General features: G+C 40.2%; 1 protein-coding gene across 4 annotated transcripts; it reads left to right on the top strand.

The window, feature by feature from the left end:
* The first annotated feature begins 4,383 nt into the window (after positions 1-4,383).
* On the top strand, positions 4,384-33,229 carry LOC117430902 (U2 snRNP-associated SURP motif-containing protein). 4 transcript variants are annotated; one of them, XM_059000876.1, is made up of 24 exons: positions 4,384-4,537; positions 5,503-5,584; positions 5,997-6,111; positions 6,226-6,338; positions 8,291-8,358; positions 8,460-8,557; positions 8,816-8,880; positions 8,996-9,161; positions 9,882-10,093; positions 11,214-11,257; positions 12,486-12,590; positions 13,721-13,787; positions 14,174-14,346; positions 16,379-16,541; positions 17,039-17,118; positions 17,227-17,314; positions 17,761-17,889; positions 23,115-23,292; positions 25,271-25,372; positions 25,999-26,065; positions 26,635-26,788; positions 27,059-27,169; positions 28,946-29,211; positions 32,474-33,229. In XM_059000876.1, the coding sequence occupies exons 2-24, from the start codon at positions 5,507-5,509 to the stop codon at positions 32,598-32,600; spliced, it is 2,769 nt and encodes a 922-aa protein (XP_058856859.1). In that variant the 5' UTR covers positions 4,384-4,537; positions 5,503-5,506; the 3' UTR covers positions 32,601-33,229. The 4 variants fall into 4 exon arrangements, with proteins under 4 accessions (XP_058856859.1, XP_058856858.1, XP_058856857.1 ...); XM_059000875.1 differs by having other exon boundaries at positions 5,500-5,584; XM_059000874.1 differs by lacking the exon at positions 4,384-4,537 and adding an exon at positions 4,892-4,935 and having other exon boundaries at positions 5,500-5,584.
* Positions 33,230-60,941: the final 27,712 nt, after the last annotated feature.

Genomic DNA, 60,941 nt, shown 5'->3' with positions numbered 1-60,941 from the left:
AGGACAACTGGAAGCTGCTAGAGACTGGAATATGCTGGCAGATGTTGGTCAATGGCTTATTTTTCCACCTGAGATTGCCACCACTAACCTTCGACCAGATATTGTCTTGTGGTCTGGATCAGCACGCCTTGTTCACCTGGTAGAGTTAACAGTGCCATGGGAGGACGCTGTAGATGAGGCGTATGAGAGGAAGAAACTGCGGTATGCTCAACTAGCCACTGAAGCGGAACAGCGAGGATGGAGAGTTCGGGTTTACCCAGTGGAAGTGGGTTGTCGAGGATTTGTGGCACACTCTACAACCCGGTTTCTCAGAGACGTCGGATTCAGTGGCCAAGAGTTGCGTCGCACAGTGAAGAACTTATCTGAAGCAGCAGAGAGGAGCAGCAACTGGCTGTGGTTGAGACGGAAAGATTCTGGCTGGGGACAGGTAAGTAAGCTGGGCTGAGTTGAGTGGGGGACGGAGGGGGGTGATGCTGGGACGCCAGAATCACCGTCGAGCCCTCTTGAGGTGTCGTGGGCTAGTCGACGAAACACTGAGGATGGAAGGTGCCCACTTGAAAACCCCAGAGATGTACCCTACTTAGCTCAATCCAGACGGTTGTCATGCTGATGCGCTGGGGAGGCCGCACTTTGGTTGATCCCCGGAGCCAGCATCGCAGCCGTTGTGTGTGCTGATGCGCCAGGGAGGCAAAATAAGCTGATCCCTGGAGCCAGCATTACACTTCAGCCATTAACACCAGACAGAAGGATATCTACATCATCATATGGAAGGAAACGCAAATGGATGGAGACGCATATGGATCACATTAGTTTACTGTAAAGCTACGTCTTAGTTGGTGCTTATCTTGGCGAGAGCCGAGTTCAAATCAGCATGAAGTTTTAACATCTACTCTCGTGTAATGGAAATCTTAATGTTAAAGGCGTGTGGTGCTCAGGAGGACTACAAAAGCTTGCTTGGTAAGACTGTGCGCTCCCTTGAAGAAAAAGCTTGTATGACAGGTGCTTGTGAAGAATGTCCTGGCCATTTATATCGGACAAATAGCATTTGCTGTTTGCCATTCCCATTGATTTCAATAACAAAGGCATCATTTATACCGTGTTAAGCATGCCGTATATTTCGGGCAAACTCAGCTGTTTGGATCTCGTTATGTGCCATTCTCATACATTTCAATAACAAACGCACTGCTTATACTGTAGTAATCGCTCTTACTTGATCTTACTATTCACATAGATTTAATTAAAAAAGGCAGCACTTTACTGTAGTAAAAAAACTTGACAGATCGATTAATCAGCTGTTTGCACCTTGTTACTGAGCGATTACCCCTGTATTGTACCTTGGCTATTTAATCCCTGTATGCAGTGTCAGGTTTATTTACAGTTTGAAAAAACAGCACTGAGTGCAACAGCAAGCAAGCATGGCTGGAAAGAGAAAAATGATGAGCATCAGTACGAAAATTCAGTGTAAATAAAATGTCTCTGTTAGATGCTGTGCGCTTGCTAAAGCATGCTTGGAACTCTGTCACTCAGCAAACAATGCAACATTGCTTCAAAAAGCTGCGGGGAATGGACCTGATTATAGACTGGGAAGGAGATGGGAGTACTCTTTAAATAATGTGTGTTTGTAAACTGTGTTATTCTTGTTCAGATCTGTTAGCGTTCTCTGTGTGTTTTGGTGCTTGTGTGACTTAGAGCTGAAAGTGAGTGTGAATGCGTCACTGAGGGGGGTGGCAGCAGGCCTGACACGACCAGTCAGAGATAGGGAGTGTTGGACCAATGAGTGTTTCTTACTGCTTTGAACCGCAACTGTTTTCTGGCTCATTATATCCTGAAAACCCCGCAGCTCAGCGCTACAATATTTAAATAAATCCTGTTCACCTTCCGTATCAACTTCAACCTCCGTCTCGATCCACACAGCAGACGGCTACTCTGTCACAAGCATTAATACCCTGTATCTTTCTAAACAGGGATTTAGGGGAGCTCCCTAATAAAACCGCATACACGCTTGTTTGTTTTGATTACTGTACTGGTGATTGGGGGACATTTTGAATGTCAGGTTATTGTGTGGGAGTTTATACTGTCCATCGCTTACTGTGGGTGAATCACATTAACACAAACGCGCCTTCTAAGCGGTGGCGACTGTACTTTGCCACATCACACAGAAAAAGTCTGTGTGATGGTATGGGAGGTACTATTAAGGCAAGAGCAGCACGAGCTAGTCTTCAAGGCAACATCATTCTTACCCCTTACCAGCTGTGTGAATGGGCAAAAGTACACGTAACCTGTGTGCAGGTCATGTTCGTCTCTCAAGAACAGGTTGAAGAGAACCACCCTCTCCTTAATGTCAGGTATGACGACGCCCTAGCCATCACCGGCTCCAGGGAAGCACACCACTTTGTACCCAATACCCCAAGCAAGATAAAGGTCTCATTTACCAGTGAAAGTACGGAATTCCCTGTGGTGACAGTGCTGAAAGGTGCAGTTATCCAGGAGGGTCCAGCTCAGCTGCATCTACAAGTTGGTGACGGGGTGAAGGTGCTGTATGACAATAAAATGTTCCCTGGAGAAGCTGAAAACGTCTCTGATGATGGAGCACAAGTGAAGGTGATGCATCCTGCCGGACCGAACACCTTCAAGTGGCCCTTCTGAGGACAGACTGTTCTATGAATGGAAGAAGAACATTGTGAAGAAAATGTCGCTCCCCGTTCCAGTTCACGCACGCAGTAATTTTAAATTTGATGATTACTGAACTTTGTGATGTGTGGTTTCTATAGCAATTGTTAACCAACCACACTCTGCATGCAACTTTTAAAATGTTTAAGATACTTTCTTTTTAGCGAAGTTATATACGTGTCATAAGAACTGAGATTTTTAGTTTGATTCCAGTAGGAGTAGATGTGAAATTCTAGTGACTGGAAGTTGTTAACCCTTGAAGTTCCTTAAGTTTAGCATGGTAATCTATTTTTTTTGTTTTCTATCAGTTTGTAGTTTTTAAAATGCACCTAAGTGAGGTTTTGGTAGTTTCAAATGTGTCACTGTAACAAAGAAATTTAAGTTCCACACGCAAGTTCATAACCCCTCAGCTCCAAGCTAGTGCCAGTGGAAGCACACTCTCACTTTTTACCTTAGATCTAACCCCACATAATGCAAAATTGAAGAATAACACCAGTTTGGTTAGGACTATGTGGTACTTAACCTCAACAAAGTGGCCATAAGCAATGCTCAAATGCATGACAAATGCAACTTCAAAAATCTGCCAAAAATAAAACATCTGCAAATACCAAAATGTTCTGCTTGATTCTTGTAGATCTTGGGCTCCTGGTATTTTTTTTTTCTCGAAAGCCCTATTCATTATGAGTCAAACAAGGCAGCGTCTTCGTTGAGCCCAGGGTGTGTTTCCTGGTCAGGGTCACCTTTTCACTTTTGGTTGACCTTTGCCAGGTCACAGCTCAAAGGGGAAATAAAAATAAAAAAAAAACATTAGCATTTCTGAACTCAGCGGGCCCAAAAACTTCCAGGTGAATTTTTCTAGCAAAATCTGAGACGTCGGGCAACGGCTCTGGTTGAGTTGGTGTGGAATGACACACGTGTACATGTGGGTGATCATTGTGAAACTACACTATACTAACCTTTGAGCTGCTAAACAAAAATCTAACATTTATACAAAGTGGCTTAACGATAATATATAATACAGTTTAAAAAAATCAGTTCAAGATTATTTTCTTTTTACTTTGTACATACCCCCTATGATCCTTAGGAGAACCTTGGGTGTACGCGTATCCCTGGTTGAAAAGCCCTGGTCGAAATACATCTATTTTGTAGCAAAGACATTTTTATTTTTGCATTTCATTGGCACAAACAAGCTAAAAAACAATACTGACAAGTTACTTCTCATCAGCTATATATATATATATATATATATATATATATATATATATATATATATATATATATATATGATGTTATTTTTCCCACTCACTGACCGGCACAACACAAACACTGCCATTACAATTAAATGAACTTCCTGTGCAACAAGTATTAGGGCCCCACCTGTGCCACTCATTCACATTCTATGCGGCTCAAACTCTATGTGATCTTATAGTGTTGAGGCAGTCAAAGCAAATCTGAAGTCTGCAGCAATTCTATAGAGATCAGAGGGCAACAGGCATGATGTCACAGTGCATCTGACATCTTTGTAAAGGAAGAACATTATGTAGAAGTCTAGAACATCATCTAAAATAAAAAGAAAATCTACATTTAAAACCACCCTTCCCATTTCCTAACTCCAGATTGCCCTAAATTGAAAATATTCTATATCGGCGGGAAAATCTCTGATCTGTCAATACTGTTTGCTTTCAAGCATGCATCGTATGCCCGCGATACATTCTGAGAAGTAAAGGTAGGACGCCCTTCGACGCTCATTGGCTGAGAGGTAGAGTCACGTTGTGTTACGTCGGGAGCACCTACAGTTTAGCCAGTTCAACATGGCGGATTAATAACAATTGTTATTACGTTTGGACAACATCTGAGTTACAAATCTGTAAGTTTTTACTGAATATTTATGCAGTGCTGTATTTGTAGTTATTGTAGAAGCGTATGCTGTGTCATAACTGAGAAATGAAAACAGGATCCAGGCATAGCATAGTACGTGCTACAGAGCCTGGAGAAAAGAGGGGGTGGGGGCGCAACAAACGAACATGTACGACTAGCAACAACAGTACCGTGTGTGTTTTACTGCTCAAACAAGACTGTTGTGTTTGATACGGCTCAATTGCACTTTTATATAGTGCAATACTCACAGTGAATATGTTTTAGTTCATACGTAGCGTGATTAATATTTGATACATTCTGTTTTGTACTGACCGCAGACAATGACTGAGGGGAGAAATACAATAAAAAAAGCCACGTAATGTTACCGGTGGTACTCCATTACGGCAGGTATCCGTCATTGTAAAATCAATTGCAGTCGCTATCAACACGTTTAAGAGCCTGCACGAATCCCAGCTGTTATTTGCATGTGGTTAAATGTTAAGTATTGTATTCAAGTGCTTCCGGTTCATGTACGTCGTAATTCAGTGTTGGTTAATTCTGAAGTAATGTTGACTACATGTAAAGCAAATCGTACTGATATCATAAAAACGCATATTTAAACTGATTCATAAAGTGTATATGTACAAAATATACATAGTAATCATCATGGTATAAACTTAGCCGTGCTGTGTTGTCATGCAGTGGCCCTTTTAAAAGCGTGTACTGTATTTGTACAGGGGATCTGTATTGCAGGGGCCAGAGGGCTGCTGCCTACCCTCATCTACACGGGTTTTTTTTCCCCTTTTAAAACCACACAATTTAAGGTATTGACTGGTCCTCAGAGGGGGACCTGCAAGACACTTGAACCAAAAATACTTCTTCATCATTTGCGTCATGTATTGCAAAACATTTTTTTATTTTTTTGCTGTGTCTGTAACCTATATGTAGACCTATATATTTTTTCTCCACCAGTAGAAAAATGGCAGATCGCAAGCTAAAAGCCTTTGGCACTAAAAGGACATTAAGTAAAAAGGAACAAGATGAACTTAAGAAAAAGGTAAGTGACATTTACAAACCCTTTGTATGTTGTGTTTTCCATGCTGTTTAATATGTTGTTAATGTGCAGTTTTTATCCCCATAAAAGTAGAGGAGTCCATACATTACATGTCATTCTTTATTGAGAGGATCAGAATCTGTAAAGAGGTCTGACTGTCCTACAGTTTTACATGTAAAGCACATTTTAACATGCGCCTCGGTCTTGGGGCTTTACACTTTTCATAAGACTGACAGACTTTGTATTTACAGCCATGCTGGGGGATGTAGGTCTTTTTAAGCTGTTGTTTGAAGTGTTATGCTGCAGTGTCTAATAAATAGGTAGTGCTGTACACACACACACACATTAAGTAAGGTAATGCATTGTTCACTCAAATGTTGTGTTGAGTGTTTTTATCAAACTCATCTGTGTTTAGGAGGAAGAAGAGAAAGCTGCAGAAGTGTTTGAAGAATTTTTAGCATCCTTTGATGGTAGTGATGACAGCACTGTGAAGACCTTTGTGCGAGGGGGCATTGTAAATGCAACAAAAGGTACAGAATATGAGTGTTGAAATCCTCCACTTCTTAAAACATGGTTTGTTTGATATAGCTGGTAAAATGTGTGAATCCAAAACTGCTGTCCTTTTTATTTATTTTACATTACAGAGGAGGAAGCCGCAGAAATTAAGAAGAACAAACTATACCGGCCAGCGACGAAATTAACTCCAGTGCAGCAGAATAATGTTTTATCAACACCATCTTCTGACTCAAAGAAACCTGTATGTACCATTGGTTGCCAAATTTTCTAAATCTACTGATGTATCCAAACCAGGCTGACCGTTTCTCTGGGAACCGGCCTAATTTTTGTGTTACAAAATTATCGTTAATTTTGAGCTAGCAATGCACTCGTGGCTACGGCTCAAAACCAAGTCAAGACATATTATTGTGTGGTAATATATATATATATATATACAGACGTGCTCAAATTTGTTGGTACCCTTACAGCTCATTGAAATAATTATTCATTCCTCCTGAAAAGTGATGAAATTAAAAGCTATTTTATCATGTATACTTGCATGCCTTTGGTATGTCATAGAATAAAGCAAAGAAGCTGTGAAAAGAGATGAATTATTGTTTATTCTACAAAGATATTCTAAAATGGCCTGGACACATTTGTTGGTACCCCTTAGAAAAGATAATAAATAATTGGATTATAGTGATATTTCAAACTAATTAGTTTCTTTAATTAGTATCACACATGTCTCCAATCTTGTAATCAGTCATTCAGCCTATTTAAATGGAGAAAAGTAGTCATTGTGCTGTTTGGTATTATTGTGTGCACCACACTGAACATGGACCAGAGAAAGCAAAGGAGAGAGTTGTCTGAGGAGATCAGAAAGAAAATAATAGACAAGCATGGTAAAGGTAAAGGCTACAAGACCATCTCCAAGCAGCTTGATGTTCCTGTGACAACAGTTGCAAATATTATTAAGAAGTTTAAGGTCCATGGAACTGTAGCCAACCTCCCTGGACGCGGCCGCAAGAGGAAAATCGACCCCAGATTGAACAGAAGGATAGTGCGATTCGTAGAAAAAGAACCAAGGATAACTGCCAAAGAGATACAAGCTGAACTCCAAGGTGAAGGTACGTCAGTTTCTGATCGCACCATCCGTCGCTTTTTGAGCGAAAGTGGGCTCCATGGAAGAAGACCCAGGAGGACTCCACTTTTGACAGAAAAACATAAAAAAGCCAGACTGGAATTTGCTAAAATGCATATTGACAAGCCACAATCCTTCTGGGAGAATGTCCTTTGGACAGTTTTGTCAAAACTGGAGCTTTTTGGCAAGTCACATCAGCTCTATGTTCACAGACCGAAAAATGAAGCTTTCAAAGAAAAGAACATCATACCTACAGTGAAACATGGAGGAGGCTCGGTTATGTTTTGGGGCTGCTTTGCTGCGCCTGGCACAGGGTGCCTTGAATCTGTGCAGGGCACAATGAAATCTCAAGACTATCAAGGCATTCTGGAGCGAAACGTACTGCCCAGTGTCAGAAAGCTCTGTCTCAGTCGCAGGTCATGGGTCCTCCAACAGGATAATGACCCAAAACACACAGCTAAAAGCACCCAAGAATGGATAAGAACAAAACATTGGACTATTCTGAAGTGGCCTTCTATGAGTCCTGATCTGAATCCTATCGAACATCTATGGAAAGAGCTGAAACTTGCAGTCTGGAGAAGGCACCCATCAAACCTGAGACAGCTGGAGCAGTTTGCTCAGGAAGAGTGGGCCAAACTACCTGTTAACAGGTGCAGAAGTCTCATTGAGAGCTACAGAAAACGTTTGATTGCAGTGATTGCCTCTAAAGGTTGTGCAACAAAATATTAGGTTAGCGGTCCCATCATTTTTGTCCATGCCATTTTCATTTGTTTTATTTACAATATTATGTTGAATAAAAAATCAAAAGCAAAGTCTGATTTCTATTAAATATGGAATAAACAATGGTGGATGCCAATTACTTTTGTCAGTTTCAAGTTATTTCAGAGAAAATTGTGCATTCTTCGTTTTTTGTGGAGGGGTACCAACAAATTTGAGCATGTCTGTATGTATATATATATATATATATATATATATATATATATATATATATATATATATATATAAATTACACATATATAGGGCTTGATTAATAATGAAATAGTGGAATTTTAATATTTTGTTTTGTCTGTCAGTTTATAAAGAAGAAAACGGAAGAGAAAAAGAAAAGTAACCTGGAACTGTTTAAAGAGGAACTCAAACAGTAAGTATTTGCACGATACCTTGCAGTCTTTTTTGATTAGGGCAATGCGATTTCCACACTATAAAATCAACCTTGAAAAAAAAAAAAAATCTACATTTTAGGATACAGGAGGAGCGTGAGGAGCGATACAAAAGAAAAAAATGTACATCCGAACCCGGCAGCTATGGAGACATGGAAATGCAGCCGCCTCGACGGTCATGTAAGATAGAATTTCCTAACCTGCTTGACAATACTAGAAGTATGAAGATATTCAGCTTATCATGTAAATGTATAAAGATTTGATATGTACCATAATGCATGGTATGATCCAGGTTGTCTATATTGTATGGTTTTTATTTTATCAGTTGTCCTGACCTTTATTTGCTTGGTACATTGTCACTGCTCCAAGGTATATTTAGAAAAAAAAAAAAAAAAAAAAAAAAGATCTACCACTGAACCACTTTCTTTTGTCTCCTAGTGTTTGATGATGATTTAGGAGACCCGCACACAACCAATTTGTATATCGGAAGCATTAACCCAAAGGTAATATGTATAGTTTGTTTTATTTATATATATACACATACTGTATGTATGTGTGTGTGTGTGTGTATATATATATATATATATGCCACAAGACTTACACAAATCTTTTTTCTAGATGAATGAAGAAATGCTTTGTAAGGAGTTTGGCAAGTTTGGGCCATTGGCAAGTGTGAAGATTATGTGGCCACGGACTGATGAGGAGAGAACAAGGGTTAAAAATCGTGGATTTGTAGCTTTTATGACCCGAAAAGATGCAGAAAGAGCACTACAGGCACTGGATGGTAAGTGGTTATCTGTGTATCAGCAGGTGCATGATTAATAACATTGACCCTCTCGTCATACATTCAGTGCAGTCACACACATTGGTATCTGCTCCATTGATATCTATAAAGTGCTCCTATTCCTGGCAGTGAAAGTCGCATTATAGAGTATTTGTCACTGGTCCTTATTTGCTACACTTTTAGTGAAAAATATGTGCCATTTATTTGAAATATACCTTTTCAAAAGTAGACTGGTTAATATGAAGGCCTCTGTACAACAAACTTAGACCCATTATTTCCGTATCTGAAGCCAAGAGACTAATGCATGCCTTTGTTTCATATGGAATTGATTATTGTAATGCACTTTATTTTGGTGTCCCAAAACGTGTGGTATCCCGCTTTCTTATCTTAGTGGGTTTTAATATAACTTTAAAATTGCTGTTTTTGTATTGTGTATACTGTTATTTAAATATGATTTTTAAATGGTCTGATTATGGCGTTTGTATGTGTGACTTTTTTTTCTGCTATGTACTGTACGGTGCTTTGCGATACTTTTGTATAAAAAGCATTATATAAATTCAATAAATAAATAAAAACAAGGTTTTGATGAAATGCTATGAGGGATAATAACCATCCAGCAGGTTTGTATGTGCTTGCATCCTTCACATGTTCTGCGTTTTATCAACAACATCTTCTGACTCAAAGAAACGTGGTTTTCATGTGTTGGTTTTATATTCACAGGCAAGGTGGTAATGGGCTTCGAAATGAAGCTGGGCTGGGGAAAGGCAGTCCGCATCCCCCCACACCCTTTGTACGTTCCTCCCGGTGTGCTGAAACTAACTACACCCCCCCCTCCATCTGGGTTACCCTTTAATGCACAGCCTCGAGAGAGGTTCAGAAATCAGGACGCGCCAAAACCACCCATTACTAGATCCAAGGAAGAATTTGACAAGGTAGTGTTTCCACGTTATGGGGGAAAGAGGTCTGTGCATGCCTTTTATCTAGAGCAGACTAGAACTCAACAGGACTTTTGGTAGGTTGATCTACTGCATTTTAGTAGGGTGCAGTTTATCACTTACTTTAGTGTGTTATTTTCTAATTAGAATTTGTGTATGCAAATCAGAAGAAATACATTCATTTTGCTGGAATAAATAATTATGGCTTCTGATTTTCGGTTTTAATCGATAAACCCGATAAAACACCCCCCAATACAAAAAATAATTAAATCGGTGGATAGCCTGTAAACACAGTAAAAACTGTGGAAATGGTTAATCTATTCACATTGACTTTACCCTTTTCATATTTAAAAAAATAAAACCAACTACAAAAATAATAATAAATATATTTCCCTGTGCTGCTGGGCAATGTCCCGCCTTCCTGACTTGTATCTATCATTGATTAGTTCTGAATACTTTAAACCCACCCCAACTACTGAGTGACAGCACATTCCTATATTTCTATTGGAGACTCCACTTGGGAGATTTAAAACGAGATTACAATCAGGATGGAGGCTTGTTGGCGGGATTTAAAACTGTGTTACAGTTAAGACACGAAGATTTAAAACAGAATTGTGGTGAAATGCATACACACAAAAACCCCAGAAGAATGTGCCTGTGACCATCGGGATTTTGTTGTAGAAGATAGCAAAGGAAAGAAGGTGCAACTTACTATACATATCTTGACACGCACACAAAAAAAACCGCTCAAGCATTTTGGAAAGTAACTGAAAACACTAATTTCATACATTATATCAAAAACGAAAGCCCCGAAAAAAATGATTTACATAAAACTCGCACCGAAAAATACAATTAATAAAACCTGAAAAACAGAAGCCCTAATTATAATATGTATGTAATGGAATTCGTACTAGCTACAGAAAACAGGTCGACGATTTTATTAGTTTCAAAAGATTATGATTGCAGTTTGTGAATGTTTTTTTTTTTTTTCTTGATGCTATATATATATATATATATATATATATATATATATATATATATATATATCCTGCAGTGTTTCACCTGTATATACTCACTTTCTTTATATTTTTACTATTTGATTTGACTTCACGTACAGACTCTGTCCGAAGCCGTAGTCAAAGTGGTTATCCCAACAGAAAGGTACACTTTCAATCCATTCTTACTACTACTGCTACTACGACTGACCAGCATTCTTGCAACACACAGTTTAGAAGGAAAAGATCCTGTATTCCAGGTTACGAGTCTAAACCAGGAAGCCCCCCAGTCCTACGAGCAATCTCAAGAAATCAGCAAAAAGCTGAGAGAGAAGGAAGGTATTGATTGCTAAATACATAGCCCTAAACCAGAAAACAATATATATATAAAAAAATATTCTTTTTTAGTTTTTAAATAAACATTATGAATTGGTTTTGCCCTATTGGCCTAAAGGCCCTTGAATTCCATGTGTAGTAGATGTAGTTCTAGTGTGTGTTAAAATAGTTAGCTGCTCTGTTGTTAAAGTGCACAGCTAGTCACTTCAGAGACTTCCAATGTCTTGCTCAGAGAATTGGGGACTCCTGCTATTCATAGTCATGAGTGTGGCTGGTCCTGGAGTAAAGTTCTGTGATAGCTGCAATGCTTCAAGGAACTCCTGAAAAAACATGTAGAATGACAACCATTGTGTGGGCCTGCCTAGCTCCTCGTGAATATATTCATTAAGTAAGCAGTATTTAGAATGTACTGCATGCAGGTAATGCTTGCCCTGCGGATTGTTTTAAGAACTACGTTCATCAGGTGTAATAAAAGAACAAATCATGAGATATGACACATTCTTGTAGAAGAAATGTGTAAAATGATGCAGTACGTTTTGGCTTATGCTTTCATGTGCTACACTTAGTTCTGGCTTGAAATACAAATGTTTCAGCTATAAACAGTAATAATTCTAGGATGTACTGATGGCTTTTCAGCATTAGTAACACGTATATATACATTTATGATTATTACCAGGGGACTGCAATAGCTTTATGTTAGTTAATTGTATTGATACATTTAAAAAGATATTAGAGCAGAACAAAGCCTGTAGTAGCTAATAGTAGTAAGCAATGTTCTTTTCATAAAAATAGTTCTACCTATCTTTGTAGTTTGTTGTTTTCTGTGGGATTAGATACAGTTTTTGGTTTTGGAAACACTGCATGACCCCCTGCAGCTCATGAACTGCACCAAACGAAGGGAGCCTCTGAAAAGCATTTCACTGTAGTGTTAGCTGGAGTATGTTGGCAGTGCGTGTAGCTTTTGCAGCCATTCAGTTTCACGAATTAGACATTTTCAAGGCCAGAAGACTCCTGCGATGAAAAGATGTGAATATGTCCTGTATTTTTTTTTTTAATAGGAACCTATTAGGGCTTATCCACAGAATGATTGAATTTGTGGTGCGTGAAGGACCCATGTTTGAAGCTATAATCATGAACAAGGAAAAGAGCAATCCAGACTTCAGGTAATCGCTGAGTAATGGTGCTTCTCTTTCAATGTGTTGGAATATGAACTGGGGGGGGGGGGGGGGGGCATGGCATACATCCCCATTGTTCTGATCTCTTCAAGGAGGATGGAAACCAGCAGGAAAGTTTTACCGAATGGCTCAGTCAGTCTATATGTTACACTGTTCACAGGATGAGTCAGTCAGTCTGTGTGTTACACTGTTCACAGGATGAGTCAGTCAGTCTATGTGTTACACTGTTCACAGGATGAGTCAGTCAGTCTATGTGTTACACTGTTCACAGGATGAGTCAGTCAGTCTATGTGTTACACTGTTCACAGGATGAGTCAGTCAGTCTATGTGTTACACTGTTCACAGGATGAGTCAGTCAGTCTGTGTGTTACACTGTTCACAGGATGAGTCAGTCAGTCTATGTGTTACACTGTTCACAGGATGAGTCAGTCAGTCTATGTGTTACACTGTTCACAGGATGAGTCAGTCAGTCTATGTGTTACACTGTTCACAGGATGAGTCAGTCAGTCTATGTGTTACACTGTTCACAGGATGAGTCAGTCAGTCTGTGTGTTACACTGTTCACAGGATGAGTCAGTCAGTCTGTGTGTTACACTGTTCACAGGATGAGTCAGTCAGTCTGTGTGTTACACTGTTCACAGGATGAGTCAGTCAGTCTGTGTGTTACACTGTTCACAGGATGTCAGTCAGTCTATGTTACACTGTTCACAGGATGAGTCAGTCAGTCTATGTGTTACACTGTTCACAGGATGAGTCAGTCAGTCTGTGTGTTACACTGTTCACAGGATGAGTCAGTCAGTCTGTGTGTTACACTGTTCACAGGATGAGTCAGTCAGTCTGTGTGTTACGCTGTTCACAGGATGAGTCAGTCAGTCTGTGTGTTACACTGTTCACAGGATGTCAGTCAGTCTATGTTACACTGTTCACAGGATGAGTCAGTCAGTCAGTCTATGTTACACTGTTCACAGGATGAGTCAAGTCAGTCTGTGTGTTACGCTGTTCACAGGATGAGTCAGTCTATAAGTTGGACTGGTCAGTGCGATGCAACAGTCTTGGACACGAAAGAAAAACAACCTGCCAATGAGAGTTTGTTAACCTTCGATATTTTATATTTTTAGATTCCTGTTTGAAAACAAGAGCCAGGAGCATGTGTATTACCGGTGGAAGCTTTTCTCAATTCTTCAGGTGAGAACTACAGTACAGATGTATAAAGACCAAAAAAAACTTGACATTAAATAATTATGTTCACACATTCCTAAATGCCTGTTACGAATTTTGTTGATGGTATGAAGAACACTGTCTAAAAAAACAATGAATGACTTTGCCAAATGGGATCGGTGGCTTCTTACAATTGTAAAATGTTCCATTATCTGTACATAAGTTAAAAAAAAAAAAAGAAAACTAAGCAAAATTGCATGAAATAACAGGTATTGCAGTAAATCCCTGTATTAGTTTCCCTGTTTCTTTTACTGTCAGCATTAGAACAGTATGTTCCAGGTTTGTTTGTTTGTTTGTTTGTTTATTTATTTATTTATTTATTTATTTATTTATTTATTTATTTATGGTGTCAGGGTGACCCACCGAATGAATGGAGAACGGCAGACTTCCGAATGTTTCGAGGAGGCTCTATATGGCGGCCTCCGCTTTTAAATCCTTATCTTCATGGAGAGGAGGAGGTGAAAGATGAGCCCACATCTCCTTCGCAGCAGGAGGAAGAGCTGAAAAAGGGTCAGCTAAAGGCAGAGTAAGTACTAGCTGATCTACAAGGACACTGTAGTCTTAGTCTTTTGGGTTTTATTTAGTCCATGAATTAAGAGTAATCTAATACCCCTTCTCCACTGGCACATCCGACCCGTGAGGGCTTGGTACGGTACGGGTACGGGTGCTTCTGCACTGGCACATCCGACCCGTGAGGGCTCGGTACGGTACGGGTACGGGTGCTTCTCCACTGGCACATCCGACCTGTGAGGGCTCGGTACGGTACAGGTACGGGTGCTTCTCCACTGGCACATCCGACCTGTGAGGGCTCGGTACGGTACGGGTACGGGTGCTTCTCCACTGGCACATCCGACCCGTGAGGGCTCGGTACGGTACGGGTGCTTCTCCACTGGCACATCCGACCCGTGAGGGCTCGGTACGGTACGGGTGCTTCTCCACTGGCACATCCGACCCGTGAGGGCTCGGTACGGTACGGGTACGGGTGCTTCTTCACTGGCACATCCAACCCGTGAGGGCTCGGTACGGTACGGGTACGGGTGCTTCTCCACTGGCACATCCGACCAGTGAGGGCTCGGTACGGTATGGTTACGGGTGCTCCTCCACTGGCACATCCGACCCGTGAGGGCTCGGTACGGTATGGTTACGGGTGCTCCTCCACTGGCACATCCGACCCGTGAGGGCTCGATACGGTACGGGTACGGGTGCTTCTCCACTGGCACATCCGACCAGTGAGGGCTCGGTACGGTATGGTTACGGGTGCTCCTCCACTGGCACATCCGACCCGTGAGGGCTCGGTACGGTATGGTTACGGGTGCTCCTCCACTGGCACATCCGACCCGTGAGGGCTCGGTACAGTACGGGTGCTTCTCCACTGGCACATCCGACCCGTGAGGGCTCGGTACGGTACGGGTATGGGTGCTTCTCCACTGGCTATTTGTTGAGCCAGGCGAGAACCAAACTGTGAAACTCCAGCCTCACAAGACATCTGAATGTCAGGCAGTACACTCAGAAAGACAAACAACAAACAACATGCCAGGCAGCGAGTGTAATGAGAGAAAAGCACAGCCTTGGGACGCTGTGGTAGTGCAGGCTCTAGTTTCTCTGTGGGCAGCTAGAAGTGTTCAGGAAGATCTGGAGTCGTGCGCCAGAAATGAGAAAGTTTATGCCCAAATTTCTGATGATTTGAAGCAAATGAACATAAACCGCGGGTATAGTACACTTAACTCACACTCAAAACCACACAATTGTACCAAATTTCTCACCCTTTATCTGTATTAATATAAAGAAAAACAAATGCGGAAAATGGAACAATTCTAAACTTATTTACAAAAATAGTCAAACAAAATACTGTACAGCTGTACCATGCATACGAGCATGCTTTTTTTTTTTTTAAGCACCCAAACAAAAAACAACTAGAAAAAAGACAACTGTCCTTAAACGGGATATTTTTGGCAAATCATATTTTTAAAACCTTCTTTTTTCCCCTTCAACAGAACTAATTGAACTTTTAGTAAGCCAATATAATCAGTAAGATTTGTGGATTACTGTATAAAGAAATTCCTAAATATATTTACAAAATAGCGTGATACAAGATAGAGCTGTACCGTTGGTCTATTAATTTTTGTTTGTGCATCTTTTGGCAAACTGAGTTAATAAATTGGAATATAACCCAGGCTCCCTTAACTGCACCGTGAGGGCTCGGTACGGACCCGGCGCGGCTCGGTTGTACAGTGGAAAAGAGGCATTAGATCTTGGTCCACATAGTGGCAAGCAGATTTTATTGGGGAAGTGTGTGTGTGTACCTCCACTGAAAAGCTTCATAGAATGCAATCCTCATCGCTTTAAGTGGAATGACACGTCATGCCGATTTGCAGCAGCTCTGACCAAGTTTGCTGAACCTGTGCATTGGCATTATCTCTTGGTGATTTAAGCCTTGGCAGGGGATATGTGTGGTTCTTATTACATCTCGATGGAAACATTTCATCACAGGACATTCTTTTTTAAGTGATTATTTTATATTTCCATGATTGTTAAATTGAGCCGTGGTTTTGTTTCAGACACAGAGATAAGCTTGAAAACCTATTGCGAGGGCTGAGCCCTCGTAAGGAGGACATAGGAGATGCCATGGTGTTCTGTTTGGAGAAGGCTGAGGCAGCGGAGGAGGTGGTGGGGTGCATTGCAGAATCACTGTCCATCTTACAGACCCCGCTGCAGAAAAAGGTAACTGTAAAGATGAGCTGAGCTTTGTTTGAGATTGCAGTTAGTAAGTACTGGTCAGGATGAGCTGAGCTTCGTTTGAGATTGCAGTTAGTACTGGTCAAGACGCATTGGGATCAGTACCAGCATCTTACTGGACTGGAATCTCTAGCTTCACAACACGTAGTGTGTTCTCTTCCAACAAGAATGCACTGCTGCATATTTCTGCTGTCTTCTATCAATGTGTACAGTACTCTTGCTATATTAAAGTACCTATACATTGACATAGGACAGGAACAATATGTGACGTTATATCATTATTTATATAATGTAATTCTGTATTTTTTTAAATATTTTTTTTAAATAAAGAAATACTCATTTATAAAATGGGATTAAACTGATGAACTGTGTTTTAGGAGTAAACATGATTCTTTACAACTGCACTACACAAGTACAGAAACCTCCCGGTATTTCACTTTCTCTCCCATTATAATTAACCCCTGTCTGTCTTCTTTATACAGATTGCAAGACTGTATTTGGTTTCAGACATTTTGTACAACTCTTGTGCCAAAGTTACAAATGCATCCTACTATAGAAAATAGTAAGTGTTTTTCTTCCTTCATAGTTCCATGTAGGCATGATTTGCAAAGCTTTGCTTTTATACATTTGTGTTAACTGTGGATAAAAAAAAAATTCTGTTTCTTTTCAGCTTTGAGGTAAAACTCCCTCAAATGTTCGATGATATTGGCGAGGCATACAAAAACATACAGGCAAGACTTCAAGCAGAACAGTTCAAGGTAAACGTAAAGAATATTGCCTCTTGTAGCAAGACTTTCCTCAGATCTTTAACTTGGATGTACACAGGTAGTAGTCTTTTAACAATACAGCACCAACAGAAGCTTTTTCTTCCCTCGTATCGGGTTTAATACATTATAATACCAGTGTGATTGATATTTCCCTATCTCTATATTACGGGTCCCCTTTTTATTGTGCTGAGAATTGTTTGTTGCTTCAATTCTTTTATGTTTTTTCAAGATATGTAAATGTTTAAAATACAATACTTCTAGATAAGCGGCTCGATCCTGGTTTCTTTGCTGTAGGTCACATGGTCTGATTGGAGGTTGAACATCATGAAGTTATCAGAAGAAAAGGAGATATCATTGCTTGTGCTAACAATGGAGTGTAATGTTTCGGTTGAAATTCCTAACCAAAAGCCTTTTTTTTTTTTTTTTTTTTTTTTTAGCAAAAGGTGATGGCTTGTTTCAGAGCGTGGGAGGACTGGGCTGTCTATCCAGAGCCTTATCTTATTCAGTTACAGAATATTTTCCTGGGACTAGTGAAGACTGGAGAAGAGATAGTGGAAAGATCTATGGTATGTCCGTCCTACACACATGATGAGTCATCATATTCCTCAGATTGTGCCTGTTTTTTGACACTCTGCCAAAACCATGACATATAGGTCAAATCTGTTTATGAAAACTGACACATAATCGAGGAGTGTTATAAACCTTCTTAGGCAGTTCTAGCTCAGACAGAACCCATTTTTGAGCCATCTCAACTCAAGAGGTCCAGAAACACAGATCTTGTTCAATGCACTGATACCACTTTTGTGTTAATGTGTAAAACTCTAGTTATTGTCATTTCTTTAAGAACCAACTTTCTGTTTATTAACCCTTTGCGGTCCTATGTCGGATTGGCATATCTCATGAATACAGATAGCCCCAGCATCACATAGATAACACGGACATAAACAAACAAGATAGCTGCTTCTGCATCCAGCGCTCAAAGAATATCACAGACATTTGCAAAGCTTCTTTTAGATGTTCTAGTAATAAAATAATGACTTGGATCGCATTATTGAGGAGTTTGGTGATAAAAACGAGTGATCAGGAGATGATTTATCGGTATGCACTACTATCAAAAGGTATGTGAAAAAAACAGCGAACGAGGGGTGGGGCGGGGCTGGAGATGCAGTACTGAGTGTCCTGTTGATATGCAGTGCCTTTTAAACCTGTTTTACTGTGAAATAATACTTTTAAACGGCACGTCTAAAATAAACTGCGCTTGTGAAAATAAATTGAACCTGATGCGCCTGAGATGCGCTGAATAAATGGACTGCAAAGGGTTAAATATGAATTCCAGGTAAGTTACATAAAGAGCAGCCTATATATTTTTATTTTACCACATTGCCAATGACTTGCCCATCCTAGTAGGATGTATTGGGACCTGGTCTGTCCCCAAAACACTGAAAATAATCTTTACTGGGGGTTGAGCTTTTTCAAAATGTATAAATATAAAAATTAGGGTTGTCAATTAATCGCAGTTAACTTCTTAAGATACATTTTTTATTTTACATTTTTATTAGATACATTTTTTTAATCTCTTGTCCTCTTGGCATACCGTTATTCATTTCCTGTTGTACCATTTTTATACACTCGAGTGCATGCCAGGATTGAGTGCAGTCATCGTTTGAATATAAAATTAGTCACTGTACCGCATTATGTAGAAAAGCACTCAACCTGAAGGACTTGTGAATGGGAAGCTTATTTAAAAAAATAAAAATAAAGTGCAAGGTCATTGGATACAAAGAGGGTTACTTGTATCTACTGTCAAAGTGAGCTCCAGTATTACAGAAGTGCATTTAGTCTGCTGTAGCACCTGCGTGCTAAACATGGTTTCATTTCTCAAAATAGTAGTTCTCCTGCTACAGTCAACAACAAATGAAACCTGTCACTTTTGACATTGTACTCTTAGAAATTCTTGATGACTGCAAGCCCATGAATCAAGCTAAGTACTGTACTATAACCAGTGCTGTTGAAAAGTGGATAGCTGCCGACTACAGACCCTTTAACACTGTAGCTTTGTTTTATTTCAATAAACAATATTATGTACAATTATGGAGGATATAACTGTTACTCATGAATGTTTTGTTTTACTTAGGCAATTTCAAGTTATTAATAAAAAATTATTTAAAATTATTACTAGTACATGAAATTTAGCAGGTATCATCCCGTGTAGATTACAGTTCAGATGCAAAAAATAAATTGCAATCCTGTGTCGACCAAGATGGCGGCCTGATGCATTTTTTTGGAAAAACCTTTCACCATATTCTTAGGAACCGGTGAACCGATTGATCTGAATCTTCACATATGTCATCAGCAGCCAAACCTGCTTCAAGTTTGCAGGAGTTGCTGTGATACATTTTACTATCAAAATGGCTGCCACCAAATTCGCCAAAACGCGCCCAAACATCAAACTGCTTCTGTTTGCAAACCGTTTAACCAACTAACTCCTAACTTGGCAGACATCATCTGGGGACAATGGAATTCAAATATGGCAAAATGGTGTTCTTACGTAAAACAAGAAGACGGCCAGACCTACGTTTTCTTCTTAAATTTAAAACCGCTTCAGTTGAGAATTTTTATTTGATTAACACCAAAGCTGACAAGCATCATCCCTGGTATTTGTGCATAAACCAATATGGCCACATGACGCATTTCTTTAAAAACCTTTCTAAATATTTAGTCAAATGTAAAACTAGCTTATAACTCCTTACAGTGCACATAGGTTATGGTTACTATACAACACATTTAGGAACCTATGTATGCTCTATTCAAAAATTACCTTGATTGTGACCTTTGACCTCTCCTTAAGGTTAAATGTAAAATCAGCTTAACTCCTTACAGTGTGTAGCTAGGGTCATGATTATTATGGTGTTTAAAGTTATAAAACATTGTGAGATAATGAACTAATGCAGTATTTTGAATTGAAACTGCTCCATAAAACTGAATGTTGCTGACACCTGCTACAGCTTGCCAAAATTTCCAACTGGTACTGAGCTTGGAAGCTGTAAAATTGCTTGGCTGGTTGGTGTTGTTGTTGTTTATAGCATCAGTAATAAAACAAACTTGAGTTGGATGCAGTAATATATTAATTAAATATGCAATGAAAACCAAGGTCAACTGAGATTACAATTTGTAATCTTAAGATTAATCGCTTGACAGCCCTAATTTATATCCAGTAGTCTCCGGCTAAGAGAACACCCTTTGGGAAATAAGCGAAGTGTTCTCTAAGACGGTGTTGACCACCAGATACAATATGAATTAATAAATAAATATGTATTCCTTGACATGACGCACCTGCATCAACATATGAAGTTAATAGAATTAAGAGAAAAGCAATAGGCAACTGTATGTTAATAAACTATAATAATAATAAAGTAAGAGACATACTAATGTTAATAAATTGTCAAACTAAATTAACACAGCACCCGTACACACGTTAAATGCAGCAGCAGATCTAGATTAATTATGAATACATGTACAGGAGCAGTATTCAAGACATGCGCAAAATTATTTAACAGAATGTGAAGCAATTCACCAGAACGGGAAACACCAAATTGCTCAGCGACTTGTGTCGGATTCACGTTTTTTTTCGAGAGCTCGAACAATTTCCAACGTTTTGTAGCAAGAGAAACAGCACCGCATTTTGTCGTTTGTTTACGTGCCATTTTGTTGCGATGAGGTGCATTTGTGGAAATCAGAATACAAAACGAGGCCAACCAATAAACATTCTTGTTAGAATGTGGTATGCGTACCAAAACTTGATCTGTGCAATGTCAGAAAGAAGTACACTGTCAGATTTTGGTATAGGTGCAATCGGTTGCGATCTGATGGGTGTTTTCCTATTGTCAACATCATTTTTTTGCAAACTTAAACTGAAAACAGACAATCAATTCCTCTAAAAAGAAAAAACAATTCACGAGAAGTCCACTGCAAAGTTGCACAAGTAAAAAAAAAAAAAATGTACAAGACCCAATGTACTGCATATAATAAATATTCGTATACTAGTTTCATAATGGTGGAAAAATATAATAAATTACATAAAAAATTATGTAAAAGACAGAACAGCATAACGTACCAGATATGAATGGGCGCTTCCCTGCTTTCTTAACGGAAGTCGTTTAGGCATGCACGAGCAAGCGCAATGCGCTGAGTACCACTTAACGTGTACCTGAAAATAACACTTCACAGGTAAAAAATTAAAGTTACTTTTACCTCTGAGTATAGCATCTACTTTGACTTCAATTCAGGTAAAATCTGCCAGTCTGATTTAGACATTGCCGGAACTGTGTATATAGTGTGTTCTTAAATAGTACATTTAGTATTATTTTTATTATTTGTTTTGCAAAACAGAAACGTTATGTTTCACATCCATTGCATTTGCACTTTTATTAAGTCTGTAATACAGTGATGCATTTAAAAGGTTGTGCTTCAGTTCATTTGATTTTAGATAATGTATGTTTTCTCTTTTTACACAAACACATTATGTTTATGTATTTCCCCATTGTGTAGGTTCATAATGGAATAAAAAAATGAAGTTCACACAGACAGATTTCTAGATTGACGCTGCTTAGCATATTGTTAATGTGTTTTTCCTGTATCCATAATCATTTTCATTTTGGTAAATGAAGTGGTATTAAGTTATTCAGTCATTCCTGTCATATCAGTCTAATATATGCCTGTTTGAAGGTAGGCAGGTTTCAATTCGAGACTTTAGTGCCTAGTTTTACACTGAATTTGCCAGGTGAATTCATTGACGTTGCTTGCAAACAGTGATGGCGTGTGCTGGGAATGAGTGGAGATTAGAAGCAAAGCACAGAATATATTTAATCACACAATGACTTTCTGATATGAATTAAAAAGCTCTAAAAGTATGATTATAACTTAAATGATTCTTTTTTCATTTATTTTTGTTTTCAGTAAACTCAGAATTATTAAGGTGACCAGTGTTTTATTGTTTTCAGTGCAAAGAAATCAATTATATTTCAGACTTTCAGGGAGGTCAGCAAAATCAAGTTACGTATTATTCAAGAATGCGGTTTTAGAAATATATTTCTACAATGCTTAAAAAACATAGAACACAGTTTAAAGTAGTAAAGAGAGAGGCTTTTAAAAGCCGAATAAAGGCACTCCTCGACTCACGACGCTTCGACTTACGACACATGGCACTTACAACTGTTTTGCATTATTACCCTGCTTTGACATTACAATGTCGATACAGCATTTACGACACGGCGAGACACGAGCCATGCGTCATGTGCACACGCTCGGTGTCTGAACCGCAGTACCTGTCGTGGGCGCCCTGACTCAGTCAGTCTGCGATATTTGCAGATGGGTTTGTGTGGGAGTGTGTTTACCAGTTGGATTTGTTGTTATGATTGGCTGCAAAGACAACAGGCTAACCAGTGATTGGATAATGTTTTGTTGAGTGGGTTTTTATTGTGCACAGTTTCTTAGTAACTGTAATATTACTTGTGTAATAGAAAATAAAAAAGGACTCGTCGTTAATATCTCCGTCGAGTCCGAGTCTTTTGCTCTGTGACTCGAGTCCGAGTCATGAAAAATGCGTATAGACACACACATGTTTGAAAGGAGGCATAACTGCAGTATACAAACATTTTAATTTAATTATTTATTTCTTAATGTTTCAGACAAAGCCCTTCTTCAGCTATGTAGAAAGAAAAGTAACCACAGTGCAGTAAACTTGTTATTTTTCAAGAATCTCACCGCATGCTGACTGTGCTGATGGTTTCAGACTCCTGATTTGGATGGTGCTCCTCTGGAAGACGTGGACGGGGTTCCTCTGGAGAACGTAGACGGCTCTCCACTGCGGGGAATGCCGTGGGACGCAACCTCCCTGGACGGAGCCCCAGTCGATGACATCGACGGAGTTCCACTCACCTCCGCTATTGACGACATCGATGGGATGCCTTGTATGTTAAACCTTTTAAATACTGCCTGAACATGAAATAGAATGGGCCTTATTTTCAAAACGTTTCCTTTAATTAACCTAATGTTACACAGTGAGATACAAAACACCTGAAGAGTGCTGAAAAGAATTTGAAAGATATGACTTAATTGTTTGGTTTAGTTGTGTAAAATTAACAACAACTTTCAAAAAACTGGATTTAATTAAAGACTGGAGTAAACTCTTTGAAAATATGGCCCGATATTTATCACACACTGTTCTTGTATTAAAAAGCAAAAGTAACTTCATTTTGGTAGTTTTGGGTGAGATACTACAATATAGCTCTGCACAGCATGTTGTGAGCCAGAGGAACTTCACTGTCGATCCAGTTTTAAAATGTGCTCCCAGTCATATAAAAACCTAGGTCTAAATGTGAAACAAAACAACCTTTGCATTGGAGTAAAGCTTAAAGAGTAAGTATAGGGGTTCTGAAAAATACAGCGTTACACGTCCTACAACTGTTTAAATAACACATGTGATTTCTTTTCATTGTTAACATCCTGACAACTTATACACGTATAACTTTAAAGTCTGTTTCAAAGCTCTTTTCACAATGTCCATTCTAGTGCACTAATAGTGTAAGGGTTATTGCCCACATTGTGAAAAAGGTAACACATTAATAACGATCCATGATGTGGTACAGAACAGAAAAGCTGGAGCACTTGTTATGTGTTTTTTTTTTCTGTTTTTTTTTTCTTAATCGCTCTTCCTGCAGTGATTTTAGAGAACTGGTTTTAAACCCCAGTCCTGGGACCCACTGTGTCTGCTGGTTTTTATTTAAAGTTACTTACAAAATGTTATAGCTAACTTGCATAACAATCTGCAAGAGCTGAAAACAATTAAAAATGTTTAATTAAGCACAGTAAGCACAGTAAGTAAGCACAGTTTAAGTAAGCACAGTTAAGCATCAGTTCAATTAAGGGTCTAGTTAAGTGATTGAGAGCTCAGTTGGAATGAAAACCAGCAGACGCAGTGAGTCCTCAGGACCGGAGTTGAAAACCACTGATTTAAAGGACAGATCTCAAACCCCAGTGCGCTAGAGCGGCCATTTTGAAAATAGACTCTAAAGTTATAAGTGTAAAAAGTTGTCTGGATGTTAAACAATGAAAAGAAATTACAGGTACATTATTTATTTAGTAGCAACACGTGGGGGATGTGGAACACTATTTTTTGGAACCTCGCTACTTACTCGATTAACTCAAACCCCATATGTTTAAATGTTAAATTAAAAATATGTAACTCATGGGGGCTCCCGAGTGGTGCATCCGGTAAAGGTGCTCTGATGTTCCCTGTAGCCTGGAGGTCACTGGTTTGAGTCCAGGCTATTCCACTGCCGATCGTGGACGGGAGTTACCAGGGGGCGGCGCACAATTGGCCGAGTGCCGCCCGGGTGTGGAGGGTCGGCCAGGGTGTCCTTGGCTAACCATGCACCAGCGACCCCTGTAGACTGGCCAGGCGCCAGCGGACCTGCCTGTAAGTTGCACTGAGCTGCGTGGTCTTCCATCGCTGTAGCTCTGAGGTGGCTGCATGGCGGGCCTGCAGAGTGAAAAGAAGTGGATGGCTGACGGCACGCTTTTTGGAGGACACGTGCGTCAGTCTTCGTCTCTCCTGAGTCAGCGCGGGAGTGGCAACAGTGAGCTGGGTTGAAATAAAAAAAAAATTGAGCTTTCCAAATTGGGGAGACAATGAGAAAAAAATAATTACCGATTCCAAATAAATAAAAAAAAAATGTAACTCATATTTGAGTTTGATTTGGTGGTTTTAGTTCATGGTTTTAATATTCAAAAGCCATGGCGCATAGGCTCTGGGTGTATAGATTTCTCTTCATGTCTAACACCTTCAAAAACACCTGTATTCATTTGATATTTATAGAGCCGTTATGATTCATGAAATATTCAATATGCCCTACAGTAAACCCCCAATTGTTTATTTGTGCATTTCAGTAAATGACGCAGTTTGCACTAAAGAGAAAAGCTCTCTTCCACTTGCCAAGGTAGCTCTGTCGAAGTGGGAGGTGATTGACGACTCCGAGGTCATAGCACATGGTAATGTGGAAACTGTTTCGTCGTTGTGAATGCTGGGTTCTGAGGGGCGGGTTACACAAGGACGTCACAAGTGCATGTCTGATTTTTAAAAAATGCTCATGTTTCTTGGTCTGTTGTTGCTGCCTTCCATCAGGTAGTGTCTTTAGCCAACTAAACTATTTCACTTGCCAATAATCGTAGTTTGTTTTATGTTCTTCTTTCTAGAAAACGTAATGAATTATTACTTTGATTGTAGAACACACTGTATTCTTTTAGGGTAGAATGGGCAACTTCAGCTTACTGCTCTTGTTCTGTGATTTAAATACACTCAGCAACCTGATCTGAATTAAAGGGATCACAGTTTAACACAAATGCAGCTCTTAAGTAGAGAACTGTCTTCTCGGCAAAGGACACTGAATTGTTGTTGTTTTTTTGTTTTAGTTTGTTTGTTTTAGATACATTTGTATCTTAAAATATTAAGTGTGTCTAAAAATTCAATTTTGAGCTAATCAAACTGTGCATTTCCAATTGATGATGCAGGTTAGAGCAGTGTGGAAATATACAGTGGCATGGTGTATGGAGAGGGTGCAATCATGACACAGCTTCCTGTGTGTTTGATGGTCTGTGTTTTTGTATTTGTTAAACAGCAAGTACAGAATCAAAATGGGACCTGCTTGATAATCAAGATTCAGAAGAAGAATCGAAAAATCTCATGTAAGCCTTGTTTTTTTATGCTTTCATGTCTATAGTTAGGTAGATAGATATGGGGGGCGGCACATTGCTGTTGCCGAGAGCACATTGCTGTTGACTGTCTATAGTTAGATAGGTTACTAACTCTGAGAGCACATTGCTGTTGACTCTGTCTACAGTTAGATAGGTTACTAACTGAGAGCACATTGCTGTTGACTCTGTCTATAGTTAGATAGATTATTAACTCTGAGAGCACATTGCTGTTGACTCTGTCTATAGTTAGATAGATTACTGACTCTGAGAGCACATTGCCACCTTGGGACTGTCCAACGACGTAATCACGTTCCCACAGGTAACCTACACCATGGTTTCCCCTAAAGGTCTTTTAGAAGTCACTTTAATTGCTAATACACTTAAGTGGTGCTCAATTCAAAACCACTGGACATTTCTAAACACATTTTTCTTAGCCTTGAGATAGCAAGTTCTGTGCATTGCTTGATGATGGTGGTGGGGCAAAAAACCTATTCATATGTTTAAAATGTAAAGACACAGCCCATGCATGTTACCTGTGTGTCTGCCCCGGTGCTATGCAGAGAGGAGGTGAAGGAGGAGGCGGAGGTGTCCGAAGAGGACAGCAGTGACTCGGAGCCCTCCACTCCACAGAAAGACGAGCTGCCTGACACCAAGCCCCCACAGAGCCTCTTCGACTTGTCTGAGGGGAAGAGGGCCAAACTACGAGAACTCGAGGCAAGCACTTTTACTTCTCATCCAACATCTCGGGAAAGCAACTTACCCCCCCCCGTTTATGAATAAGATGATGTTTTGTAGATGGTTTTCAGTTTAAGTAGCTTGTAGCCCACTAACAAGAAGACAGCTGCATACAAAGCAAAAAAATGTCAAGTCACAACAAAAGGGAAATAAATGGTTGTTAGTGGTCAATACTGTTCCATGTGTGGTTTAAAGAATAGAAAAGGTATCTAACATTTACTTAACTAATGGAGTGTTCTTTTTTTACAGTTAAAAGTTGTGAAGTTCCAAGATGAACTTGAGTCAGGAAAAAGACCCAGGAAATCAGGCATGACGGTTCAGCAGCAGGTGGAGCATTACAGGAATAAACTCTTACAGAAGGTATGCCGTTTCTTACTGTGCGGAGCTCCATTCATGGCTGCAGCAAATATGTGTACATTCGTCAAATATAGATCTAGTTAGTTTTGCTTACAGATGCACTATTTCTGTGGTTTTCTTTATCGATTAGTGATGTTTACAGTAAGGGTGGTGGTGTGTTTATCATTCTGATAACATATTTACAAACGTATGCCATCTTTATTCCTTGACTTAAGCAAGAAGAAACTAAATCCAGTAGTGGAATGTTATGGCTAATGCCTTTATCAAGGAACTTTTATCTACTTGTCTGCTCCACATTGTTTAAAGCAGTGGTTCTCAAACAGTGGTCCGTGGACCGGCTCCCTTCAAGCGGTCCATGGAAAGGTTACATAATTACGGAAAAGAAGTGGCAGCATAGTTTATAGATCCATTGCAAACCTCAAATTTGAGACCTTATAAACTCAGCTACAGATGGAGATATTCTCCATGTAGGCATTTTCTTCCTACAAGTTAAAGGAAAAGGTCTTAAGATCTCTGTCATATGTAGTTTTGGAGTGTTTAAAATGTATTCTTTACTAGGACGTTTTCGGGTATTGCGCTCATGTGCACTCAACACAGCAGCTTGTAAAGTAAGGGATAACACGACAGGGCGTGCGTTGTGTTGCATGAACATGCAGCTGTAGTTGGAGGCACAAAACAAAGCTGTGTCTTCAACCAGCAAAGCTGTATGTTAATGCAACACAACTGACAAGCCCTGGGGTGTTGTTATGCCGATTTATAAAACGGATGCAGTAAAAAAAAATGGTTTGATTTTCCAAAAAAACAAACAAACAAGTTTATTATATATCATTCCGCTTTGGTGAAAACAAGTTTAATTTGTAAACCATTAAACTGGAGGTTTTCAATGTTTCCATTTATTGTAATTCATTAAAATGAATGAAGCCTCCGTGCTGGTCTCAATTGCTCCGTAAACAGAGCTGACATAACCTGCAATGTTAGCTTTGTTAGTGACCAAGCATTTTAAAATGCCAGTCATGTATTTTTGTTCATAATGAAAAGATACAGAAAAGGAAGCAAAGACAAAGTTCACTATCCATGCATTACTACCGCTGACCTGGAGAAAAAGTACATTATTGGCATTTTTAAATGCTTGCACTAACAGGCTATCATTGCAGTTTATATCAGCATTGTTTACAGAGCGATTGAGACGAACAGCACAGAGGCTAACATAACAAATTAGAGTATTGACCAGCCAAATTACACACTGAAGCATAGCGTTATCGTAACAGACCGTTTACATTTTCAAGACAAACTGTTTTGAAGTCGATTACCATTTATTTGTTTTATCAAATCAATAAAAACACCAGCTGCTCAAGAATTTGTTTTCTTCGATTTCTAAGTTGTTGACTTGTTAAGCCTTTCTCTTGCTTTTTTTTTTCTTTTAAACGGAGGTCAATTAATCAATTAAAAAATAAAACAGTTTTTTTCCCCCTCTTGGTAAATTAGTGTTAATGAAAAGTAAACTAGAACCGTTCTTTAAAACTCCAATCTTAAAATAACTTTGCTCACAGAAACAGGCCAACCCATCGCATTAAAACAAATAAAGGTAAGTTTACAATTATTTTTAGTATAATAGCGATTTTTTCAATGTGCTTATTTTTCAGTCAGCTATACTGTTTATTGCGTGGTCTGCCGAGATCCAAAAAAAATTCAGATGGTCCGCGAACAAAAAAGTTTGAGAACCACTGGTTTAAAGTTAAGGATTTGGTTTTCTTTCTAAGACTTTATATTTTCTTCCAGGAGTGTGAAAAAGATGAGCAGGAAAGGAGAGAAAAGACATCCCAGAAGTCAAAAGACAGAAACAAGAAAGAAGAGAAGAAAGACAAAGAGCGCCTGGAAGAAAGGAGCAAAAACAAGGAGAAGGACAGGAGGCGGAGTAAAGAGTCTAATCACGAGCGAGAAAGGAACAGGGGGAGAAGCCGAGATAAAGAACGGGAGAAAGAGGATGACAAGATGAGGGATCGGTCAGACAGACAGCGAGGAGGCAGCTACTCGTCACCTGCAAAGTAAGAAACCCCAAAAATACCAGAGAACCCAGCTTAATGTGTGTCTAAATATGAAAATACCAGAGAACCTGGCTTAATGTGTGTCTAAATATGAAAATACCAGAGAACCTTAGCTTCATGTGTGTCTAAATATGACAATATCAGAGAACCTTAGCTTCATGTGTCTAAATATGAAAATACCAGAGAACCCCAGCTTCATGTGTGTCTAAATATGAAAATACCAGAGAACCCCAGCTTCATGTGTGTCTAAATATGAAAATACCAGAGAACCCCAGCTTCATGTGTGTCTAAATATGACAATATCAGAGAACCTTAGCTTCATGTGTCTAAATATGAAAATACCAGAGAACCCCAGCTTCATGTGTCTAAATATGAAAATACCAGAGAACCCCAGCTTCATGTGTGTCTAAATATGAAAATACCAGAGAACCCCAGCTTCATGTGTGTCTAAATATGACAATATCAGAGAACCTTAGCTTAATGTGTGTCTAAATATGAAAATACTAGAGAACCCCAGCTTCATGTGTCTAAATATGAAAATACCAGAGAACCCCAGCTTCATGTGTGTCTAAATATGAAAATACCAGAGAACCCGGCTTAATGTGTGTCTAAATATGAAAATACCAGAGAACCCCAGCTTCATGTGTGTCTAAATATGAAAATACCAGAGAACCCCAGCTTCATGTGTGTCTAAATATGAAAATACCAGAGAACCCGGCTTAATGTGTGTCTAATTATGAAAATACCAGAGAACCCCAGCTTCATGTGTGTCTAAATATGACAATATCAGAGAACCTTAGCTTCATGTGTCTAAATATGAAAATACCAGAGAACCCCAGCTTCATGTGTGTCTAAATATGACAATATCAGAGAACCTTAGCTTCATGTGTGTCTAAATATGAAAATACTAGAGAACCCCAGCTTCATGTGTCTAAATATGAAAATACCAGAGAACCCCAGCTTAATGTGTGTCTAAATATGAAAATACCAGAGAACCCGGCTTAATGTGTGTCTAAATATGAAAATACCAGAGAACCCCAGCTTCATGTGTGTCTAAATATGACAATATCAGAGAACCTTAGCTTCATGTGTGTCTAAATATGAAAATACTAGAGAACCCCAGCTTCATGTGTCTAAATATGAAAATACCAGAGAACCCCAGCTTAATGTGTGTCTAAATATGAAAATACCAGAGAACCCGGCTTAATGTGTGTCTAAATATGAAAATACCAGAGAACCCCAGCTTCATGTGTGTCTAAATATGAAAATACCAGAGAACCCGGCTTAATGTGTGTCTAAATATGAAAATACCAGAGAACCCCAGCTTCATGTGTGTCTAAATATGAAAATACCAGAGAACCCCAGCTTCATGTGTGTCTAAATATGAAAATACCAGAGAACCCCAGCTTCATGTGTGTCTAAATATGAAAATACCAGAGAACCCCAGCTTCATGTGTGTCTAAATATGAAAATACCAGAGAACCCGGCTTAATGTGTGTCTAAATATGAAAATACCAGAGAACCCCAGCTTCATGTGTGTCTAAATATGAAAATACCAGAGAACCCCAGCTTCATGTGTGTCTAAATATGAAAATACCAGAGAACCCGGCTTAATGTGTGTCTAAATATGAAAATACCAGAGAACCCCAGCTTCATGTGTGTCTAAATATGACAATATCAGAGAACCTTAGCTTCATGTGTCTAAATATGAAAATACCAGAGAACCCCAGCTTCATGTGTGTCTAAATATGACAATATCAGAGAACCTTAGCTTAATGTGTGTCTAAATATGAAAATACTAGAGAACCCCAGCTTCATGTGTGTCTAAATATGAAAATACCAGAGAACCCCAGCTTCATGTGTGTCTAAATATGAAAATACCAGAGAACCCCAGCTTCATGTGTGTCTAAATATGACAATATCAGAGAACCTTAGCTTAATGTGTCTAAATATGAAAATACCAGAGAACCCCAGCTTCATGTGTCTAAATATGAAAATACCAGAGAACCCCAGCTTCATGTGTCTAAATATGAAAATACCAGAGAACCCCAGCTTCATGTGTGTCTAAATATGACAATATCAGAGAACCTTAGCTTAATGTGTGTCTAAATATGAAAATACTAGAGAACCCCAGCTTCATGTGTCTAAATATGAAAATACCAGAGAACCCCAGCTTCATGTGTGTCTAAATATGAAAATACCAGAGAACCCCAGCTTCATGTGTGTCTAAATATGACAATATCAGAGAACCTTAGCTTCATGTGTGTCTAAATATGAAAATACTAGAGAACCCCAGCTTCATGTGTCTAAATATGAAAATACCAGAGAACCCCAGCTTCATGTGTGTCTAAATATGAAAATACCAGAGAACCCCAGCTTAATGTGTGTCTAAATATGAAAATACCAGAGAACCCGGCTTAATGTGTGTCTAAATATGAAAATACCAGAGAACCCCAGCTTCATGTGTGTCTAAATATGAAAATACCAGAGAACCCCAGCTTCATGTGTGTCTAAATATGACAATATCAGAGAACCTTAGCTTCATGTGTGTCTAAATATGAAAATACTAGAGAACCCCAGCTTCATGTGTATAAATATGAAAATACCAGAGAACCCCAGCTTCATGTGTGTCTAAATATGAAAATACCAGTGAACCCCAGCTTAATGTGTGTCTAAATATGAAAATACCAGAGAACCCGGCTTAATGTGTGTCTAAATATGAAAATACCAGAGAACCCCAGCTTCATGTGTGTCTAAATATGACAATACCAGAGAACCCCAGCTTCATGTGTGTCTAAATATGACAATACCAGAGAACCCCAGCTTCATGTGTGTCTAAATATGAAAATACCAGAGAACCCCAGCTTAATGTGTGTCTAAATATGAAAATACCAGAGAACCCCAGCTTCATGTGTGTCTAAATATGAAAATACCAGAGAACCCCAGCTTCATGTGTGTCTAAATATTATTATTGTATTACAGCTTGTTGCTGCTGATCTCCACTTAGATGTTTAATATAAATTCTAACCCTCCTAATTTAATAATAATTCCACAAGAGGGAACATAAGTTGTATGGGTAGTGCTTGTATTAGACAGCTGAGTTGTAATAGGTCCTCTCTCTCTCTCTCTCTCTCTCTCTCTCTCTCTCTCTCTCTCTCTCTCTCTCTCTCTCTCTCTCTCTCTCTCTCTCTCTCTCTCTCTCTCTCTCTCTCTCTCTCTCTCTCTCTCTCTCTCTCTCTCTCTCTCTCTCTCCTCCTAATAGAACAAAGTCAAGGTCACCTAAAAAGTCCAAGCGGTCCCGCTCCCCGTCTCCTGGCAGAAGGTCGTGGAGGTCAAGCTCACGATCACCTCACCGCTCCCACAAAAAATCAAAGAAGAGTAAGCACTGACCAGCAGTGATGTACATGCACTGAGAAGAGTAAGCACTGGCCAGCAGTGATGTACAGGAACGGCTTTTCCACTTGCTTCAGTGACTGGAAAACCAGCCATTTTATACATGTAAGATTTATTTCTTGTTGTTCTCCAAGAAAATGATTGATTTTCATACCTTAACTGATTCAAGTCAAGCTTTTGGTACGTTTTGTAATTCAGTTTGGGGCATCGATTGTAAAAAACGATTTTTCTTTTCTGTCAAAAACCTTGCTGGCTGTTTTAAGAAGAATGTTTCAGTAACATTTCAGAATAAATGTGTCTTCATGAAGCCTGGTAACAGGAAATAGGCTTGAACTGCACATACCGCTCCCATCGTCCCAGGTGTGCTCCGCATTAACTCGGAGGAATCGCACTTCCAAACCCAATCAGAAGTGGCGGATTTCTTTTTTATGAAAGGACACAGTATGTGGGGTTTCATAAATAACAAGCATATGCCCATATCTGACACCCTACTCCCAATTTGAAAGTTTTATTTTGTTTTGTTCTTTTTAAAAAAGGAAACAAAATGGGTTGTCTTGGATTCATCTTTGTTCTGCCATTTGTTTCTTATTAATGTGCTTGTCCAAATAAACATGTTCCCTTATCAGTCTGTCTCCCTTTTGTACCTCAAAATGAACTCTGAATGACCTTAATCTTAAAGCATGGCAAACCAAGATTAGGAAATTTTCTGATCTGTTTGTTCTCACAAAGTGATCACTTGTGCTTTTATTGTTGTGCTCAAGGTTTTTTTTTGCTTCTTGGTACCTAATCACTTCATGTGCTGTAGGTCATGAGTCCGATTTATAGTTAGACCTCTGGAGTAAGACTGGTGTACATCACAGGAAGGGACTTGGTAGCAGGAGAATCATTGTGTTCCTTAGCATTGTATTGACCTTCCAAACAAGTTCATGTTAGCAGAGATGATGTTGCTCGTCCTAGTAGAAGGAGAGGAAATCGATTTTGAAGGCTTGGCTATCACTCATTTACAAGTACAATGAAGTACTAACGAGTGGAGTCATCAGTGCAGTTACTTGGTAATTCCCTCATTTAAAAATGAATGTGTTTTGAAGTTCTGTTTTAGACCCTTATACCCCTTCTGCACTAGGGATGTGCATGACAAATATTTTGACTATGGATAATTCCACAGCTGTTGAGGTCAACTAATCAAATAGTCGCCCCCCTACCTCCGCCTCCCATTCAAAATGAGACGTACATTAAATGCGAAATAATGCAATGTGACAGTTATTGCAATTGCAATATATTCTGAACTTTATTTTAAAATACTTAGCTAACACAACAACTTTTGTTAAATAAACATTAGGCTATGTAAAAAATACCTTCCTATTAGGAGACATACGGACATGCCATAATAACAGCAGCAATAACAAGCAAACCTGTCAACTCTCACACATCTCATGTGAGACTCGTATTTTGCAAGCATTACATTTATAAAATATGGGCGTCTCCCGTATAATTTTTATTCAATTATTAATTTAATTTTCATTCAATAATAGTTTAGCAATGTGAGCTGTGAGGCAAATGCCTTAACATTAGCGTCCTTGTGGCAATGCATTAGACTAGCTAGCTAATTTATACAATCCACTTAACTAAACGATTTACTTTTCCCACGTTTTCAAACCACACTCAACATATAGACTACCGGTCTATGTTAAATCAAATCGGAAACATACCTGTGCGTTCGAGTTCCAGTGAATAAAAAATAAATAGCCTATATAGGCAATAGCTTGTTATGTATGTAGCTAGCTTAATAATATTAATAAATAAATGAATGAACAAAAAAACCTGAGTGGCATTAACCCACTAGCTTTCCATGGAAGCAAAAAAAAATCCTAACAAAATCTTTAGGAATAATTAGGCTAGCAATGTCCATTATTATTATCATGTTCACTTATTCTTGTTTAAAAAAAATCAGCATGTCAACATGGTCCAGAAGAAGACAAGTGCACAGTCTGTTGACTATCAGGCGCGCAGCCGAGAAAACTCTCAGCTGGTACAGAAGTTGCTGGGATGCACAGGTAGGCTTTCGCAAGCTGTGATAATTTCCTGTATCTGCTTTCATTCACCTTCCACCATGCCAGAGGGTCTTCATAGGGAGGAATGCACTCATCTTGTGTGTACTTTTCCAGTTCCGTTTGTAGAGAGGTTGTGACGTCTGTGTAGTACTCATCTCCAAATAAAGTAGCCACAGGAGAATCCTTGTCAGAGCGTTGTTGCTTTGCGGGTGGTCCACTTGCCTCTGATGTACCTAGTTCTTTTTCTGCGATATCAGTGTTCTCCAACTTTATATTTGACTGCATTCCTGACTGCATCCTCTGTAAACTTCAAGTGTTTGTCTGGGGTCTAGAAATGAAGCGATGAGCGCCACCTTCTGCGCTGTTTCTGTGTCTTCGGTTGCCAACCAGCGCTTAAGTGACTCGGATACAGTTGTTTTAAACTGTGAGACTTTTGTGGACTCTCCTGTGGTAGAAATCAGATGCTTGGACAGCAGAGTGGACATGACAGGGTACATCATAGAGATCGATACCTTCGACTCACCGCACAAATCAGTTGTAGTGCATTTCAAGGAGCGTAACACTGGCAGTAGCTTCTCGATAACGTCCCAACTGTCGTCAGCCAGGTTAAGTGTGCTGGCATCTGAAAGCTTTGTGTACACCCTAGACAGGACTGCGACAACTGCCCATCTCTGTTCCTGTAAGCGCTCAAACATGTCATAGATACTGCACCAGACGGTGCTCAGGCAGAGTTTGTAGTTTTTGTTTCAACTTCAGCGCCTGAGTAGCTATTGCACTGTGATGAAAATGCGACACAAGACGGCTGGCCGCACCGACTACATTATGTATGGCACCAAGTTTAAAGCCACCGCAAAGCACAAATTCGAGTCCCATTCAACAAACTCAGAGTTTGCTAAGATGATGTTGCTGGCATTGTCATGAACACAGGCAGTGATTTTTCCCCCATAAACCCCAATGGTCTATAGCGGTGTTCAACACATTTGCGATATTCTCTGCTGTATGCCTCTCTGGCATGGCGCCAGTCTGTAGAACTACGCTTTTCATTTCCCAATCCTCTATAAAATGACAGGCTTTGTGACGTTTAACTCGGTAGTTGCTTTTCCACTGGCACATCCGACCCGTGAGGGCTCGGTACGGTACGGGTGCTCCTCCACTGGCACATCCAACCCATGAGGGCTCGGTACGGGTACGGGTGCTCCTCCACTGGCACATCCGACTCGTGAGGGCTCGATACGGTACGGGTACGGGTGCTTCTCCACTGGCACATCCGACCCGTGAGGGCTCGATACGGTACGGGTACGGGTGCTTCTCCACTGGCACATCTGACCCGTGAGGGCTCGATACGGTATGGGTGCTTCTCCACTGGCTATTTGTCGAGCCAAGCGAGAACCAAACCGTGAAACTCTCAAGACATCTGAATCCGGCTGCGAGCCGAGCCGAGGCAGGGGCGGGGTTAAGGATTTTCATCATTACATTACGTCAGTCAGTACACTCAAGAAACACAAACAACAAACAACATGCCGACCAGCGAGTGTGATGAGAGAAAAGCACAGCCTTGGAACGCTGAGGAAATGCAGGCTCTAGTTTCTCTGGGCAGATAGAAGTGTTCAGGAAGATCTGGAGTGCGTCAGAAATTAGAAAGTTTGTCTGAATTTCTGACGATTAGAAGCAAATGGACATAAACCGCAGGTACGGTACACTAAATCACACACTCAAAAACACAAAATTCTACCAAATTTCTCATCGTTGACCTTTATTCTATTATATATCAAGAAATAAAATAAAACAGTTCTAAACTTAACAAAAATAGTAAAACAAAATCCTGTACAGCTGTACCATGCATACAACTACGGCTCTCGTTTGTGCTCGCGCTGCTGCTTTTTTTTTTTTTTTTTTAAGCACCCAAACAAAAAACAACAACTAGCCTTAAACTGGTTATCTTTGGCAAATCATATTTTTTCCCCCTTCAACAGAACGAATTGAACTTCAGTAAGTCCATATAATCAGTACAATTTGTGGATTACTGTATAAAGAAATTCCTAAATATATTTACAAAATATAGTGATACAAGATACAGCTGTACCGTTGGTCTTAATTTTTGAATACCATTTGTTTGTACATCCTTTGGCAAACTGAGTTAATTAATAACAATAATTAATAACAACTGTCTTTCGTTGCATGTGACGTCAGTAGCACGGCTCAGCAGTGGAAAAACAACCCAGGCTCTCAAGCACACCATGAGGGCTCAGTTCTACAGTGGAAAAGAGGCATTACTTGCAGGACTTTTGATAGCTGAGGATGATGTGTACTGGCACTGACCATCTCCTTACCCAGGAAGACCTTGTACTGTTTGCAGACGGAACACCGTAACGCTCAAATGAGATTTACACACTTGAAAACATAGCGTCGATCATTGTTTCAGCTTACAATGTTATTCAAGGGGAAATTGCTTAACCTGGTTTTCTCTGTACAAAAAAAACACAAATGTTGTGTTAATAGGTATTAGGGAGGAGGTAACTTTACATTCTTTAAAGCAGCCGTTTGGAGGTGTAACACCAAAAACACATACAGTTCTCCGGAGAGGAGAGGGATGGCTTGAGTCCACGCAGGTTTGTTTGTTTTCTGTTTGGAAAGCCTTAGTTTTACAGACATACTTTTATATGTTTTTATATAGTTGCATTCTTACATTCGGACTGTTTGGGAAAGCAAGCTTTTTGCTTTTTTGCAGGATGGGGGAGGAGGGGACAGGTAGGAAACAAGACAGTACAGTGTTTCTGTACAGTATATGAGAGTTACTGGGTGGAATTTTCCACTTCTCCTCCCATGTTGACCTCAAGGTTCATTTAAATCCTTAACTGGCCCCGGTAGGATTGATAATGAATCAGAACAGTTTGTTTTCATGCATTGTTTTTATAGTCACTGAGGGAGAGTCCTGAATATCAACAGATGTATTCTAAGTTCAGGGTACATGAAGTCCTGCATGCACTGGAGCCCTAGAACTAGCTGCTCCATGTTTCTAATGTTTGTACATGTTGTACGTTTGCGATAATCTAAGAAGATGAATACCCATCACACTGGTACAGGGAGTATGCAAGTTACTGTTGACAGACAACACTCCCTGACAGCTCTCGTCAAAGCGGTGTGACAGGTCTAATCGAAACTACAACAAAATGTATGCAATGGATCGTCTGTGTAATGAGTGACTGGACATGCCTTTTAATCTGACTTTCAGATTAAAAACCACACGTAACCAGGAGCATAATCCAACATGAGATTGCGATAGTCCAGGTCATGTATGTTTTTCCTAATTTTCAATTACATTTAAATAAATATACATAATACGTATATAATAGTTTTGTTAGGTCAAAGTACTTTTTTATTAATTGCTTTATTTATTTATTTATTTATTTATTTTAATACAAGAGAAATGAGTCACATAGAATAAGCAGCTGTGAATGCTGTTTTTTGCGGGTGGTTAGATTTAGGTTTTGGGGGGGGGGGGGGGGGAGACATGCTGTCAAGAAGGTATGAAGATTCAGTTCTCACAGTCTGCCTGAAGGACCAAATGGATCATTTTTAATCCATTGCAAAAACAAATTTGGAACTTTGGCAAAGTTAGGATTCTGCAAAAATTGATACAATCCTAATTAAATAATAGTTCTTTAAGATTTGCCATATAGTGGATCAACAATCCATTTCCACATGCATGTATAGGTGCATTAATGAAAAACCGAATATGGTTACACCAGATCTGCAAGTCTTAATATTTGGAAAGTAAAAAACAAACTTTCACAGTATATAAAATAGTGGTATCATTGTGGTTATCTCATGGTGCTGTTCCTCTTCACTGGTAATTGAATAATATAGTAACATTGATAGTCAGTATTACCGAAGAGGAATCTGCTACGTTGCACTGTTTATTAATCATGTAATATAAATAATCAAACCAGAGGGTTAGTCAAACAAATCCAGTTAGATCAGTGAGAACAGACTTCCCATGGGTTTAAAACATCCTCTATAAATACAGAACAGCAGCTTTGAAAGATAGCACATGGGGGTTATTGACAGTGAATTATTTAATCAAGGGCTTTCTACATCAGTTGCTATTGTAGTTTAAGGGTTAGATTTTCGGAAAAGACTCAAACTCACTTTTGGGATTTTATATTTATTTTTTGGCAGGAAACTGTTTTTTTTTTAAAGTTAATTTCCTTGGGAAACAATAATAATACATTACAGGTCATGTTTCTTGGCTGAGGGTTAGTCTTTACAGAGGGGGGGCAGTGTTTTTATGCATCTCTGTGGAAGTCCTGTCCATGTGAGTTATTGTACGGAGTGCGTGGGTGTGTTAGCAACCCCCTTTGGTTAATGTACCATGCTATGTTTAGGAATACGTTGTGAGCATTGTCATGAGTATTGCATTCCCATGAAAAAGTATTGCTGCTTTTTCGCTTAACTTTACCTTCATATGCACAAATAGGTTTTCCTTCAAGAGCAGCCGAATATGGATTACATTTACAAAGTGACAAACGTAAACACAAATTACTGTATAGTATGAAGATGTTGTGTACAAAAAAGGCAGCTTAAAAATGCAAAGTAAAGTATATCGTGTGAATGAGTTACTTCATTATATTATTGTGTGAATGAGTTATATCATATCAATTGTGTGAGTGAGTTACATCATGTTGCATCCAAGAGTTTGGCAGCTCTATAGAGAGAGGTCATTAACAGAGGCTTGGTAGGTTTGCAACTGCAGAGCAGAGCGTGGCATTAATATGAAGGTGAATTTACAATGTTATCCACTGAAGCAAAGCAGGAATGTACTTTAATTGTGAGGTGCCCCTTATACTGACTGTCGGTTTACCTCGCTGGAGATGCAGCAACTGTTTGTTTTTTGCCATGGTGAGGCGACAAAAAAATTGGGAGAAAAACCTTACAGGAAACTATTAGTTAAGAATTCCCTATAAATATAAATATTACATTAAAACAGTCAACTGAAAAACTGTTTGCAGATTCTGTTTGCTGCTTTAAAATTATGTTAATTAAATTGTAAAGGTTCCACTGACTTGTAATGATGTTTGCCAGCCATTAATAGTGATAAAAAAAACAACTAGACGCTGTAGTTGTCAAGCAAACACAATAAACCACCTGGAAAGACTGTGAACATCATACAAGCACAGAGGACTGGGTATAAAACCCTGTTGTAATTTAGAAGCACTGAAACTACAGTATAATAGTAAGACTGAAACATTTTTTTTGTTCTGTATATCTTATCATTATGGTCCTTCTCATGGCTTTTTGAGAAGCTGTTTCATTGAGATGCAGTTTGGCAGATGAGCTCAGTGACAATGGGTGGGTGTGTAATATAATAATCTGGAAATTCTGCAAATTAGATCACGCTACAGAAAAGCAGCTGTCAACAATATTTTTCCGATAAGTGATTTCTTACTATTCTAATAATCACTTTTACTGGTAATGAAAAATAATCACTTGATATGTTAGCAGTAAAAGCCAATGTTGCTTCCTCTGTAATTTTTTGACCTGTGAATAAATGTTCCACCTTAGTTCACCACAACCAGCACCCTGCACCACACTGATTAGATAACAAACATCTAGTTCACAAAAAGGAATTTCTTTGTCTGAATGAACGAGGTTTAAAAATCGCTTCTGATGTCGCTCTCCCAGCTGTTACTGCCTTAAGATTGACAGGCTGATGTCTAGAAAACTCCCTGCACATTCTGTGGCAAAAACAGACCCATCCACCTGAATAAAGCAGAGCATTATTACCAGGTCCAGGCAAATGCGTACTTCAAAGAAATATGAGACAAAACCTACATGTTTCATGCAGCACTCCTGCCAATAAAAAAAAAAATAAGTTGAAATAAAGAAATTGTCCTAAACTTTAAAAATTACATATCCCTAAAATAAAACCAAGGATTTTTCTGCACAAAGGTAAGTGTACCATAATGATGGTGCTGATATTAAGAAGTAGGACATAGATTTTGAAGGGATATTTGATATAATCTGCATTTTTTAGGTTGCTTCAGGTCACAATGCTTCACCTATGCTCAATGCAACAGTAATATTCTTTCCCACCTAATACCCTTGCATATTGCAAAAGCCCATCTGGAATGGTTAATAAACCTGTTAATTCTCTAATAAGGAACAACACCAGAGAATCATACAGAGCACACATAGCAGGTGATAATGTAAAGTACCCTATAAAGTCTTCTTGGGGGGGGGGCCCCCCCAAGTGTCTCCCCTGGTAAAGGCATGACCATCTCATGTGCAGGGTTAGTCATAGTCAGGGGAGTGCACGTTTCCCAGAGAGTCTCCCTGGTAAAGGCATGACCATCTCATGTGCAGGGTGAGTCATAGTCAGGGGAGTGCATGTTTCCCAGAGAGTCTCCCTGGTAAAGGCATGACCATCTCATGTGCAGGGTTAGTCATAGTCAGGGGAGTGCACGTTTCCCAGAGAGTCTCCCTGGTAAAGGCATGACCATCTCATGTGCAGGGTTAGTCATAGTCAGGGGAGTGCACGTTTCCCAGAGAGTCTCCCTGGTAAAGGCATGACCATCTCATGTGCAGGGTGAGTCATAGTCAGGGGAGTGCATGTTTCCCAGAGAGTCTCCCTGGTAAAGGCATGACCATCTCATGTGCAGGGTGAGTCATAGTCGGGGGAAAACTCGGTGAGCTCAAGCTGACACCTGCAGAGCTGGCCTTTGTCCTCTAGGAGCCAACATCTGCTGAAGAGCTCCTAGGAGGCAATTGGCTTGGTTGTGGGATCAGAGGACAGCCATCTGACCTGCATTTCTCCTCAGTTGTTTTGGGAATTGCTGCGGTAAGGTAACAATTGCATGTTCTAAATTGGGAAGAAAAACAGGTAAAATAATGGAACTGTGCCCTGAAACTTGAGCTGATCACAAGGTCTGCTCTTCACTTTTCTCCACCTCTGCTATGCAGGGATGTCACAATGTATCCCTCTGTAATTACAGCACCTGTGCAACAGTCAGTCTTGCAGTGGTCAGAGGAGATATGCTTTGATTTGATGACAGGTTAATGTGGTTGCCCTGTCTCTGATAATAAACAGGCAGCTCATTGTACTGAACAAGCCAGTAATGTACACTGAATACCTGGTATTGCAAATCAGCTTACTAGACTTGTACTGCTGGCCAGTTATGTTATGTTAACATTGTTGCTTGAGCAGTGAACTTGGTACTAACCTGCATCTGTTATCTGAGGGTCAACAATATTTGAACTAAAAGATCTGACAGTTGATTAACTGGTAGATCAATAGTAGATTCACCCATGCACATTTTTTTTTTATCATCATCTGCATTATTATCTTTATCTTAGTAAATGTCTCTTTGTATTTGTACTGCGCTATTGAGATGTACCTGTGGGCACAAAGTGAATAAACTAAACTAAACTAAACCTTTTTTAAAATTATATTATATTCAAAGAACAAAACAAGGGTCCCCGAGTGGCTCCTCCAGTTAAAGCGCTGCCGCTGGGAGTGCAGGATGAGTCACACAGCTCGGACGGTGGCGGTTCGAATCCGGGCTGTGCAAAGAGGCTGAACTTTGTTGGGGACTCTGAAGGAGGCGTCACACTGGCTCTGACGCTCCCGGGGTGGGGCATGGGAAACCAGCAGGGATTGCTTCTCCTCATTGCGCAACAGCGAACCCTACTGGCCAGACACCGAGTACATTCAAAGTGGATAAGAGGCAGGGCTGGTCTCTGTTCTCCGGGATCGGTAGCCCCACCCACCTCTGTTCTGGATTGCTTGGCGTAAAAGTGATTCTGGCTTTAGGCTTGTGAGATCGGAGGACGCTCACACACCCTCAGAACGCCTGTGCTGTGTGGGCACTTGCTGCGGTGAGGAGAAAAAACATAATTTGACGTTCCAAATTGGGGGAAAATAAATAAAAATAATAATTGATCACTCTAAATTAAAAAAAAGAACAAAACAAAACAAAAATAATAAATATAGCTGCAAGCAGCAATGACCAGGGCCCAAGCCGACTTACACTTTGAAGACATACATTCTGGAATGTCCACAATGATCTATATTGTGCAAATTCTCATGTTTGAACATAATGCCAGATCATATTTCAACATTATTCAGAAACTGGTAGCGAGAAAGATTTTGTGCCTGAATTCGACTTTCTCACTCAACAGTGTGTAGGCTGTATATGATTTTAAATCTGAGGGGTCAGGAAACCGTAAGATGATACGATAAACTTGTAGTACTGCTGTGAAAGGAAAGCACTGAAGAGCAAATGCTGCAACCTGCAGTCTTTTATTCTTTATTCTGAGATACTGGTGATTGCGAAGGTCTTTAGAAGTACCCGGCATTTGTTAAGATGTATTTTTCGCTGGCCATTTTTTGATACCGCACTCAGGTAGAACGCGTTAATTGATCAGTCATTTTTTGATTGAAAGCCCACAGGTGTGATTAATCAATTAACATTAATCGATGAAACCCCCTATAATATATACTTTTTTCTTTTTATATATCCTTATATATATCTAGGATTTCTATTATAAATCACAGAAAAGTGCCTGCACAGTCTATTGATTGGGAAGTCAGTTGCTCCTTATTTGCTAACCTCTCATGTATTGACCAGCACTCACCAATCTCTGACAGTGCCCAGCGTTTACTGTGCTCAAAATCACACCATGGGAAAGATGCAAGTGCTCTTGAGTTTGGACTGTGCGTGTCAGTTGGGCCCAATATGTTTATATGTTTTATTTGTGGACTCAGTGTGGACACAGTTTGCTGTACTTAGATTTACAGAGAAGATACTCAGTAAGCATTCATAGTAAACGAGTCATTCCAACCGGGGGGGGGGGGGGTCACCAGGTTGTTTATGCCATTCTCATGATTAAAATAAACACAGCACCCAGAAGAAATTCTAGAAAGAGAAAAGGGCATTCGGCCCACCTATGCTCGCTCACCTTGATGCAAGCGCGGTGCGTTAGCACTCAGGAGAGGAAAACAAAAAACCCTAACCAGCATACGGTAGGCCTCAGAAGGTGTAATGTCAGAGCTGGCATCAGTGTAGAAGATAGTTTCTGAGCTAAGAAGTTACTTCGTACAGCACAGATATATAGCTAGCTTACGTAATTTCCTTGACCAAATTTGGTCTTATTTCCCTAGCACGAGACAAAGCACATTAAAAATTAGATTTGCGTTTCTTCTTCACTTTACCAAAGTCAGCAGAAACCCAGATAAGAAGTTGTTACATTTAAGAACAATGCTATGAGTTTTGCTCAATTCTCACATGCAGCAAGGCACTACACCCACGCATCACAAGGTCGAACAACAAGGCTGGTGATTGCAAACTGCTGATGTGCACCAGCTATGTACAGCTTAATTTTAAGAGCTTATTAACCCTGCATTGATTCAGAGCTTACATTAAACACAATGTTTACAGACAGATTTCTGATTTCTCACTTCCTTCATCATTTAAATGGAAAGCATAAGTAACGGGTTGTATAATGAAGGAACAAAGGCTGATGAAACAATAAGAGCGTGTGCAATTTAACTGGAACAATGTGTACCCTGCCCCACAACAAGGTGTGTGGTTATCGGAAAAAGCCTACGTGTTCCAATAGTGTGTTGTTATGCGTTGTTATAGCATATCACTTTTAAGTCAGTTTCAGTTGGTTGGATTATGGTTTGTACATAGGCTCAAAACTGTTTATTAAGCAGAAACTATTTATGCGAAAACAAACGTATCATCCCTCCGAGGTCGCAGCTGCACTCTGAGTTATGAAAAGCCAGTCACTCTGAGATGGGTGTATTTCGGGCCATGTGCCAAGCTAAAGAGCTATAAGGTCAGGGAAGCACAAGTTTTAAAAGCCTTACACTATACAGATTCAGCTCTTTCAGTCTATCTTCATATGACATACCCTTCAATCCTGGGATTAATCATGTTGCTCTCCTCTGTACTCTCTCCAATGCCTCAATGTGTTTCTTATGATATGGGGACCAGAAATGTATTCTATTTGCCTTTTTCATAGCTTCTCCACACTGTCTAGTTGGCTTAAGAGATTCATCCACTGCTACCCCCAAAGTCCTTTTCATATATAGCTTCCTCTATTTCATTACTATTCATGCTGTACTTGCCTCTAATGTTTTTGCGCCCTAAGACTTTGCATTTATTCACATTAAATTTCATCTGCCATGTGTCAGCCCAACCTTGTCTAAATCTCTGTGTATTATTGAAGCTGCAGTTGGCTACCCCTCCCAGTTTTGTGTTGTCTGAAATTTGCATAGTTTAATGATTATGTCTTGGTCCAGGTCATTTATATAGATTAAGAATAGCAATGATCCCTGTGTTACCCCACGTGTTCAAGTTTGATGTCTGGCCTCTAATTATAACTCTTTGCTTTCTATCTTGTAACCAGTTATGAATCCATGCTGCTACTTTACCATTTATTCCTACTGATTTAATCTTTAGACAGTCTTTCGTGTGGTACTTTGTCAAATGCTTTTTGGAAATCTAAGTAGATGATGTCATACGCACTATCCTTGTCCACTCTAGTAGTCACCTCCTGAAAGAAATCTAGTAAATTAGTTAAACAAGACCTACCCTTCCTAAAGCCATGCTGGCTGTCTCCTATGTTGTTACTATATAAATATTCCTCCATTTTGGTCCTTATTATAGTTTCCATGATTTTACATATGATGTTAAACTTATAGGTCTGTAGTTCCCAGGGTCACATTTATCTCCCTTTTTAAATATAGGAACAATATTACCAATTTTCCAGTCCAGTGGGATGGCTCCTTTATTTATAGATTTGTTGATATATAACATATTGGTTTAAAAATCTGTTCTCTAGTTTCCCTGAGGACTCTCGCATTATTACGTTAATGTAACTCTCTCAGTTAGTGGTACGCAGTGGTACAGAGGAGTCATCTATTTTGAAGGATTCCCTACAATAGTCACGGACCACACTACTTGTTTGTAGAAAACAAATTCATGATTTCAAATGTAAATGTTTAATATCATAATACACATTAAGCAACTCACACACTAGGACATTAAGTTTCTTGTCATGCGAGTAAAAAATAAAACCACCTCCTGCGAGCAAGCTTGTCATGCGAGTAAAAAATAAAACCACCTCTAGAGAGCGAGCTTGTCATGCGAGTAAAAAATAAAACCACCTCTAGAGAGCGAGCTTGTCATGCGAGTAAAAAATAAAACCACCTCCTGAGAGCGAGCTTGTCATGCGAGTAAAAAATAAAACCACCTCCTGCGAGCGAGCTTGTCATGCGAGTAAAAAATAAAACCACCTCCAGAGAGCGAGCTTGTCATGCGAGTAAAAAATAAAACCACCTCCAGAGAGCGAGCTTGACATAAGAGTAAAAAATAAAACCACCTCTAGCGAGCGAGCTTGTCATGCGAGTAAAAAATAAAACCACCTCTAGAGAGCGAGCTTGTCATGCGAGTAAAAAATAAAACCACCTCTAGAGAGCGAGCTTGTCATGCGAGTAAAAAACAAAACCACCTCCTGCAAGCGAGCTTGTCATGCGAGAAAAAAAAAAACCACCTCTAGAGAGCGAGCTTGTCATGCGAGTAAAAAATAAAACCACCTCCAGAGAGCAAACTTGTCATGCGAGTAAAAAATAAAACCACCTCTAGCGAGCGAGCTTGACATGCGAGTAAAAAATAAAACCACCTCCAGAGAGCGAGCTTGTCATGCGAGTAAAAAATAAAACCACCTCTAGCGAGCGAGCTTGTCATGCGAGTAAAAAATAAAACCACCTCTAGAGAGCGAGCTTGTCATGAGAGTAAAAAATAAAACCACCTCTAGCGAGCGAGCTTGTCATGCGAGTAAAAAATAAAACCACCTCTAGAGAGCGAGCTTGTCATGAGAGTAAAAAATAAAACCACCTCTAGAGAGCGAGCTTGTCATGCGAGTAAAAAATAAAACCACCTCCTGCGAGCGAGCTTGTCATGCGAGTAAAAAATAAAACCACCTCCTGCGAGCGAGCTTGTCATGCGAGTAAAAAATAAAACCACCTCTAGAGAGCGAGCTTGTCATGCGAGTAAAAAATAAAACCACCTCTAGAGAGCGAGCTTGTCATGCGAGTAAAAAACAAAACCACCTCCTGCAAGCGAGCTTGTCATGCGAGTAAAAAATAAAACCACCTCTAGAGAGCGAGCTTGTCATGCGAGTAAAAAATAAAACCACCTCCAGAGAGCGAACTTGTCATGCGAGTAAAAAATAAAACCACCTCTAGCGAGCGAGCTTGACATGCGAGTAAAAAATAAAACCACCTCCAGAGAGCGAGCTTGTCATGCAAGTAAAAAATAAAACCACCTCTAGCGAGCGAGCTTGTCATGCGAGTAAAAAATAAAACCACCTCTAGAGAGCGAGCTTGTCATGAGTAAAAAATAAAACCACCTCTAGCGAGCGAGCTTGTCATGCGAGTAAAAAATAAAACCACCTCTAGAGAGCGAGCTTGTCATGAGAGTAAAAAATAAAACCACCTCTAGTGAGCGAGCTTGTCATGAGAGTAAAAAATAAAACCACCTCTAGAGAGCGAGCTTGTCATATGAGTAAAAAATAAAACCACCTCTAGAGAGCGAGCTTGTCATACCAGTAAAAAATAAAACCACCTCTAGAGAGCGAGCTTGTCATACCAGTAAAAAATAAAACCACCTCTAGAGAGCGAGCTTGTCATGCGAGTAAAAAATAAAACCACCTCTAGCGAGCGAGCTTGTCATGCGAGTAAAAAATAAAACCACCTCTAGAGAGCGAGCTTGTCATGCGAGTAAAAAATAAAACCACCTCTAGAGAGCGAGCTTGTCATGCGAGTAAAAAACAAAACCACCTCCTGCAAGCGAGCTTGTCATGCGAGTAAAAAATAAAACCACCTCTAGAGAGCGAGCTTGTCATGCGAGTAAAAAATAAAACCACCTCCAGAGAGCGAACATGTCATGCGAGTAAAAAATAAAACCACCTCCAGAGAGCGAGCTTGTCATGCGAGTAAAAAATAAAACCACCTCTAGCGAGCGAGCTTGTCATGCGAGTAAAAAATAAAACCACCTCTAGAGAGCGAGCTTGTCATGAGAGTAAAAAATAAAACCACCTCTAGTGAGCGAGCTTGTCATGAGAGTAAAAAATAAAACCACCTCTAGCGAGCGAGCTTGTCATGCGAGTAAAAAATAAAACCACCTCTAGAGAGCGAGCTTGTCATGCGAGTAAAAAATAAAACCACCTCTAGAGAGCGAGCTTGTCATGCGAGTAAAAAATAAAACCACCTCCTGCGAGCGAGCTTGTCATGCGAGTAAAAAATAAAACCACCTCCTGCGAGCGAGCTTGTCATGCGAGTAAAAAATAAAACCACCTCTAGAGAGCGAGCTTGTCATGCGAGTAAAAAATAAAACCACCTCTAGAGAGCGAGCTTGTCATGCGAGTAAAAAATAAAACCACCTCCTGCGAGCGAGCTTGTCATGCGAGTAAAAAATAAAACCACCTCCTGCGAGCGAGCTTGTCATGCGAGTAAAAAATAAAACCACCTCTAGAGAGCGAGCTTGTGATGCGAGTAAAAAATAAAACCACCTCCTGAGAGCGAGCTTGTCATGCGAGTAAAAAATAAAACCACCTCTAGAGAGCGAGCTTGTGATGCGAGTAAAAAATAAAACCACCTCCTGAGAGCGAGCTTGTCATGCGAGTAAAAAATAAAACCACCTCCAGAGAGCGAGCTTGACATGAGAGTAAAAAATAAAACCACCTCCAGAGAGCGAGCTTGTCATGCGAGTAAAAAATAAAACCACCTCCTGTGAGCGAGCTTGTCATGCGAGTAAAAAATAAAACCACCTCCAGAGAGCGAGCTTGTCATGCGAGTAAAAAATAAAACCACCTCTAGCGAGCGAGCTTGTCATGCGAGTAAAAAATAAAACCACCTCCTGCGAGGATGGAAAAAGGCCTTCAAACAACCAGGAGCGCAAAGAAACCCGGACCAGTAAGGTATCTTATTAGATAAATTAAACCCGGACCAGTAAGGTATCTTATTAGATAAATTAAACCCAGACCAGTAAGGTATCTTATTAGATAAATTAAACCCGGACCAGTACGGTATCTTACTAGATAAATTAAACCCGGACCAGTAAGGTATCTTACTAGATAAATTAAACCCAGACCAGTAAGGTATCTTATTAGATAAATTAAACCCAGACCAGTAAGGTATCTTATTAGATAAATTAAACCCAGACCAGTAAGGTATCTTATTAGATAAATTAAACCCGGACCAGTACGGTATCTTACTAGATAAATTAAACCCGGACCAGTAAGGTATCTTATTAGATAAATTAAACCCGGACCAGTAAGGTATCTTATTAGATAAATTAAACCCAGACCAGTAAGGTATCTTACTAGATAAATTAAACCCAGACCAGTAAGGTATCTTATTAGATAAATTAAACCCGGACCAGTAGGGTATCTTATTAGATAAATTAAACCCGGACCAGTAAGGTATCTTATTAGATAAATTAAACCCGGACCAGTAAGGTATCTTATTAGATAAATTAATTTTACTCGCTATTTGTTGACGTTTGTTAATCTGAATTTAATAATCAGAGTCAATATGCTTTACCTTTCTGCTGCATTTATAGCAATGTAAACTTTGATTTGCTGTGCTTCTACTCACAGATTAAAAATGTTTTGTTAAATCCCAGTTGTTGCACCCGTTAAATGGACTGGCATGAAATTTTACATGGGGTCTTGTAGCGTAGATGTCTTGACGTGGCCCAATTCATTCCAGTCAGATGTGCAGTTTTTCAGATATTTTATTTTGATTTAGATTTTTTAAGCGGCCTAGCGCTGATAAAGTTTGGAGTTTTAGTATGAATTGTTTTAGGGTAGAAAGGGGATGGCCCAAAGATGGTGCTTTTACTGGTAATACAAAAATATTAATATTTGGTGATTAAAAAACACTGCATTTATAGGAAATTTCTGCAAATGTAAAATGGTGAAACATCAGGCTACTCTCAGATCTGTAGTTCTGCAGGAGTCTTAAACAATGCAAGCTTTCAGAGTTCACAGCACACAGCTTTTTTTAGGAAGTTTGATGTAGAAATGTCTTACATTTCCTAGTTTTTAAAGCACTGATTTTATTCTTGTTGTGAAATAATTAAATTAATCTTTTAAATTTGACAGTAGATAGTATATGATTTTTGAAAAAAAAAATTATAAAACAAGAAATTAGGATTTTTGTGAATACTGGTCGTGTTTTTCTTGAAAATCCGATTGCTCTAGCTAAAGTGCATTTACAAAAACTATTAGACATTGCGCAGGGTAAAGACATGGTTACGCTCCACAATGAGTGACGATCGCTTGTCTGGCTTGTGTCTAATAAGTGTCCATCGAGAAAAGATCAACCCCAAGGATACTTTTATAAAGTGAGCAGTTAAGCATCTTGCAGACTCCAGTTCTTGTTCAAAGAATACATTAAAGATTGTAATACTGTACCTCTAGTTAGGTGTATCAGTTTAATACTCAACTTAATAGATCGATTTACCCATCGTGGTTTCTGTTTCTTAAGTTTGCTTTTTCTCATTTTTGGGATAAATTTATCCTGCTTTTCTAACATTATATCCCTAAATGCAATCCAATTGTTTTCAGCTTCATTATCTATCCCAGTCTGTGTTTAGAAGCTCCTTTTGCATTCCTTTGTAATCTAGTGGAAGATTGTAACAAAGTTGTTTTCTTTAGATCAGCAGTTATGAACCCCAGAGGCCACCCTCAAATTTAAGCTATTTGCAAGTGTATTCTCAAGTACAGTACAGTAGCTGTAACCACCTGAATTCACAAACCCACGATGCAGTTTACCATAATAGTTTTAAACAGAAACTTGGTAAATACAATCTGTATGATACTTTACAAACACATTTTGATCTGTGTATGATTAGCATTATGCTAAGTTCTATGGAAGACGGAGAAAAAAGTGGGGTTATCTGCAACATCAATCTGATAAAGGAAATAATGCAAACAAAACATTAATTTCCCCGCTGCCATCTTTGGACCATGGTAACTTAGGTATTCCCAGATAAGTACTTGTTGCTTCTATCTGCTCTATATTTCAGTGTGTTGTGTTTTTACAGATGCTCTTCTCTTCCTGCCTGGGACCAGAGCACCCCAAGGAGGCTTCTGTGATTTTTGTGCACCTTTCTCCAAGCGCACGCTTAAGAAGTGACTATCCCGCTCTTTGCCAAGGGAGAGCAGACGACGCACCCGGGAAATTAACCTAGGTAGAAGGCTGTCCTCACTGTCTTCCTCATCCTCCTCTGCTTCTCCTTCTCCCCTGAGGGAGCTTCTACAGACATCAGAGTAAATGGAAAAGCTCTGGGCAGCTGTTTACCACCAAGGAACCGTTCTCGCAGAATTACAGCGACATTCACATGATAGACCCTCTCCAGTTGGAGGAAGGGTTCTACACCAGGTACTTCCTAGTGCCCAAGTGGGATAGTGGCCTCAGACAGATCCTCGACCTCAGATAGGTCAACCTGTATCTGAGCCGAAGGAGGTTCAAAATGTTGACGATGCAACAGCTATTGCAGTCAATCAGGCCAGGCGACTGGCTCACCACGGTGGACCTCAAAGACGCCTATTTCCACAAAACTGGTGCACAGGAAATAGCAGCGGTTCGCCTTTCAGGGAACAGCATACAAGTTCAGTGTCTTGCCATTCAGCCTCTCCCTAGCTCCCTGTGCCTTCTCGAAGTACATGGAAGCTGTCCTGGCCCCATTGAAACTCAAAGGCATCAAAGTGCTCAATTACCTGGGTAACTGGCTCATTTGAGCCCAGTCTGCAGCACAGGCAGAGGACCACACACAACTTGTCACCGGCCACCTTCAACGGTTGGGCCTTACGGGGTATCATGCGAAGAGCCAGCTCACGCCTTCTCAGACAGCCTCCTATCTAGGAGTGTGCTTGGACTCCAGGGCCATGCTGTCCACTCGGTCGGACAGCAGAGTACAAAGAATAGCCATCTGTTTGGAGGTCTTTCAGTTCAACAAAGCGCTCATGGTAGTGATGTTCCAGAAACTTCTGGGCTTAATGGCAACAGCTTCCCAGAACCTTCCATTGGGTCTCTTGTACATGTGCCCGCTACAGGCCTGGTTCAGCAGCAGGGTTTTTCAGCCCGCATTGATCCGCGACTGCCTATTGACAATGTCTCATCACTGTCTAAAGGCACCCTCTTGGTGGAAACAACTGGCCCATCTACACCTAGGTGTAGTGATGGGCAGTGTCACCAGAAGAGAGGTCGTCACCATGGACGCATCCAGCCTGGGCCGGGGTGCTATGTGGAATGGCAGGGTTATACAAGTTGTGTGGAACCCCCCTTGGCAGGGTCTCCACATAAATGTTTTAAAGCTGCAGGCTTGTGGTGGCTTACATCAATCACCAGGGCGGCCTCCATCGTGTGGCCTGCAAGCTTTTGCTCTTGGCACACGAGAATCTCCTCTCACTACAGGCAGTACATCTGCCTGGGGTGATAAAATGCGCGATGGGCCACCTCTCAGGGAGAGTCCCTGAGGTGGTGAGCCTCATTTGGTTGAGGTTCGGGAGAGCAGAGATATATCTCTTTGCCTCCCAGGAATCAACCCACTGTCCCCTCTAGTTCTCCATAATAGGAGGCGGGAACCTGCTGGCAGTAAATGCCTTGGCACACCAGTGGCCGAGGCAACTGTTATATGACTTCGCCCTACTTGCCCTGCTCCTGCTGTGTCTGGAGAAAATCAGGCAGGACCAGGCCAAGGTGCTCCTAGTAGCCCCTTATTGGACAAAGTGACTCTAGTTTTTAACCCTGATTCAGCTCCTGAGTAGCCAGCCGTGGAGACTGCACAAGCACCGTGACCTGCTCAGTCAGGCACAGGGGAACTTATGGCATCCCGACCCATCGTGTCTGCAGCTCTGGGTCTGGCCCCTGAATGGCTGCATTTGAGCCGTCTGGGGCTTTCTAATAGGGTCAGTGACGTGACTCCCTGCAGAATGCCAGAGCACCATCCACATGTTCCCAGTACGGGTACAAGCGGTGTGTTTTTCAGACGTGGTGTCTGCCTCGTGGGTTCAACCCCACGGCCTGTCCCATGGCAGTTATTCTACAACTATTGCAGGGCTTTTCGACGAGCGGAACCCCCCCTCTATGTTAAAGGTCTATTTTGCAGCCATTTTGGCTTGCCATGTCAAAATTGACTTGGTCTCCCCAGGAGCTCACTTCCTGGCGGGTCAATTTTTGAAAAGGGGCTCGTGACTTCAAAAGGCCATTGTTCCTTGCTGGAGGCTAGAAGTGATGCTTAATGTACTCATGAAGCCATTTGAGCCCGTGCATTAAGCTAAGCTGACATTTTTATTTGCCCAAAGTGGCTTTCTTGCTATCACCTCCGCGAAGCGGGTGAGTGAGATGCAGGCATTCTCCATAGCAAAAGCCTGCTTAATATTTATGTTTGTTGTGCGCTTGCCACACGGATTACATTTGACATGAAGCAGCTGCAGTATACGTGTTCCATGGCTACCTCTAATAATATCAGAAGTATCTCTTTGTTGTGTCAGACTCGCCAGTGAAGACAACGTTACAAGTACAGAGCTACAGTAATTCATTACTTCAAACACATCCACAAGAAAAACTAAACTACTGGATTTGATTCCTTGTGAAATTTCACTTTGAATTTTGACAAGTAGCTGCTACAGAGTGTTCAGTGTGTTTAACATTAACAGCTGGTTTCACAGCCTCCAATTGACACTAGTCTTGGACTAATTTACTGAAGGTAACATTAGGTAGTCCTGGATTAGAGCTAATCCAAGTCTGTGAAACCAGCCACTTTTTTTTGAAAAACAACATTCTGGGGGAGACACAATCTTCTAAGTGTAGTTGGTACTAATATAGTATAACAGATATACTTGACAGTATATTACATATGATTATTGCCATGTTCCACGTTCTTTATACAATGATCCAGTGGTTAAAATAATAAAGCAAAGAATAACACCAAAGGTATGTTACTGTTTGTTTATTTAAAGCAACCAGCAATTCCCAACTGTATTTCATACGGAAATGACTGATATCTGTTATGTTTTGGTAGAAATAAAAATAGTCAGCCTTTTTACTCCTGTCACGTCAGTTATCTCTAAAAAGTGTACTGGAATGCCATAAGAACTATACAAACATTAAAAGGATGCACTTAACTGCACTTAGATCAGAACCAACAAGCTCACCACAGTCTCCCGAGTTAATCTCAGAGTATTTATTTGTTTATCAAAAGACAAACAAGACATGCATGATAAATCGAAAGTAAACATGCCCTTCCTGCTTTCGAGAAAACTGCACAGAATCTATAAATGTGCCCCAAATGGCCCTGGAGCTTGACTTTCCCATGATTCCAATGACAGTGGATTTAGAAATGCAGAAATAGCTTCAGCATCTGGATTGCACACCAGTTCCGTTGCCAGATTTCCTGTTTTCCAGGACATGATGCTTTCTTTTCTTTTCATTTCCAATTTTTATAAAACTAAACTTTCCATAGGATGAACGTACCCCGACCCACCACCACCTGGACAGACACCTGATCACTTTCTTAATGCCAGTGTTGATTTTATGTGATTTTTCATAGCACAATTCATTGTCAAATAATACCAGATTGACACCCACCTTTTCTGATATTTTTTCTCACAACATTTCAATAACAATAAACAACTAGCAAATGCACCTTCAGTCTCACTAATACACCACCATGTGAGAGCTATTATGAATCCTCAGAATACACCTAGCCAATCAGCTTATTCTCACTTATTTCCAGTTTTAGTCACCAAAGCTATTTCTGCATTTCTCAATCCACAATCCACATCCTCTCCCAGAGCTTTCAAAAAGTGAAACGGAATGAAAGCAAAACATAAGAGTACATCTGTAAATTAGTGATTTCAAATGTTTATAATAACAATAAAGGTACTGATTACCAGTTTCTGATCGCAATAAAACACTGACCCTGAGGCATTGATTTGGTGCCTGACCTTTACGGTAGCGTCTCTTTGACCTTCCCAGCACGGTCAAAGCCCAGGCAGTGACGGCTTAAATCAGGGTTCTTTCTAGTCGCTGACATTCACTGATATTCATAAACGGAAAATGTTTTGAGAATCAGGGGAACAGTAACAGCTACTCAAAATGGTGTGTTTAGCCATTAATTATTATTAATGTATTTGGTAGATGCTTCAGTAGAGACTTACAGAATGATAATGTAACTTGATCCGAGTCAAGCCTTTAAACACATGGATTAAGGAGTGGTTAACATGTAGAACACAGAAAGTAGGTAACGAGGTAACCAGTGGTGTACCACAGGGATCAGTATTAGGTCCTCTGCTCTTCCTAATCTACATTAATGACTTCGATTCTGGTATAGTAAGCAAACTTGTTAAATTTGCAGACGACACAAAAATAGGAGTGGCAGCAGAAAAGATCATTCAAAATGATCTAGACAGCATTCAGAACTGGGCAGACACATGGCAAATGACATTTAATAGAGAAAAGTGTAAGGTACTGCACGCAGGCAATAAGGGATGAAACAAACGCATGAATTAAAATTTCTATGTCAGATTCTGCAAGATACAAACAGACTTGAGATATATTCCATAAATGATAATAAGCAGACTTCACTACATTTGAAATGTGATGCTGAAAACTAAGAGTAGAATCAAATAAGACTCCAAGACTTTTCACAGCTTGAGAAGAGCTAATGGGGGGCTGCCAAAGGTCATTGGTTGTGGGATTTTATTTATTATTATTATTATTATTATTATTATTATTATTATTATTATTATTATTATTATTATTATTATTATTATTATTATTATTATTATTATTATTATTATTATTATTTATTTCTTAGCAGACACCCTTATCCAGGGCGACTTACAATCGCAAGCAAATACAAATACATTCAAGTGTTACAACAAGTAATACAATAAGAGCAAGAAATACAATAATTTTTGTTCAAGTGTGACAAACCACAATTCAATAATACAGCAGATAATAGTGATAGTTACATCAGGATATGATTAAATAGTGATAGTTACATCAGGATATGATTAAGTACAAAATACTACAGGTTAAACACTTGGCAGATTAGAATATTCTGAAGTACAGGATTAAATGCAGTAAAACAGGGGGCAGATAAGAGCAAAATAAAGTACATTTAAATGAAGGGTGATAGTGTCCCAGGATACAACAGAGGAGTTCTACAGGTGCTGTTTGAAGAGGTGAGTCTTAAGGAGGCGCCGGAATGTGGTCAGGGACTGGGCAGTCCTGACATCTGTAGGAAGGTCGTTCCACCACTGCGGAGCAAGGGTGGAGAAGGAGCGGGCTCGGGAGGCAGGGGAGCGTAGCGGAGGTAGAGCCAGTCTTCTAGTGCAGGCGGAGCGGAGAGGTCGAGTGGGGGTGTAGGGAGAGATGAGGGTCTGGAGGTAGCTGGGTGCAGTCTGGTCAAGGCATCTGTAGGCTAGTACAAGAGTCTTGAACTGGATGCGAGCGGTGATCGGGAGCCAGTGGAGCGAGCGGAGTAGTGGAGCAGCGTGGGTGAAGCGAGGCAGAGAGAACACCAGGCGGGCAGCAGAGTTCTGGATGAGCTGGAGCGGACGGATGGCGGACGCAGGGAGGCCAGCCAGGAGGGAGTTGCAGTAGTCTGGGCGGGAGAGTACCAGGGCCTGGACCAGGAGCTGGGTGGCATAGTTTGTGAGGAAGGGTCAGATTCTTCGTATGTTGCTCAGGAAGAATCGGCAGGTGCGTGCCAGAGTGGAGATGTGCTGGGAATAAGAGAGGCAGGGGTCCAGGGTGACTCCAAGGTTCTTAGCGGAGGAAGAGAGGGAGAGAGTGTGGTAGATTCCAGAGGAACAGAGATAGAGAGATCAGAGGAGGGAAAGAAAAGGAGGTCAGATTTAGTGAGGATGAGTTTGAGGTGATGCGAGTGCATCCAGGTGGAAATAGCAGACAGACAGGTAGAGATACGGGAGGAGATGGTGGAGTCAGAGGTGGGGAAGGAGAGGAAAATCTGAGCATCATCAGCATAGAAATGGTATGAGAAACCATAGGATGCAATGAGGGGGCCCAGGGAGCGGGTGTAGAGAGAGAACAGGAGAGGACCCAAGACTGACCCTTGGGGGACTCCAGTTAAGAGTGGGTGAGGTGTGGAGGTTGCTCCACGCCAGGTTACCTGGTAAGTGCGGTTGGAGAGGTAGGAGGAGAACCAGGCCAGAGCAGTGCCAGAGATCCCCAGGTCAGCAAGAGATGATAGTAGAATAGAGTGATCAACAGTGTCAAAGGCAGCAGAGAGGTCGAGGAGAATTAGGACAGAGGAGAGAGAGGCAGCTCGGGCACACTTAAGTGAGTTGGTGACAGACAGGAGGGCGGTTTCAGTGGAGTGAGCAGAGCGGAAACCAGATTGGAGAGGGTCAAGCAGAGAGTGGTTGGACAGGAAAGCCGAGAGCTGGCAGTGTATTTAATGCTGTTTCAGAGCCAATTAAAATAAAATTCAGTTTTATTTGCATTTAACTGCAAAAAAATGTTTGACATCCAAGCCCCTATTTTGTCAAGGCAAGTTGATAGTCTGGAGTTTACATTTACATAATCTTAACTCATTTTAAAATAAATCTGGGTGCCATCGGCATAAGAGTGGAAATTAAACCATGTTGTCTGATCACATTACCCTGCGGAAGCATATATAAATTAAAAAGTAAAGGACCAAGAACAGAGCCCTGTGGAACCCTGTCACAAAGACGGCCAGAGTGGGTGGCGTCAGACCAGAAAAGGAATACACAGACGGTGGTGATGATGAGCTGAGTGCAATGGCTGCACTCAGCGTTTATTAACAAATAAAAGGTTTGAACAATGGAATACAAAACAGGACACGGCACTATACGCCAAAATAAAGAGACAAACAAAACAGACTAAACAGTGAACGGACAAACGGACAAACACGGTGAGTGAAAACACTAATTACTTTGCTTTGCTTTGCTTTGCTTTGCTTTGCTTTCTTTTCTCCTCTCTCTCCCGTTCTCCACTCACCGAACACCAACCCCGAGTGACAAACGTGCATCTATATATACTGTTGTGCTGGGATTCAATTACTAATTAATTACTCACTTGAATCCCAGCACGTGAATTCATTACGTGAAACCCCGTGTTCACATATTATATTTTAAATGCACGTGCGTGATGTGCAATCCCGTGCCTAAATACAAATATACAATTTAAACACACGTGAAACACAGACCTGTTTATATCCCGTGTACCAATCTATACACCAACATTTAACATACGCACGCATACATACAACATAGAACACACAAATGCACACAGGGGCGGGGCACTTTGCCACAAACCCCCAGAAACAACAAGAGAATTAGCCGATTTTGATCCTCCAAAGGACACACATTGATGTGGGGAGGTTAAGTAGGACCGCAGCCAGGAGAGTACTGTGCCAGTACTCTCAAGACGATCAAGAAGAATTTCGTGATTAATCGTGTCAAATGCAGCAGATATATCCTAAAAGACAATCCCTGATAACAGCCCCTCATCTGCATTCAGCAGGATGTCATTAACAACTTTTATGAGTGCAGACTCTGTACTATGTTATTTCCGAAAGCCAGATTGACATTTTTCAAAGAGCTTATTAGCAGAAAGATATGCAGACAACTGAGCAACAACAAGCTTTTGCAAGTTTGCCTTTTTAAAATTGTAAACCTTAGTGTGGCAAAGTGGTCTGCAGTGCACAGGTGTAGAGGTGATGCTGTGCTTAGTAATGATGGACACAAAGACAGTTCACAGCTCTTAAATGGGCTGGATTGTGTGCCTGCAACACTTAAATAATAAAGAACGGCCTCTACACAACAATGTGTATCGGTCCGTTCATAAACCGGATTTCAGTCCCGAAATAATAAAGCACGAAATACACACGCACACAAACACAGCGTGTTCACAAAGTCCAGAATAAGTGCTCTTGGTGCAGGTGGTGTGATACAGTGGTGCATAGAGGTGAAGTGTAGTCTGGGTTTATTACTGGCTACAGCTCCCGGAGTTTAGCCATCTAACAATGACAAACAAAACAATTACTAGACTTGACAATACAAACAAACACTCCTGGTTAGTACACTGGTTTTCCTTGTCGGTCTGCTCGTAACCATAACAAGGACCAGATTGCTCGGCCACATCCCCTCATATACCTTCAGTCCCGCCCCCTTCGGTAGTGAGTGCAATCATGTCTCCTCCAATCCATGACTGACACATCGCCTACCGCAGTAAGACACTGACTTCTAGTATTGTGGCTTCGTCAAACCATCCATTCTGGGGCACACAGTTCCTGTTATACCGTGCCCTCACAGATTGTTCATTCGCTCTCTGTCACACTTAGCTTTAGTCGTTACTTTTAGGGTTTTAAAAAGCACTTCATATGAGACCATGTTGTGATCTGAGTTTGCCAGTGGTTCTCTTACCTCTGTTTTAGTTATTCTGTCTTCATTATTTGAAAAAACTAAATCAAGGCATGCCCCCCTCTACAAATTGCATTAGGTAGCAGTCATTTGTCATTTCTACCATTTCAATTTCAGCTGTCGTGCTCCCCACTGGGTTTTCTCATTTTATATGGAGGAAGTTGAAATCCCCCATTAGTTTGGCTTCACCTTTGCTACACGCATTTCTAATACCATTGTATAACAGATTATTTAGCTTGGTGTCTGAATTTGGCAGTCTATAGCATGCCCCTGTTATTATGCCCTTTGAATTTTTGTCCATTATTCTGACCCATATTGATTATGCGTTGTTTCTTTCTTCCAGATTGAACACCTGGGTTTCAAGACTATTTTTGATGTATAACACTACCCCTCCGCCTCTTCTGTCCTGCCTGTCTTTCTTATACAGTGTATACCCACTAATATTATATTCGTCTCCATCACTCTCTGATAACCAAGTTTCTGTAACACCTATGACATCACAGTTACTTGTTAGTGCAGTAGCTTCAAGTTCTAACATTTTGTTTTTGAGACATATAGCATTTAGATAAATACATTTAATGGCTATCTTAATCAGACTTTAATAGTCTTCCACTATTCTGAAACAAACAGCATGTTGTAAGCAAGCCTCTGTTAGTTGGTAAACTTCTGTTCTCCTGTGAATTTGTTCTTCTGTCTTTAAAGAAAACACCTCACTCACAATTTTTTTGCATTTTAGCTGTCACCGATTTACATGCTTGCTCGCTTAGCTATCTCATTCGCTGACCTATAGAGCTACATGTAAATGTTGCATGAAACAACCAAACAATTTACAGATACCCGCGGATGTATATTTCAGTGCATGATGCTGCATGTTTTGAAGGAAATAAAGGAAGCGCTTAATCAAAAGTGTTTTTACATCCATTTCCAAGATTTCACTGACATGTTTTCAAATTCATGATTTTCACAATTTCCGTGACCTCAGTGACTTCTGGGACAAAATCATAGCCTTGCATATGACTAGTGGAAATAACTTTAACTAATTCACAGATTTGATTTTGGCACACACAGTATCAAGAGTGCCGTAGATATTGCTGAGGTCTGTGCTCACTCAATACTGTGTCACCCTTCTGAATTTAACATTAGCATTTCATACTGAATTGACCATGTGTTTTGGGTCTAAATGGTGCCCTGATGGGCATTTTATATGTCACTGTAATACTCCTAGTGGATTCAGGAGCAGCACTTTGCAATTTTATTTCACAACAAATCTGATTATCTTTCTGTATTGTACGCAGTTCATTCTGGAGCTCGATGCCCGCTTCACTCCACCAACACATCTGTATCGATGAGGCTGGTTTGAACTTCTCAAGAAGGCACAGATGGGGCCAAAACATCATGGGACAGCGTGCCACTGTGGATATGCCTGGCCATCATGGAGGGAATGGCACACTGTGCACTGACATCATCGTAGAGGGAATGGCACTCTGTGCGCTGACATCATCGTGGAGCGAATGGCACTCTGTACACTGACATCATCATGGAGGGAATGGCACTCTGCGCTGACATAATTGTGGAGGGAATGGCAGTCTGTGCGCTGACATCATCGTGGAGGGAATGTGCGCTGACATCATTGTGGATCATTAAAACAACATAGAGATCCATACATCCAGACTGTACCACTCGAAACGAATAGGGTTATGGTTAGGGTTAGCGCTTTGAATAGAGATTAGGGTTAGGGTTAGAGTTTTGAATAGGGTTATGGTTAGGGTTAGAGCTTTGAATAGGGGTTAGATT

The sequence above is a fragment of the Acipenser ruthenus genome, chromosome 26, assembly GCF_902713425.1.
Source record: "Acipenser ruthenus chromosome 26, fAciRut3.2 maternal haplotype, whole genome shotgun sequence".
Classification (NCBI taxonomy): Eukaryota; Metazoa; Chordata; class Actinopteri; order Acipenseriformes; family Acipenseridae; genus Acipenser; species Acipenser ruthenus.
Note: the sequence above shows the minus strand (reverse complement) of the source record. Positions and strands in the feature narration are given on the sequence as shown.

Bases quoted from the DNA above. Each gene is read 5' to 3' on its own strand.
- LOC117430902 (XM_059000874.1), top strand. From the start codon at position 4,907: ATGTTACCGGTGGTACTCCATTACGGCAG. The intron at 8,359-8,459 runs GTAAGTATTTGC...TCTACATTTTAG, and splicing joins TTTAAAGAGGAACTCAAACA to GATACAGGAGGAGCGTGAGG. The intron at 16,542-17,038 runs GTAACTGTAAAG...TTCTTTATACAG, and splicing joins AGACCCCGCTGCAGAAAAAG to ATTGCAAGACTGTATTTGGT.